This window comes from Equus caballus, chromosome 1 (assembly GCF_041296265.1).
Source record: "Equus caballus isolate H_3958 breed thoroughbred chromosome 1, TB-T2T, whole genome shotgun sequence".
NCBI lineage: Eukaryota > Metazoa > Chordata > Mammalia > Perissodactyla > Equidae > Equus > Equus caballus.
In genome coordinates, this window is record NC_091684.1 from 29,574,308 (window position 1) to 29,645,144 (window position 70,837).

The window sequence follows — 70,837 nt, forward strand, 5'->3', positions numbered from 1 at the left end:
CCTTTACCTAGATTTACTGATAACTTAACATTTTACTACGTTGCTTTATTCTTTCTCTCTTTCTCTTACACACACACACAGATGTAATTATTTTAGTATTGTTTTTTCTAAACTATCTGAGGATAAATTTCAGACACCATAACCCTTCACCCCTAAATACTTCAGCACATATCTCTTAAGAACAAGGACATCCTCTTGCATACCCTTAGGACAACTACCGAATTAAGAGACTGTCATTGATACACACGATTATCTTTTTTTTTTTAATGAGAAACTCCATTTTATTTTTTATTTTTTTAAAGATTGGCACCTGAGCTAACAACTGTTGCCAATCTTCTTTTCTTTCTTTATTTTTGCTTTTTCTCCCCAAATCCCCCCGGCACATAGTTGTGAATTTTCAGTTGTGAGTCCTTCTAGTTGTGGCATGTGGGATGCCGCCTCAGCGTGGCCTGATGAGCAGTGCCATGTCCACGCCCAGGATCTGAACCTGTAAAACCCTGGGCCGCTGAAGCAGAGCGCCCAAATATAGCCACTCGGCCACGGGGCTGGCCCCAACACACGATTATCTTATATATGGTCTATATAGACCATATGTATTTAAATTTACCCCTTGTCCCAATACTATCTTTTATAGCTTTTTTTTCTTTTTCCTGATCCAGGATCCAATCCAAGATTATGTGTTACAGTTAATTGTGATGTCTCCTTAGTCTTCTTTTTCCATTCAGGTTCATGGATCTCTTTGATCCCAGGTCAAGAACATTCTGTAACTAGATCAGTACATCTTTTTTTTTTTTTTTCTTAAGGATGATTAGCCCTGAGCTAACTACCGCCAATCCTCCTCTTTTTGCTGAGGAAGACTGGCCCTGAGCTAGCATCTGTGTCCATCTTCCTCTCCTTTATATGTGGGATGCCTACCACAGCATGGCTTTTGCCTGGCGGTGCCATGTTTACACCCAGAATCCGAACCAGCGAACCCCGGGCCGCCGAGAAGCAGAACATGTGAACTTAACCGCTGCGCCACCGGGCCAGCCCTCTTTAGTCTTCTTTAATCTGGAAAAGTTCTTCTCAATCTCTTTTGCCTTTCATAATACTGATTTTTTTGAAGAGTTTGGATGTTGACAGTTTTCTCGTGATGAGATTCAGTTGCTGCATTTTGGACAGGGATGCCACGTGAGTGATGCTGGGTCCTCCTCGGTGCATCAATCAGGAGGCACAGGATGTCAGCTGGTCCCATTATTGCTGATGTTGCTTTGATCACTTGGATAATGTGACTCCTGCCAGATCTATCAATTGGAAAGGTTACTTTTTTCCCTATGAAATTATTAAATGCTCTATGAGGAGATACTTTGAGACTCTCTTTTTCCCCAATAAACTCTTGCCCGGTAGTTTAGCATCCATTGATGATTCTTTCCTGAATCGATGATTACTATGACTGTTGCAAAATGGAGTTGACTCCTTTCAACATCTAGAATTAGCTGCTATTTATTATCTCATTTTACAAATTAAACCATTGAGGCTCAGAAAGGTCAAGTAACTTACCCAAGGCTACAAAGCAGTGAGATTCAGACTTAGGCCTGACATCCTACAAAAACAGAAACACAAGGCAAAGCGTTTATTTGGGATCAAAAAATTGCAATTCAGGGAGCACAGATTCAGGTAGAAACCCAAATAGTGTCCTGATGACAGGAGATGGGTTTAGGGCTTTTCTGGGAAAAAGGGAGGATGAGGTGAGTTGTGTTAAAGAGGGGTCCTTTGGTGCTAGATGAGGCAAGGCTGGACCTGTACTTCAGAGACTGGCCTGAGGTTCGATATCAGGGAAAAGGCTCGACTTGCACTTCATTGATTGGTTAGTGATTCAGTCATCAGCAAAGTCCAATTTCATCGGTCCTTACAGACAGGATCTTCTTGTCCTTACTGACTTCTTGGAATGTTGGTGCTTTGGTCCAGTTTGGAAGATAGAGAAGACAAGACGTGCAAGGCAATGCCTCTGAAACGGCTGCTCCGGCTCTGTTTTAATATGGCTCCACTCATGTCATCCTTCACAGGCCTGTCTGATTCCAGAGCCTGTGCTGTGCACTTCTTCTTTCCTGCTGCCACGTGCCCTCCAGCCATGAGACATGGAGGTGATGAGCTGTTCTCTTCCCCATCTCCCCCTCCCAACACTTTGCCCCCTTGCTCCCCTCCTGAAAGGTGAGGCTGAGGCTCTGGTCACAGCTGGATGGAAAGAAATGGGCTGTAGGGTCATCTTTGCAATCCCCATCCCCTGGCCTTTCCCTCTTAGTCACCTCAGGAACCTTCCAAAACTGATATTCTGAGGAGAAATCTCACAAAGAAGTCACTGCAATTATCCGGCCGCTTTTCCCAACCTCCTCACCCCTCCGCGAGCTAAGAGGCTCTCCCTTCTCCCATGTTGGAGAAGAGGGAGAGGATGGGCTGGGCTTTGCAATGTGCATGAGAACTGCTTGTGATTGGAGGAAAGTCAGAGGCAAAGCTACAGGGCAACTGCAGCGTCACAGGTGTGTGTGTGTGTGTGTGTTACAGTTGGGAGTTCTAAAAGGGAAAAGAGGAGAGAGGGTAGGAGTATGGATGGTGCTTAAAAGTACTGACTCTGGAGTCGGACTGCTGGAATTTGAACAGAATCCCCCATCAACCTGTGCAACCTTGGATAAGTTACTTAACCTCTCCAAGCCTTGCTTTTGTCACCTGCAGAATGAATACAATAGTATCTACCTCACAAGGTTGTTGTGAAGATTGAACTAATCTGCGGAAAGTGCTCTGCCCGGGTGAATTATTGCTCAGTCGATGGTGGGGGTGTGCTGAAGAGGAAGATGATACAGGTGGCAGTGGGCGGCGCAAGAGCCTTGAAGGGCCCCGGCCCCAGGACAGTGTCCCCATCAGGAGAGAACCGGTGTTTGGTTATTTGAGAGGCTGGTGGGTGAGACAGAGGCAGGAAGGATATTCCTGTCATCCATCCGGGGCTGGGAGGGAGGGCCAGGATGACTCACTCGTTCACTTGTTTACACTTTATCTCTCACCTGCTTCCAGAAAGGCTTTGAAGTGTCTCACAATGAAAGCCTCAGGTGCCTGTACCCTGCTGAGACAGAAAAGACTGTGTCCTAGCCAGAGCGTGGCTTGGGCGAGGCTGCAGCTTGGCAGGTCCTGGGCTCACCCGGAGGGATGGAGCAGGGCTAGTTTCCACAGTATGAGAGGTGGAGGATGGCAGAGACGAGAGGCTGAGGGGGGACAGCAGGACTGAGTCCTGACTGACCACTCAGGTGAGACAGACAGAGAGGCTGGAGGCTGAAGGCGTCCATTTTGGACAAAGGACTGTGGGGGCGGGGGATCTGGGGAGGCACTCAGAAGGGGCCCCTAAAGGTCTCAGAATCTGGCTGGACCCATTTTCCATATTTGCTCAGTTGCTGTCTTCGGGCTTAGACCATGCTGTTGGATTCTCTTGTTAGCTAACCCCTCCTGCTGCCCTGAGCTCAGGCTCTCTCCACCAGGAACCACCAACTTCTCTTCTCTGGAGGAAGGGCCTTTCCTCTCGGGTCCAGGTGCCTCTGGCCTCAGGCTGAGACACTTGTTGGAGGAAATCCTATCCTTCCCCCACCTCCCTATTGGCTCCCCAACCCCTAGCAAGAGTTGGGCCCTACCCACCCCACGCTAATGCAGTCAGGATATCCTGAAGGTCCCTGTGCCTCTGTGTGGCAGCAATGATGAGGAAGTCCCTGCCCCCACCCACTGGGAACCCTTCTTTCCCAGGCCACCCGGGGCTTGAGCTTTGCCTGCCCTTCCCCCGCACCATTTCCTGCCTCTTACCTTGAATATCCTCACTTGCCTCCACCTCAGCTCATCTCAGATTTCCTTAGGAGGCACGTTGATGGCATCCCCACATTACACCAAGTTTTGGCAAGTCCAGCCCAACTCTGACAGACTTTCTGTCACACTTCCCTGCAACTACTTAAACCACACTTTACGATGTAATGGAATACCTTCCATTTAGGGAGGTGGAGGGGGTCTCCCTCAGGCGTGATTAAACATGATGACAGTTCCTAAAGGTAGGGGCTGGAATTCCGGCTGAAAAGGTGAGGCAGCAAGACTAGGGGGAGTGGATCAGAAGTTATAGAGCCCGTGCTGCCAGCCTGGGTTGTGGGGCTGCCCAAGTGGCAGAAGTGGAGAGGAGGAGCTTGCAGACTCTGCTCAGAGGATCTTGGCCTTCACCCCTGCTCTGCAAAGGGAACCCCCACTCCTGAGGTCAAACTAGTAGGGCAAGGAAAACAAGGTGAGAGGGAGTTAAATGAGAAGGGGAGGAGGCATCAGGGCTAGAAATGCTCTGGCCTCAAATCTTAAGACCAGAGGACAGGCTTTCCTGCAGGGTGCGAGGAGGGCAGAGTTGGGGTGGAGGCAGGAGGTGCCTGGGCAGACAACCATTGGCCGCCATCTGGAAAAACACCTTCTTATAAGTTGAGATGCATCCACGTGGGAACCAAGGTTCCTGTTAGAAAGAGGAATCATTGACTGAAAAGAACAGAAACTTACTGAACTTGCACAACCAAAACTGGGTGTTTACTGGAAGGCAATAGCAGCACGTCTCCAACTTCAAGTTGCAGGGGTGGAGCTGGGCCTTCTAAGGGCCTAGACACAGGGACTTGAAAGTGATAACTGAAGTTACTCTCCCCAAATCTCTCACAAGCCTTCCGACTTGTGCATCCTTCCTCTCTCTCTGTGGATTGGTTTTATCTGCTTCTCTCTGCACTCATGTAGTGGACATTTGTCATTTTGGGCCTACTCAGCATGCATATCCCCTTCCTAATAGTACCCTTATTTCCTATGGAGGACTGTTTAAAAATGTACCCTGGATTTTGTTTTTATTCAGGTTCGACAAAGCCGACTGAGCAGGAGATGACTGTCATTGGAAAGATAATTTGTTACTCATAGTTCCCAAGAGGAGGGGGCCTGCCCACCACACAAAGCCGCTTGAGGAAGCACCAGGGGCAGTCGGGAGGCAGAAGGAGCCGGGGGGAAGCACGGGCACAGCCTTTATTGCGGTTTCGGTGGGAATAGCAAGGCAAGGGAGGGTAAGCAGATTTAGGGTTGGCAAATTCGAGTAATTTCGGTTAGCTCTGAGCTAAAGGGCTGTCTCTAGTTGTCTGATACCTGGTCCTGGGATGGTTAGGGCAGAGGAATATTGTCCCCTGGAGTGTAAGAGCCACACAGAGGAGGCGGTTTGGAGTATGGGTTCTGGATTGGTTAGTTTACAAATGAGAAGCACACTCCCTCCTTGCTATCTCTAAGAACTGGCTAACCCTAGGACAGGCAGTCTCTCCCCAGTCAGCGAGGCCCCAGCTACCAGAGCATCAGAAAATAAGAAATTATAGTTAGTTTATCACAGCATTATTCACAATAGCCAAGACTTGGAAGCAAGCTAGGTGCCCATCAACGGACGAATGGATAAAGAAGATGTGGTGTTTATACACAATGGAATACTACTCAGCCATAAGAAATGATGAAATCCAGCCATTTGTGACAACATGGATGGACCTTGAGGGTATTATGCTGAGTGAAATAAGTCAGAAGGAGAAAGACAAATACTGTATGATCTCACTCATAAGTAGAAGATAAAAACAATGACAAACAAATACATAGCAACAGAGATTTGATTGGTGGTTACCAGTGGGGAAGGGGGACGGGAGGAGGGCAAAAGGAGTGACTGGGCACGTGTGTGTGGTGATGGGTTGTAATTGGTCTTTGGGTGGTGAGCACGATGTAGTCTACAGAGAAGTTGAAATATATAATGATGTACACCTGAGATTTAAAATAAAGTAGAATAAAATATAAACCAGAAAAAAAAAGAAATTACAGTTAATACAGGGACTTAGTCCTCTCACGTTGGATGTAACCTTGGTGGGGTGGCAAATCCAGGCATTCCTTCTCCCTCTACAAAACCAGAGGGATGGAAGCAAAGCTGGAGCTGTGGGCACTCTTTCTTTGTCTCAGATTTACTCTTAAGGAACTGAGAACTTAGTCTTTCACAATGTCGAAAAGACCACCTCATGCCCCACCTCCCAAGCCAGCTCCTGCAACACAAATGCGCAGCACACCACAGTTTGTGGGATATGATCCACAAAGTCATTTCACCTACAACTACAGGTTGAGAGGAACCTGGACACTAACAGCCAGGTCATGATATCCTCTGGTATGATTCCAAAATCCCCCAAAATAAGCTACTGATGCCCTACACCTGGAACAGCAGAAAGATATGGGACCAAGTAGAGGCTTCTCACCCTGGCCTAACGTTGTGGAAGATTGGCAAGATTATTGGTGGCATATGGCGAGATCTCACTGATGAAGGAAACAAGGATATTTAAACAAATTTGAAGCAGAAAATACAGGGTAGAATCAATCTATGAAGGTCCATTATAATCCCCCCCACACACCTTCCTTGTACAAGTGCAAAAAGTCGAGCAGGAGCTGCTTTAGAGGAAGACAGAGACAGTCTCTCATAGAGAAAGGAGACTCTTACATGAGCATTCAGCCTGCTGAAGATCCACATCATTATCATGATGGCTTTTTAATGAATGAATGAATTAATTAATTAAACTTTTAAAGAGCAGTTTTAGGTTCACAGCAAAACTGAACTAAAGTACAGAGTTTCTGTATACCCCTATCCACCCCCAGCCTCCCCTACTATCAACATCCCCCGTGGGGTGGTACATTTGTTACAATCGATCGAGCCTACATTGACACAGCATTATCGCCAAAGATCACAGTTTACTTTAGGGTTCACACTTGGTGTGAATCCCATTCCGTGGGATTCATTTGATAAATGTATATGTAATGTCATCTATCCACGATTACAGTATCTTATAAAATAGTTTCACCATCCTAAAAGTCCTCTGTGCTTTGCCCATTCATCTCTCCCTTCCCTCAACCCCTGGCAATCAACGATCTTTTAACTTTCTCCATAGTTTTGCCTCTTCCAGAATGTCATATAGTTGGAATCATATAGTATATAGCCTTTTCAAATTAGCTTCTTTCACTTAGTAATATGCATTTAAGTTTCTTCCATGTCTTTTTATGGCTTGATAGTTCATTTCTTTGTGGTACCAATGATATTCCATTGTCTGGATGTTTTGCAATTTATTTATCCATTCACCTACTGAAGGACATCTTGATTGCTTCCAAGTGTCGGCGATTATGAATAAAGTTGCTATAGACATCCGTGTGCAGGTTTTTGCGTGGACATAAATTTTCAACTCATTTGGGTAAATACCAAGGACCTCAATTGCTGGACTACATGGTAAGAGTAAGTTTAGTTTTGGAAGAAACTGCCAAACTGTCTTCCAAAGTGGCTGTACTATTTTACATTCTCACCAGCAATAAACGAGAGTTCCTGTTCCTCCACATCCTTGTCAGCATTTGGTGTTGTCGGTGTTTTCAATTTGGCCATTCTAACAGGTGTGCAGTGGTATCTCGTTGTTGTTTTAATCTGCAATTCCCTAATGACATATGATGTTGAGAACCTTTTCATATACTTGTATTCCATCTGCATATCTTTGGTGAAGTGTCTTTTCAGGTCCTTTGTCATTTTTTAATCGAATTGTTCATTTTCTTATCATTGAGTTTTAAGAGTTCTTTGTATATTTTAGATAGCAGTCCTTTGTCAGACATATCTTTTGCAAATATTTTCTCCTAGTCTGTGGGTTGTCTTCTCATTCTCTTGGCAGTGTATTTTGCAGAGCGGAAGTTTTCAGTTTTAGCAAAGTCTAGGTTACCATTTCTTTCATTGTAAATATACATATTCCTAGTGAAAACATTTTAGCAGATGTCAATAAAGCATGTTGAGAAAGGGGCACTTTTTTCTAGTTCTCATATAAGTGTTCTATGGGCTAGTGGTGACCCCAGGGTGGGCCTACTTCTCCACAGTGAGCGGTTTGGTAGGCAGTTCTTAGAGAAGGCAGCACGGGCTGGGTACACCCCACGGTATCAAACATCGCTGGTGGGATCTGGTGGACTTGATGTCTGGAGTACACATATCATCCCCTCTTAATGTGCAATAACTGACTGTGAAGCACCTAACGTTTAGAAAGTAGCTCAAGGCTTTGGAATGAGAGAGGATGAGGGAGAGAACGTCTGGGCTGCAAATGCTGACAAACCAGCTTCCACCCAAGGGATTAAGAGCTGCTTCACACTGCCTGCAAAACCCACCAAAAGATTTCTCCTCTCTGTAGCTACTGGGCGAAAGTTTCATTCAGTCAATGGCTGTGTGTCAGTTCTGTGTTACGGGCTGCAGTACAAGAGGAAGAAGAGAGTCAAGATTTAGTCTAGTCAGGGAGACAGACACAGCACAAATATTTACGAGATTACGAGTGTGCTATGAAAGGAGAAGCCCAGGGTAATGGGAAAGTACGGTTACAGGAACAGTATCAGACCTAGCTAGGAGTCAGGAAAAACTGCAGGGTGAGTAAGATTCAGCCAGGTGAAAAGTGAGGTAGCCTAGATGAGGGAGGGTTTATTTAAGCTACTGGCTAAGCTGCTGTTAGAAAGAAACTGAAAAATGCAACAGGTCAAATAAGATAGAGGTACTTTCTCTCCCCTGTAAAAGTCTAAAGGTAGGCAGGGGCCAAAATGACTAGGTGTCTCAGCTCCATGAAGCCAGAGCAAAGTGACAGTGGCTTAAACAAGAGACAAATGTAGAGGTCCAGAGGTAGAGAGGCCAGAGTTGGTGCAGAAATTCTGCTCCATGAAGTCTGCAGGGACTGTATCTACTAGGGTTCAATCAGGGAAGCAGAACCACTGTATCATGAGATCAATATTTATTATAGGAATTAGACTTTACACAATTGTTAGTGGAGCTAGAGAAGTAAAGGTCACAAAAGAGAGTTGGAGGATCATGGAAGAGTTGCTACTTAGCCGTCTAGAAGCACTGGTTGTTGGGGAGATGGGGACAAGCTGGAGTTTGCAGGGAAGTAAACAATGCATATCTTGTTTCCTGGAGTTGGATAGAGAGGGGGGCTGCTGTAGAAGTCTATGGAAGGCTATTGCTTCTTCATAGATATACTTCCGTTGAGTTCTTGTCCAGTGTCTAGTGGTGGGCCTTGGGTTTCTGCTGTTTATCAGGGCTGGCAGTGAGGAAGAAGAGCTGGACTCTAAGGAAGATGAGTAAGGACAAACAGCAACCCTCTGGCACCTTTGCATCTGTCTCTTACTGCCTCTAGCCATGGCAACCTTCAGAAGCAAAAAGCCTTCAGAGCTACTTTATTTCCACCTTCCAAATCTTGAGTAAATTCTCCTTAGGCCAATTCTAACCCAGAACAACACAAGGAAGGGTATTTTGGGAAAAATAGTTCCAGCTTAACCAAACTGACACCATATAAAATCACCGTAGGGTCCCAGGTTCCTTGTAGCTCACTGCTAAGCATTCTCACCTCCTCTTAAGGACTCCACTTTCAACTTCCAGAGGAAGGGTGGATCTACCTTGGAGAGTGGCATGTCAGGAGCAGCAGAACCCAGATGGAAACACAATAGGCTCATCCAAAGGCACATCCCCTCCCGCCTAAGCAAACCGAGGAGGTGGGGGTGGAGGTGGTGGCAGAATTAAGGGCCCAGATAGTAGTAGTGCCCTCCCTGGGTACACACCATCAGGCAAGGGAATGGTACTCAAGGGGAACATGAGCTCATAAAGAAAAGTAAGACATTTGAGTAGTGCAATCCCTATAAAAGAAAATCCAAAAAGTGAACAACCTAAATGAGATGAAGCAGAATTAATGGACCAGCGAGGACAAGAATTTAAAATAATCATAGTAAAAATCTTCTGAGACCATAGAGAATATTATACATTTGAAATAGAGAATAAGAATGCATAAAGAAGCTATTGAGTATGAAAAATATAACCACTGAAATAAAGAACCCAACATGTAAGTTGAATGGCAGAATAGATTCAGACTAAGCAAAAATTCATGAACTGGAAGATGAGGTTGATGGACTCTCCCCAAAGGTATCAGGAAGGAATAAAGAGATGAAAACTGTAAGAGTAAAGGTAATAGATATGGAAGATAGATATGTCTTTAAAATGAAAGTTCCAAAAGAGGAGGGAAGAAAAGCTAGAAGGAAGGAAATATTTGAAAAAAATGAATAGAAGAATTCCTAGAATTAGAGAAAAGTATAAGATGTTAGACTGAGTACTAACAAGAGAGAGAAGAAAAAGAACACTTAAATATATTATAAAAGTTAACTAAATGAGAGGCAAAAATTCTGAAAGCTTCTAGAGAATTATAACAAACAAGAAAAAACCCACAAAATTAAAAAATAACCTACACACAGCTCCCACTAGGAAGAAGAGTCATGCTGACATCAGTTTTCTCAATAGCAATACGGAATACAGGAAAAAGAACTTCAGAACTAGAATTTTTATATACAGCTAAACTATAATTTTAGCACAAGAGTGAAATAAAGACATTCTCAAGCTTTCAAAGTTTCAGATTTACTTACCAAAAGATCCTCTTTGAAAACGCTTTTGGAGAAAGTACACCAGCAAAGAGAATTAAATCCCGAAGGACACTACAAGATACACGAGTGAAGTGTGACTAAAGTATTTAGTAAAGAATATGGTTGTTTTAATAAATAAGGTTAAAAATAAAAATAAATTATATCCATTATTAAGGACTAAAATTCTAGATGATACAACATGACAGGGTTGTGTGTCTGGAAGGGAGTTGAGCCCATGCTTCTTTGGAGGGGAAGATATAGCTGTTTTTAAAAATTTTTTAAAGATTGGCACCTGAGCTACCAACTGTTGCCAATCTTTTTTTCTTTTCTGTTTTTTCTCCCTGAAACCCCCTAGTACATAGTTGTATATATACATTTTTTTCAGTTGTGGGTCCTTCTAGTTGTGGCATGTGGGCACACAGAATCCGAACCAGTGAAACCCTTGGCCACCAAAGCAGAGTGAGCAAACTTAACTACTTGGCCATGGGGACAGCCCGAGATATAGCTATTAATAAGGTCAAAATTGATAGGGAAAAATAAACATAAATAAGGGTTATAAAAAGCTAGAGGTAACACCAAAGAATGAAGATAGATTATATAACTTTCAAGCCAACAAAAGAAAATTCAATCTGTCCAATGAAAGTTAGGAACGGAGAAAACAAAGAAAAAATTAGATACGGTAAATAGGAGATGTGAAGTAAAATGACTGATATAAGTCTGAATATAAGAGAAAATAAAATAAATATAAATGGGTTAAATTTACAAATAAAAAGACAAAGAATCTCATGTTCAATTAAAAGTAAATAACATGTTGAAATAAAATGTTATCATTTTAAAAGGAGATACAGAAAGGTTGAAAATAAAGAGAAAAAAGATAAACCAAAACATTAAGCCAAATAAAGCCATTGTAGCAGTTTTCACATCAGACCAAAAAGACTTTAAGGTGAAAAACATAAAGGACAAAGAGGGACATAATATATTTGTAAAAGAATAAATCAAGGAGATGTAATAACTATGAACACATATGCACTTAGTGATACAGATTTGAAATATATAAATAATAACTGACAAAACTTGGGGAGAGGGTGGGAATAGATAAATCAACAATAGAAGTTAGAGATTTTAACAGACCCTTCCCAGAACTGATAGCTTAGGTAGACAAAAATGAAACAAAGACATAGAATATTTAAACAGTATATTAATAAGCTCAAATTAATAGATATAGAAAGAGAACTTTACTCCTCAAAATCGGGAATGTTTATGGAACATTAGCAAAATTTGACCTTGTAGTAGATCACATAAGAAACTTCAATTTCAAAGGATCAGTATCATAAAAAATAGGTCTCAGACCAAAGTGCTATAAAATTAGAACATAACAACAAAATGATAGCTTTAAAAATCTGTTATGTCTGTAAACTAAAAACATACTTCCAAATTGCTCTTGGCTTAAAGAGAAAAATACAAGGGAAATTTTTAAATACTTGAAAGTAAACAATGAAAGCACTGCATGTCATAATTTGTGGGATAAAATTAAAACAATACTTAGAGGAAAATTTATAGTTTCAAATATATTTATCAGAAAGTAAGAAAGAAATAGGAACAAATGAGCTAAGTATTTAACTCAGGAAGCTGAAGAAACAGAATGCACACAATCACACAAAAATGAAGAAAAAATAAAGATAAGGGAAAAGCAATCAAATTGAAAATTACAACAATAAATATAAAAGGTTAACAAAATCAAGGCCTGGTGCTTTGAATAGATTGACAATATACAAAGACTGATCTTGAATTAACATCAGTCTTGAAAGATTGATCAAGAAAAAGGAAGAAGATATGAATAAACTAAATAAACAATGAAGTAGGGGGAAATAATTATAGTCATAACAAGGACTATAAAAATAGTAAAGCCAATTGTTACTCTGTGGTATTAGATTGGAGATGCAAATAATCTAGTGGGACAGAATAATGAGCCCTGAAAAAGACTCATTTGTCAATGAATACAAGCTGTATAACAGGTAGCATTGCATGTTCTGAATTAGCTGGCTCTTCATATGGGAAAAAAATAGATCCTTTTCTCATACTATACACAAAACAAAATTTAGGTGCATGAAAGATCTAAATGCAAAGGCAAAACTAATTTTTTTAAGGAAAAAATGTAGGAGAATATTTTTTAATATCTTGGAGGTAGGGCAAGTTTTCTTAATCAAGTAATAAAAACTCAAATCATTAATAGCTACACTGACATATTTGCCTACATTCAAATTTTTTAAATGCACATAAAAATGACATAGACCATGTTGAAAGACAAGCCATAGACTGGAAGAAGAAACTTGCTGTGCACATAACTGACAAAGGATCAGAACACAGATGGGGGGCCGGCCCTGTGGCCGAGTGGTTAAGTTCGCGTGCTGTGCTCCGGCGGCCCAGGGTTTTGCTGTTCAGATCCTGGGCACAGACATGGCACTGCTCATCAGGCCACGTTGAGGCAGCATCCCACATGCCACAACTAGAAGGACCTGCAACTAAGATATACAACTATGTACCAGGGGGATTTGGGGAGATGAAGCAGAAAAAAAAAAAGTTTGGCAACATTTGTTAGCTCAGATGCCAATCTAAAAAAAAAGAAGAGGAAGAGAGAGAGATTTCTCTTAAAAAAAAAAAAAAAGAGAACACAGACTATATAAGGAACTCCTATAAGTCAGTAAGAAGCAAACAGTCCAGTAGAAAAGGACAAAGGCAGTGGCCAATATACACGTGAAAGGATGTTCAACCTTACCAGGAAACACACATTTAAAAAAACGAGATACCAATTCAGATGGATTAGATTGGAAAACTGTTTAACATCTGACTGGACCAAATGTTGTCAAGGAAGTAGGGAAAGAGAAACTTACACGTTGGGGGGAGTATAAATTCATATATTAGTTTAAGTGGAAGATGTGCATGCCCACAACTCTGCATTTCACTTCCATGTATACCCCAGAGAAACTCTTGCATATGTTCACAAGAAGACATGTACTGGAATGTCCACCAGTGATTGCAACAATGTTTTAAAAATCTAAATGTCCATCGAGAGTAGACGAGAAGAGCTGCAGAACAGACACATGATGGAGTACTACACATCTAAAACGAGCTGTCGCTGCACCAGTCAACATGCAAAATCTCCAGAACCTAGTTTGGGAAGCCAGAGAGAAGTTACAGAATGACATACATTATATACTATGTATATTGAGTTTAAACCCCCTAAAACCAAAATCATACAATAGTTAAAGAAACAAAAATGGGGGCTGGCCCTGTGGCCAAGTGGTTGTGTTTGCGTGCTCCGCTTCCGCAGTCGGGGGTTTCGCTGGTTAGGATCCTGAGTGAGGACATGGCACTACTCATCAGGCCATGCCAAGGCAGCGTCCCACATGCCACAATTAGAAGGACCCACAACTAAAAATATACAACTATGTACTGGGGGGCTTTGGGGAGAAAAAGGAAAAATAAAATCTTTAAAAAAAAAAAGAAAAGAAAAATGAAATGAAAGCTAGGCAGTGCACTCTCTGACATTGGTCTTAGCAATATCTTTTTTGATATGTGTACTCAGGCAAAGGACACAAAAGCAAAAATAAACAAATGGGGCTACAACAAACTAAAAAGCTTCTGCACAGCAAAGGAAACCATCAACAAAACAAAAAGACAACCTACTGAATGAGAGAAGATATTTGCAAATCATAAATCTGATACAGGGGATAATATTCAAAATATATAAAGAACTCATACAACTCAACAACAAAAACCAAACAACCCAAATGAAAAATGAGCAGGGGCCGGCCCCATGGCTGAGTGGTTAAGTTTGCGTGCTCCACTTCAGTGGCCAAGGTTTTGCCAGTTCGGATCCTGAGTGAGGACATGGCACTGCTCATCAGGCCATGCTGAGGCAGCGTCCCACATAGCACAACCAGAAGGACCTACAACTAGAATATACAGCTATGTACTGGGGGGCTTTGGGGAGAAGAAGAAAAAATAAAAGAAGATTGGCAACAGGTGTTGGCTCAGGTGCTAATCTTTAAAACAAAAAAATGAACAAACAAAATGAAACAAAAACAAACTCATAGAAACAGATATCAGACTGGTGGTTACCAGAGGGGAAGAGAGTGGGTGCGGGGCAAAAAGAGTGAAGGGGGTCGCTTGTATTATGACAGATGGAAACTACACTTTTGGTGGTGAGCATGCTGTAGTATATACAGATGTTGATTTATAATATACACCTGAAACCTAAACAACGTTATAAATCAACGTTACCTCAATAAAAAAGAAAAAGGAATGAGGGGGCCACCCCATGGCATAGTGGTTGAGTTTGGCACATTCTGCTTTGGCGGCCTGGGTTCGCAGGTTCAGCTCCTGGGCATGGACATACACCACTTGTCAGCCATGCTGAGACAGCGACCCACATACAAAATAGAGGAAGATTGCTGCAGATGTTAGCCCAGGGCTAATCTTCCTCAAGAAAAAAAGAGGAAGATTAGCAACAGATGTTAGCTCAGGGTGAATCTTCCTCACCAAAAAAAAAAAGGAATGAAAGTATAAAAGTGTACGTGAGAATGATAACCACTATATTAACGATGTGGTTTCCTCTGGTAAAGAAGGGAGTGGAATAGGATAGAGGAGAGGTACAAAACAGACTCAGACGTATCTATAATTTTTTCAATAAAAGTTCTGAAGCCAGCATTTTATAATATTAAAATTTGAAAAAGTTGTATAGTGGGTACACAGGTGTTCTTATATTATTCTTTCTTGTTTGTGTGTTTCATAATTAAACAACAAAGCTAAAAAAAAAAATTAGGAACAGCTTTATATCAATAAAATTTAAAATCTGTAAGAAACAAATGTTTATTGAAATGTATAAAACGCCAAACTTTGAACAAGAAGAAATAGAAACTACACCAACAACCAGTAAAATAATTGAAATGGGGGGCCAGCCCGGTGGTACAGCGGTTAAGTTCACACGTTACACTTCAGCCACCTGGGGTTCACCGGTTCGGATCCCAGATGTGGACCTACCCACCGCTTGTCAAGCCATGCTGTGGCAGGTGTCCCACATATAAAGTAGAGGAAGATGGGCACGGATGTTAGCTCAGGGCCACTCTTCCTTAGCAAAAAGAGAAGGATTGGTGGCAGATGTTAGCTCAGAGCTCATCTTCCTCAAAAATAAATAAATAAATAAATAAATAAATAATTGAAATGATAATCAAAGCCATCTCCTTTTAAATTTTGTTCTTAGCTCACTTGGCTTTACAGGTAAGTTCTACCAAACCCATTGTATTAAGACGTCTTTTTATTCTGCTGCATCTGATGTCTGGGGCCTTGCTAGCCCTGGAGAGACTGACCGTTAAGGGCCAGCCAATTCCTAGAGCTAGTAAAGAACTCCCTGTGAGCTGGCCTTTCATCTGCAAACTAGCCAATCCAGAGCCCGTGCCCCACTACCTCTTCCAAGGGCTCCTACCGTCCCTGCCGTAACGCCCCAGGGCCAGGTGCCAGTCAACTAGGGACAGCCCGGACACCCACGAGCCCACTGAAATTACTAGAACCCGCCAGTCCTAAACCTGCTTAGCTTGCCTTATCTCCTCCTGGCCACGCGCCTCAGAGCAACTCGAACTCAGGTCCATGAGGGGATATGCACGGGTGTTGTCTGCTACAGCAGCGAATTGGAGGCATCCTCCGCATTCATCAGTAGGAGAACAGATAAGTAAAACGTGATGATAGATGAATTCTGCAGAGTTAATAGGTAGTGGTTAGAAGCAATAGGTTCGAGGCATATATAGTAGTATGGATATACCTTAAAAGTAGCGAAAAAAGCAAAGAAGAGAAAGATATCTAAAATGTATACATCTACAAAACACGATATATTTTTCAAGGATACATATATATCCAAAGACATAGGCCAAATATAACATAGTAAGTGTCTACAGGGAAATAGGGAAATATGGGCAGTGATGGAGACGAAGGGAAGAAAAATAAGCTTATAAAGGAAAACAAGAGAAGGCCTCGTATGAGAGCACGATTGCATTGCATGATCTGAGGAGTGTGGTTGACTGAACTCTGCATCTGAGTTCAACCCCAGCCAAAACAGACACCACACACACGCACACACATGAAAGCTACATCTTGTACCGGACCAGCTGGCTCCCTTAAAGTCAAGCCCAGGGCCTCTAAGGTGGCAAGCGGAAGGATATTCAGGGACACCCTGGGGTGCAGGCAGTGTTCTATTTCTTGACCTGCAAGATGGGGTATGCATTATATAACCAATCCTTAAACTACACAAAGAAGTTGTAGAAATTTTTCTTTATTGTTTTTTATGTCTTCATTTTCTAACAGGACCTCTTCTGGAGCTTCTCTTGTGAAGTAGGGACTGGGAGCTTGGAGCTCACCTTGTCAGCCCCCTCTCCCTGGTCCTCGTCTCTGAGGAGTTCTGAGGAACACAGCTGCAAAACCCCCAATGTGGCCCAACTCTTGTTTCACAGAGGAGCAAACTGCAGTTGGTACGGGGCACCTCTGGGACGGCCTCTGTCATCTTCCAGAGGTGGCTAACTCATCAGTCAACTGTAATGGGTCCTGATGGAACCACTGCCCAGGGGACGAAGGCCCTGGTCACTCTTGACCCCAGGAGGCCGCCCTCTATGTGCCTGGCACCAAGCTGGGCATAGGTGGTTGAGGTCTTGTTCCTGCCGCTGGAGGAGACAGATGATAACCCAGTGACTGACCCATGATGTCTGTCCACGTCTGTGCTTCCTCCACCCGGAAATCCTTCCACTGTCTCTTTTCTGACCTTGTCAGATCCTATTCTCATCAGGCCTCAACCTCAGCCAGAGTCCTCTTGGGGGAGAGTTAAAAAGGGAGAGTGGTGACTTCCTGCCAGCCCCCACATGAACCCAGGGTTATCTCTTTGGCTTGAAGCCATCTGTCAGGAAACAGCCCCGTCTCCTTTTCAGGAGTTAGCTGTATGTCAGTCTCACAGTGTGTTTAAAGAGCTTCCACGGTTGAGGGGAGAAAAGGAATAAGGCCGCTTGTGAATATTCCTTTTTCCTAGGACAACTGATCCTTCAACATCCCATAAAGTAAGATGTTTTATCTTCTAATCTCTAGTTCGTGGATGATGACTATGGAGGGGATGTGACTTGCCCAAGGTTACCAGCAGAGTGAGGACTAGACACCACTCTCCAGAGCATGTAGCCATCACATCCTCTCCAGAAGCCATCAGGGCAGAGACTATGGGGTTCAAAACAAAGAGAGTCATTCCTAACTCAGGAAGGAGATTTGTGGGAGAATGTCTTCCCTCCCCTTTGGAGAGGGGCTGGGAGTCTGGCTGGGGCTTGACAGGCACAGAAAAATGAAACTCTTCTGGCCCAGATGACCCAGAGATATCAGTGGGCAGTGCCTCCCCCCACCCATGCTGCTCTAGGGGATGGGCCCTGTGGATGCCAAGGTGTGGGTGGGAAGAACCAGGAAGGGTGAAAAGAACAATAATTGGCTATTTGGGGGAATTGGAGCTATTTTGAGGTGGTGAGAGTTCAGAGGGACCACACCTGGGCTTTAAGAGAAAACACTAGGACAAAGCCGTCAGGAGCCTCTTGGGCTCTGGCACACACTAGACTAAGCACCGGCTGTGGCTGTCTGGGGGCGCTTTGTCACGGCTTTGTAAGTGTGAATAACCAGCCCCTACTGGGGAGAACGCCTACTCTGTGCTGGAAGGACAGGACCCAACACTCAATAATGGGGGATGAGCTCCCCCTTGTGGCATTTCAGGGTGATGGCAGCCCTGAACTCAGGCCTGGGCATCCGGGGAAATTTCTTCCTGTATTGTCTAGAACCCGTGAGTGCTTCCAGTGTGTAGGACCTTGCACTAGCCATTTACATCCCCCATCTCACCTTCACGACAGCTGGCAGAAAACTGCTTCTCTTCCCCAGCACTTGTCCTCCACTTCTATCCTCAGGCGTGAGCTGAAACCTCACTTTCTCTCAGAGGAGCCTGCTAACCCCTGCCCCCGGGTCCTGGACCTCCCGTTGGTACGTCTAGAAAGCCTAGTTGTCTCTCTGACACTTGTTGCATGTTACTGTGATTAGTTTATCTAATTGTTTACCTTCACCAATGGACCGTAACTTCCTCAGGCAGCTTACTCTTCTTTACTTCCCTCGCAGAGAGAAGGGACTGAATTAATTTTGGTCAAATGAATAAATGATGAATGAGTGTTCCTGGCATGCGTAGCTTGAACACAGAGTCAACATCACAGCCTGGAGTTATGCAGTGCTCCAAGCTGCCACCCGCTTTAGGGAGAATGTCTCTAAGGACCATTAACCGTGAAATCTCAAGAACTTCCCCTCGCAAAACCCTGGATGACTATATATTATATTCCTCTGTATTTGAACCATTCTTCCACTGGTAAGATACAGGGAGAGAGGAAACAAGGGAGGAATTTTATGACTTAACTGTCTGGTGTTGAGACCGAGTCCCTGAGGGCTGGTCCTGGGCATGGTCGCTGAAGAGGGTCCCTCAGATAACGTCACCCAGCAGGTGAACCCCAAGAGGACATTTAAACTGGCTTTCCAAACTTGGGGCCAAGATCAGTGGGGTCTGGGATCACACTGTCGATCTCTCACTGTATTGCCTCTTGTGGGGTTTTAATGAGTGACCTTGGCCTCTCCTGGTCAGAGATTTCTCCTCCTTCATCATCTGTACGTAGTGGTAGAAATGGCAGCAGTGCCAGCAAAGCCCTGGGCTCCCCAAATGAGCCACAGAAACACCTTTGGGATTCTCTCAGAGCACTGGGAAGACTTCCAACCGTCTGTTTTTACAGCTGAAGAAACTGAGGCTCAAAGAGTGATAGAACTTGCTCACGATGACACAGCTGGTAAGTGGCAGGGCTGGGATGGTGATCCAAGTCTGTGGCTCCAAATGTGTACTCTTAAAATTTCTTTTGAGTAAATAATATACTCACACAGCACAAAACTCAAACAGTCCCAGTGACAAGTCAGCCTTCCTTTCACCCTCTCCCTCAGGCACTCTGTTGCTCTCCCCAGAGAACCAGAGCTATAATTTTCCTGGGTGTCCTTCCCAAGCTTTTCTATACATATTCAGACATACGTATTCTCCCCCTACATATGTCCATGTGGAGAGGAGCCTAACATGGGCCCTGTTCTGCATCTTGTTCTTTACACCTAACCATGTATCTTAGAGTTTGCTCCACATCAATGTATTTAGAGCTATCCCATTCTTTTCACGGCTGCACATGATTACATTGATGGATATATAAAAATTTATTTTTCAAGTCCTCTATTGATGAATATTTAAGTTTTTTCCAATCTTTTCAGAGTACAAATACTGTTCCAATGAATATGTTTGTACACATATCATTTCACACATGTGCACATGTATCTGGACCAAAGCCTCTTAAGTATTATACTTTGTTTGCTCATTCATTCGTCCAGGCCCTGAGGACACAGAGAAGGATAGTAAGCCGTCCCCTGTAGAAGGAGTGTGTGCATCAGCGGAGACAGTGAGTGGGGCGTGGAAGGAGCGCCGGCCATTCTATCTCTGGAAACCCGAGGCTGACAACTGGTCTGAGGACCGACCTTCTCCAAGCTTCTGCGTGGATGCTGGGACTCATGTAGACCACACTCTTCTCCATTCTGGAGTGTACCCTTCCCAAGCCTTTCTGGGCGGCGTTTTTCTGCCCCATTTGTCAGTCTTCACTTGAGTAGCGTTCTGGGAGGCCGGTGGGAGAGTCTAGGAACAGGTGTAGCGCGGAGAGCGCCCTCTTGTGGATCTCTGTGGATGCAGCGTGGGAAGACCCAGGATTGCCGGCCTCTCCCGGTCTTCTGGTGCTGAGTTGTTGGGCAGTTTCAAGATGGCTCCTTTGCCTCAGGTGCTAAAGGCAGAGGGGAAGAGTCCTCCCAAATCCTGCTGCCCCCGACCAGAGAGTGGAGGCTCAATCTGGGAGGCGGGGTGGGTATCCTGTGCCCTGGGCTTTAGGGTGTGAAATTAAGGGAAGAGACATGGAGTCAGAGAAATGGGAATCTGGAAAACAAAAACAAAAACGAAGGGAGGAGCAGAGATAGAAAAATAGGTCCACCAAAGATAAACAGACAAGCACATAGATAAGGAGAACAGATTGGTGGTTACCAAAGGGGAAGAAGGTGGGGAGAAGGCAAAAGGGATAAAGGGGCACAAGTGTACAAGGACGGGTGGCAACTAGACTTTTGGTGGTGAACAGGATGCAGTTTATACAGAAGTCAAAATATAACAAGGTACACCTGAAAATTATATAATGTTGTAAACCACTGTTACCTTAATAAAAAAAAAAAGAAGAAGAGAAAGAAAAATAGGTCCACCGAAATGGGCTGAGATCATTCCTACAGAGAAATTACAAAGACTGTAGTTTCTTCATTCTCCAGGTTCACAGACTTCTGTAAGTTCCCAGACATCGCCCCTCTCTGCAACTAAAACAGTGATGTTCAAAATAGCACCCTGGCAAATGGCGCCTAAACTCAGCCAAATTTAGGCAGGGCTGGTCCTTGAGGTGAGCCAACCCTGCAGCCCCCCACCATTTGAGAAAAACTCCAAGTTGGACTTATGGCCTGGTGGCCTTGTGCATCTGACCAGCCCCAGAAGAGACAGTGCCTCCCGGCCCCAGTCTGGCCCCTGGTTCTTCTCCATATCCAGCCTGTCTGCTAACCAATGACAATAGCCATACCAAATACACCTCTCTGTTCCATGAGCTTGGACACCTGAGTTCTGGGTCCCTGTCTTCTGAGACCAAAGTGCTTCTGAGGTTGTCCTGGATCCTCGCTTAGGTGAAGCAGCCAGGGCTGTGGGGTGGCTCTGGCTTGTATGGCCAGGGTCATAGGGGAGAGAGTAGGGGTGCATGTGGGAAGAAAAGAGAGTTAGCCCTGGTACTGGGGCCTCTTACAAGTGAGGGGTGTGGTAGGCAGTCTCCATGGTGGTCCCCAGTGATCCCTTCTTCCTGTGTAATCTACCCCCCCCCCCCACCTTGTGGAATCACCTCCCCTTGCCTGTGGGCTGCACATAGAGACTTGCTTCTAATGAGCAGAATATGGAAAAAGTGAGGGGCTGTTGCCTCTGAGATTAGGTTACAAGAAGACCATGGATTGAATCTGGCTTGCTCCCTCAGCCTCTCATGCTTACTTGCTCTGATGAAGTGAGCTACCATGTTGTGAGCTGCCTTATAAAGAGGCTCATGTGGCAAGGAACTGAAAGAAGCTACCAGCCAACAGCCAGTGAGAAACTGAGGTCCTCAGTCCTCGGTCCAGTAACCCAAAAGGAACTGAATCCTGCCAATAACCATGCAAATGACCTTGGAAGTAGATTCTTCCCCATTGAAGCCTTCAGATGAGATTGCAGCCCCAGGAGATACCTTGATTGTGCCTTGTGAGAGGAATGCATGCTAAGAGAAGGTTGGATGAATGCAGAATGGGCTAATTCACAGTATCTACCACACCTTCCAACTGATGGTGGAACTCCATCCTCCCTCCCAGAAATTCCATGGACTCAACCCAACTGGCCCACCCTCCCCTCCTCCACCTTCCCCAGCCCCAGCCTTACTGTCTCAGGGAAGAAGGACCCTCCCTACTCCACCAACTGTAAAGATATCTGTTTTGGTTAAACAGGCCCTGTTCTCCAGATAAAATCATTGTTCATTAGTTCTTACTCTGCTGGTCCCTGAAATGCTAAGGTCAGGCTGGTGGGCACGGGGTCATTGTTACCCAAGTCCCCAACTATTCTTACCAAAATTGTGCCCTCAGTCCACAGACCCTAACTTGGAAGAACCCGAAAGGGTCCTAAAGGGGAGGAGATCTTGGCTCATTTTCACTCAGAGCCTCCCCCTCAATGGCAATCAGCCTTGGAGAATCTCAGTCCTTGATCTTCTCCAAGTCTTGTCTCCCGTAGTCCTGCTGAGTGAATGACATGGGGAGGGCAGTGTTCTTGCATTTCTATTGCCCTGAAATGTTCTTGATCTCTGTGGATGGGAGAAGGAGCCCAGTAACAACCATTTATTAAGCACCATTCCTGACTCAGCCCTGAGACAGGCACTGGGACAGAGTTGGTTATGACTCAGAGGGTGGCCTCTGGAGCTCATAGTCTAGTGGGAGAAGACAGGTAAACGAGCACTCATAAAACCCTGTGATGAGTGTGATGAGAGAAGAATACCGGGGGCATTTTGAGAGCTGGGAAGAAAGTCGAATTCTTTCCTGAGGGCAGGGAAGGCTCGCAGAGGGTGAGTAAGAGTTTACTGGGCCCCAGAAAAGAGAAGGCATTCCAGACAGAGGAAATGACATGTCCCTGGCCACAGAGGTATGAGAGAGTGCAGTGCACTCCAGGAGCTGCATGCTGTTTGGTAGAGAGGGTTTTCCAGTGAGAGAGAGACACAGGACCCACTGAAGGATTTTTATTTTTACTGACATGGGAAGATGCCCAAGATAGGTTATCAAATGCATAGAGCAAGTCACGTGAGACTGCATGGTGTGATCCCTTTGTATTCTGTGTTAAGGATATACTTATATGCGTACCTGCTTGATGTGGATATCTGAAAACTTATTGGAAGAAAACACATGAAATCAACAATTGGGGATACTTTGGGGAAATGGACTGGGCTGGAAAAGAGAGGAGAGAAGAGAAAGGAGAGGAGGAAGAGCGGTGCTCTCCCTTTTTATTCCATGACACCTTGTACTATTTATGTTATTTTACCATATTGATATATTAAAATAATTTAATGAAGGAAGTAATATAACCATATTTGCCTTACAGAAAGATCTCCTTCCGAATCTCCTTTGGAAAGATTTGGGGAACAGTTGAATGTGGGATAGATATTAGATGCTATTAAAGAATTATTGTTAATTTTAGCCATGTATGAAAAGAATCTTATTTTTTTAGAGGTAAATATTATGATATCTAACATAAAAGAGTTTCTAAGCCCTGGGGAAATTCAATAAAAGCTGGATCCCAAGATTACCTGTCTTCTAGTTGTGTGAATTTCTCCATCAGTGCTCTCTGGCCGGTGAGGAGAGAAAGCATGAGGTGACTCCAGGGCTGGGGTTTGTCAGTGGCTTGGGTTAGATGAAAGGACAGGCTGAAGTTGAGAAGGGTTCTTGGCTGTATGGTTAAGGAAAGGAAAACCAGGAAGTTCCCAACTATGGTGAACAGCTATGTTTGTGTGTGTGTGTGTGTCTGTGTGTCCAACTACTCCACATCTGAACACCCTCCAGTTTTGGAGGAACCCGCCTTTGTGTTTGTCTGGATGGAGGCAGAATCTCACTTGCCACCAGAAAAGCAAAGACCTGGAGCTTTCTCTCTCCACTCCACTATCAGCTAGCCTGTGGGCACGTGACCCAAATTGAGCCAATTAATGCTCCTATCCAGGAAGATTTAAAGCTATAGGGACAGGTGGAAATTATTCAAAATGGGGACAATGAGGCTGGGAACACAGTGCCAGCAGCATTGAGTGCTTGGTGGCAGAGACACCAGTGGGGATTCCCAGCCAGAATGTTCTTGTGGTTTGACCTTGGCTGCATTTGCTGTCTTCCTGGTTCTTGCACTGCTTCTTTGGGATTTATGTGGATTCTATGAGCTACCCAAAATCTTTCCACAAAACTCTCTTTACTCTTTTATCATTAGGCTAGCCAAAGTTAATTTTTGTGCTTGCTACCAAGAACCCTAACTGGTACATAAATTGGTACCAGGCAAATGAAAGCATGCAAAAGATTATCAGGTGAATGGTGGAAGCAGGGATTGGTTATGTGGCTTAGTTAGGGCTGTAGGTCTATTGGGATTCAGGAATGGGAATTTGATAGCCCATGCCATACAATGCAAACCAGCTAATTAAATTACTACCTGTGGCCACCTAGAATGAAGTGTCCACTGAGGACAGGTGTTAGACCATATGGGACAGAGTATCTGCTTCTAAAACCACAGGACAGCTTAGAGAAATTGGATAACAAGCTCAAGCCCTAAATTCTCAGCTCAAAGTAATGACTTAAACCCACAGACTTTCTGTCATTGCTGAATATATACCTCATCTCTTGTAGCAACAGTGCTGGCATAAATGAAAACCAATTTCGGAATTTAATCCTAATGGTTCTCGAACTATAATGTTAGACAAATCACAGTCATAAAATTAGGACATTGATTAGAAAAAACTGGAACCCCAAGAACTGGAATAGGGCTATGTAAGAGACACTCAGAGGAAACCCTCAGCTCTCACTGAGCCTCCTTTCCCAGCTGAAGCAGCTCCTCCCCATTGTCTGGCAATGGTCCTCCCTTGACTGATGATGCTGTGACTTCTTCTTCAGTTACTTTGCAAGAGGACATCATTCATCCTCATGCTTCACCCCTCCTATCTAATATTTTCTCCAGATATGTCAAATCCCAGCATGCCAATATTTGGAGGTGGTTCGGTTTGAAGGGGTAGATAGTTGACGGAAACCAGGACTCTTAGCTGCTCCAACTAGAACACCAACTTCAGAATCCTTGATGAGTGTCCATACATCATTAAATTCAACCTGATCTAAAGTTAAATGTCAGAAACAGTATAACCTCAAAGGAATCTGGAGACTTATGAAGATAAGAACATTGGAAAAGATTTATTATGTGCAAACTGACCACCCACCCATTATGTCCCTGTTAAGGGCCCCAGATGTTTCTTTCTCAAAGAACTTGAAAAAGTACTTTGGTGAAGGAGATTACAGAAGCACCAAAAAGCACTTTAGTAAGCCATTCTCTGTAGGCTGGGGATGCTATTGGGAGGTGGTGTGTGGCTCTCTGTCTCACAGAAAATGAAGAACTCTGTGTACTTTAGATCAAGTAGCAACACTTATGTAGCAGAGGCAAATGAACGTAAATAACAGATTAGTCAGCAGAGCTGACAGGTACCCAATGGACAAAGACCCCTGACTATCATAATTATTTTTGCTTCCTCCAAGTGCCTGGAATCAAAATAGCCCACAAAGTTGCCACTTGCTCAGTATTTTTTTAAAATGGTAATGACTGGTAAATAGAGCCTTGAGTTGAGTCACTGTGGCAAAGAATACTAATTGTTTTTCCAACATCTATTTTCCCCTTCTTGCTCATAGAAATAGAACCTCTGATATTTAGCGGAACACATGGCTACCAAGAATAAAGACTACATTTCCCATCCTCCCCTGCAGCTAAGTATGGCCATGTGACTAAGGTCCAACCAATAGGAGTGGAAGTGATATGTATAATTTCCAGGTTGTGTTTTTAAAGGCAGGGGTTATACCCTTCTTCCTCTTCTTTCTCCATCCTGATGCTCAGAATATATAAGTGGTTATGGGGCATTTTGCAATGTAGACAAGGGCAATACTCTAGTGACGGTAAGAAAACAAGATAAAAAGGAGCCTAGGTCCCTGGATTGCCTTGTGGACTAGAGACACCATACTGGCCCTGGACAGCCTATGTTTGGACAGTCATATGAGAGAGAAATGAACTTCTATCTTGTTAATATCACTGTTATTTTAGGTCTCTCTTACTTATAGGTAAGTAAGTAACGATGATAGATATTAAGCCCCAATGATGGAGAATGTAGGCACCTTCCTCGATTACCAGACCTGAGTCATTCCATAGATCCAAAGCCCCTTCAGTAAAAGGAAGATTAAGTGTCCTTAGTGAGAAATTCTGTAATAGCAGCAAAAGAATGTTCTTTAATAATTATAACTATCATTTATTGAATTTCATCATGTGCTAAGCACTGTTCCAACTGCTTTACATGTATCAATCCATTTAATCCTTAGAACTACCCTATAATCCATATACCAAGAAAAGGTGATCAATATTGTGCAGCAGATACAAAAATTAACCCCGTATGGATTATAGATCTAAATGTAAAACTGTAAAACATCTAGAAGAAAACATAGGAGAAAATCTTTATGACTTTGGGTTAGGCAAAGATTTCTTAGAAAAGGCAACAAAAGAACTATCTATAAAAGAAAAAAATTAATAAATTGGACTTCATAAAAATTTAAAAACTTCTGCTTTTCAATAAACACTGCTCAGAAAATTAAGACAAGCCACAGATTGGAGGAAAATATTTGCAAAACACATGTCTGACCAAGGATTTGTATCCAGAATATATAAAGAGCTCTCAAAACTCAATAAGAAGAAAGCAAGCAATCCAATTTTTTAAATGGGCAAATGATTTGAATAGACACTTTACCAAGTAAGCACATGGAAAGATGATTAACATCTTAATCACTAGGATAACGCAAATTAAAACCACAATAAGATACCACTACCTAAAAATGGTTAAATATTTGAAAACTGAACACACCGAGTATGTTGACCAGGATGTAGAATAGCTGGAACTCTCATACGTCACTGGTGGAATTAGAAAATGGCACAGCCATTTTGGAAAACAGTTTGGCAGTTTCTTATAAATCTGTATGTACATACTTACCGTATTACCCAGCAATCCCCCTCCTGGCTATTTACCCAAGAAAAAGAAAACTTATGTTCACCCAAAACCCTGAACGTGAATGTTTATATTGACTTTATTCATAATTACCCCAAACTGGAAACAACCTTCAAGGCCTTCCACTGGTGAATGGATACACAAACTATGATACATCCATACAAGTGAATACTACTCAGCAATAAGAAGTAACAAATTACTGATACACTCAACCACATGGATGAATCTTAACTGCATCATGCTGAGTGAAAAAAGCCAGACTCAAAAGGCTGCACACAGTATGATTCCATTTACACAAAATTCTGGAAAAAGCAAACTATAGGGTCAGAAAATAGATCAGATGTTGCCAGGAACTACGGATGAGGGAGGGGTTGACTACAAAGGGGTATGAGGGAATTTGGAGGTGGGTGATGGCAATGTTATATATCTTGATTGTGTGAACTCCCCCTCACCCTTCAGCACCCAGCTGAGAGATCACCTCCTCCAGGCAGCCTTCCCTGTTTGCCCCTCCCAGGCTGGTTTTGGAGCACCTCTTGCCAGCTTCACCAAAAGGGGCATTCAGTACGCTATACTGTTAAAATTTGTGAGTTTCCACAGTGGTTACACAAATGGATGCATTTGCCAAAACTCAAAGAACTATTCACTAAAAAGGGTAAACTTTATTGTCTGCAAACTATACCTCAAACTTGACTATGGGGGGGAAAACTACTCTGCGAAGTAGGTACTGCTGCCCCCATTCTACAGTTTAAGAAACTAAGACACAGAGAGATTTCAAACCCACACGGTCCAGCTCCAGACCTGTGTTCTTGACCACAGAACTATATTGAACTTGCGTGACCTTCCTCCAAGGAATCCTCAACCATTCCCAGGGGAACTAAGCTGTAGAGAAAGAGAAATACTCACCCTTTTGAGAGATGATCAGCCGCTGCTTTCAGCTAACATGAACGCCCCATGGCCCATCAGTCAGAACGGAGGCTTATGGAGCTCATGAGATAGTTTTTCACTCAATCTTCCTTACAGTGGGCCCAGTGGGACTAAACCTAGTCCACAGCTATCTTCCTTTCTATCCTCAGGAACTAGCAAAAACCACACATTGGCAATCTGGTAGTTGGAAAGGCAAAATGGAAGCCCCTGGAGCATTCACTTCCTACTAAAATAGCAGATCAAAAGCTACCTCCTATGGGAATTGCAAAGATTATACTACAAAAGACTACAAAAGAGAAGACTACAAAAGAGAAGATGATGATTCCTATGCCATCTCCATTTAATTATTGAGAGATGGCAGAACACGGGTGAGGTTTGGAGAGAGTTCAGTTTCTATGGCACAGAAGGGTGCTGTATGGAGCCTGTGGCACGTCACAGTAGAGGAATTACAGTGGAGGCACCTCTCACGGCCCCGTAAAGAACCAAGAGCCTTTTTTTCCCCCTGAAAGAAAATAGTTGCTTACTGCAGGGGGACTAAGTCTGCTATAAATCACCAGTGTACATCAGCCACCAAGATGAACTGAGCTGGCTGCTATCTGATCTTCCCAGCCATGTGCTGGCTGTACCCTTTAGTGTCCATCATCGAGTGGAAGTGGAATCTGTGGAATCCGGTCCAAGTAGGTCCTGAAGGCATAAGTAAGCGTCCTGTGCAGGCCATTCACTAAGCCTGGACTAGGGTGAGGTAGGTAAGATACCTAAGGTGTAAAATTTATGGAGGCACTCACTTGGGTGCTGACCCAGTACTTGCGTGACCCTGAGAGTGAGTGTCTCCTTATATTTTTCACCATAGGCAGCCAACTTGCCTCAACCTCACACATACCACAGTGTGCCACCCCTCACTCCACATCTATCATCTCATGGGGAATACCTTAACATCAGATGATGGAAGAAGAAAATTTTCAAGTCTAGTTTATAGTGCAATATACCAACCCTGGTCAGAAACAGTCCCATTCAGGGATGGCTCTGAAAAACAACAGAGAAGAGAAGCCTTCCCAGTGGGCAGAGCGTTGGACGGTATCCTTTGTGGCTCACTCTGTCTGGAGGGAGAGACGGCCTGAGGTAAGGATCTGCGGCGAACATATGGGCGGTGGCTAATGGTTTAGACAGACTATTCTACAACACAAGAGGGACCAGTGAGGGATCTAGTGGAAGGTTTGGCTATGCCTTCGCTGAGCATCAAGCTTCTGCCAATACTATCGTCCACAGATTTACTCTATGCCTTCTAACTGTCTGATTTCCCACACAACATTGCTTCTTAATAAGAATTCATTCTGCAGTTAGAAAAACCAGACTAATATCCATGAGATTCACTCATCGTATTGATGTATTCCATCATCCAGAAGCAGCTGACTTTATAGATGCATGGAACGGTGTAGCGGACAGCACAGCTTGTGTCCTCAGACCCATTCTCCCCTTCTCCTGAGCATATGGATGTCCACCTAGAGACCACATTGCCCAGCCTCCCTTGTAGCTGGTTCTCAACAGAATGTGAGTGGAATCGATAGGTACACCTTATAAGTCGTCTTGTTAAACAGCTTACCTTGGAGTTGCTGCCCCCTCTCCTTCCTGCAGGCTGGGACCGATAACTTGGAAGGTACCCATTGAGAATGGCTCAACTTCCTCATTAGCTTGGGTCTCCAGATGTGTCATAGAGCAAAGCTCTCTCTCTTCCCTGGATGTCGGAGAAAAATAAACTTTTATCATGTTTGAGTAGTTGTGTTCTTAGGCTCTTTGTTAGAACAATTTAGTATTTTATGGTGGTGTGGTGCAGTACTTCAAGGATGAGGTATATGCTGTGAGCTAGTGATTAATAAAGGATATTATTTCTTCTATAGCCCAATTATACGGGTCCAAAAAGAGGGGGTGGCGCTTCCTACAAGTACCAGATGATCCCCTCACTTCCTGTGACTCTTGTTTCTGCTGGATTAGGGTTAGAAAATCCTTGAGGGAAGAAAATTCCCTCCAGGAGAAACAACAATATTTTTACTGAATTGGAAGCAGAAATTGCTACCAGGCCACTTCTGGTTGCTCATGCCAATGGATGAATAGGTTAAAGGAGGATTATGCAGGGCCAGCCCAGTGACACAGTGGTTTAGTTCCTGCACTCCGCTTCAGTGACCCGGGGTTCGTGGATTCAGATCCCAGGCGTGGACCTACACACCACTTTCAAGCCATGCTGTGGCGACAACCCACATGCCAAATAGAGGAAGGTTGGCATGGATGTTAGCTCAGGGACAATCTTCCTCACCAAAAAAAAAAAAAAAAAAAAAACCCAAAAAAACAAACAAACAAAAAAAGGAGGATTATGGGGTTGGCCAAGGTGATGAATTCTGAATATCAAGGTCAAATAGGATTTTTTTTTCTCTACACAATGGGCAAAAATAAGTACTCATGGAACCAAGTGGCTTCCTTGAGCTGCCTCCTAATGCTGTTATGTCCACTGGTAAAAGTTACTGGAAGACCCCACAACCCTTCATAGGCAAGAGCATCAAGGGCTCAAATCCCTTACGAATAAAGGTTTGTTTCTTCTCTGGGTACAGAATGCAAATTAGCCCACGTGTTGGCTGAAGGCAAAAGAAACAATGGAAAAAGGAGCAGAGACATCATAAATATGTAACAGAATCTCATATTGCAAAAAGAAAGATGATGGCTTTTACCTCTTGACCTTCTGTCACGTTAGACACTTATATATGTTAAATAATTTGTATTTTCTTCCAGTTCTAATTCCCTTGCTATTGTATTTATTGTTCTGTGTGATGATGGTTAATTTTACAATCTGGTTTAGTTCTCAGGTTGCAGAAGTCTGAGACAGGATTCCAACGGAACTAGAAGTGGAAGAGAATGAAGATTCTGAACTTAGAGCTACGAGGACTTGGATTGTCTCCCTCAGGGGCAAGTTGAATACATTCTGTATGAGTGATGCTAGCATGATGTTGGATGAGAGCATTTTGTGGGGGAAAGAACTATAAATTTAGAAAGAAAGGCATATGTGGTTATTAGGCAGCCAAAGGGGTAGACTTTATCATTTTATGGTGATTTTATCATTTTCCTTTATTATTATTATTATTTTGGTGAGGAAGATTGGCCCTGAGTTAACATCTGTTGTCAATCTTACTCTTTTTGCTTGAGGAAGATTGTCACTGAGATAACATCTGTGCCAGTCTGCCTCTGCTTTATGTGGGGCACCACCACAGCATGGCTTGACGAGCGGTGCTAGGTCCGCACCCAGGATCCAAACCTGCAAACCCTGGGCCACCAAAGCTGAGTGCACGAACTTAACCAGATGCCACCAGGCCAGCCCCAATCATTTTCCTTTTTTCAACCTAGCATCTGAACAGTCTTCCTGACTGGGGAGACTTTCCCCAAACAAGGTAAATATTGGTGGAGGAGTTCTAGTTTTTCCCATAGAAACCTATGGACTATGTTTGTCCCTTCCTCAACTCTGACAGCTAGTGCCTGGACTTGTGTCCTAGGCTTAGCCAATCAAATGATCCCACATGAGCTTTGAATCTTGAGGGAATAAAGTTAGTAGGGATAGAAGGAGACTGGGAAAATTGCACATAGTATATTCATGCCAAGAATCTAGTGACAAGGACTCCAGCAGCAGTGCCCTAACCAGGCCTTAATACCTTGTGTTCCTGAAACAGATCTTCCTTAATTCTGCAGCCTTCCTGTGGATCCCATAAACTACCCAGTATCCCAGCAATAAAGTAATTCTTCCCTTCAGTTAGCTGAACCCAGACTTACACCTTGATGGGCATGAGGAAAATCCAGGATTCAAGGCAGGAGACTATTCTCTGCAAGCTAGGGTTGAGAAGTCGTCTCTGAACTGCATGTAGGCGAGAAGGGCTTCCGTCCTGTAATGGTTAGAGAGGGATGTTCTTTCCTACAGGTCCCTTTTGTGGACTCTGGTCATTAAGAAGACCCGTCTGTCAGGACAACTGGGGTGGCTATTGAAAGAGATCTAAAGGACTCAGCACTCCCACCCCCTACTCCTAGGCCAAGGGCCATAAAGGCAGCGATGTGGGGCAGGTTCAGCTCTCTGGGAGCAGCGGTCAGGGCTGGGTTAGCTCTGCCCACTGCCAGGAAGGTGAAGAGGAGGCAGCAGTGCTCACTGTGACAAACCTCACAGCACAGCTGCAGGAGAGCTTCCTAGTGACACAGGAGGGGGCCCAGGGCCTTTCTCTCAACGAAAAAGAACAACACCAGAATTCCTCTCAGCCTTGTCCTTCCCCGATCCCTCACGGATGCTGCAAGCTTGGCCAAGTGATGGGAGAACTCTTTGGAGGGTAGAAGGGGGTAAGAGTAAAGCCGGCTGATCCCATAGGGGCCCCTTGGGGCTGTCGTCTCTCGGTAGTGGAGTAATGCCCCCCCCCCAGGTCCTCCTGGAGCCCCACAGGGCCCAGGACACAGGTAGCACTAGAGACAAGGAGGCTCAGGGTGGTGCATATTTGCGCCAGAGAGCCCCGGGAAAGTGCGTCTTTCTCCTTCCAGGTTCTCGCTCTGGAACCGTGCATCCTTCTCCTGCTGGCCACAGGATGAATCCTGACCTAAAGGACCCTGTCCCTCCTGCGGGTTTCCAAGAGCTTACCTTTCTTCGTCTGGGCAGGTCGGATCCCCGGCGCAGTACGGTGACCGGTCGGGGGCGGGCTGAGCGCTGCTGGTGAGTCTCTGCCCCCGGAAACCCACAGCAGCGAATCCAGGGCCCGGAAGGTCCCCGGGTTGGGCAGGGCAGGGCCCGGAGCCCCTACAGCCTCTGCACAATCGCGCATTTTCCACAATTTCTGGAGGCGGGGACAGTCCGGACCGGCAGAAAAAGAAGGGCTCTTGCACTTTCCTGCCCGGGCTGGTTCTTAGGTCCCAAGAAAGGAAGAAGCCCGCAGGAGAACCAGATGGCAGATCTCGCTGAGGCCTGAGCTGCCTCAGACACGTGTCCCTGGAGCATACAAAGCAAGCCCTTCTCTGCCAGGGCCAAGGGCGCCGCCACTCAGGCGCCCAGGACAGCGCAGGGTGGCCGGATTCCCTCACAGCTCGGCGAGTTCAGGTCCACACGGCGGAGCGGAGCGACCCGCCTCTGAAGAAAGGGCCAGGTTTGCCGAATTATCCAGCCGCTGTGGGGACCATGCAGTCAGGACCGCACCAGCCTGGCCTACAGAGTCGCAGTCCGAGCTGGATGGAGGCTCGAGTTTCCCGACTGGTCGGATCAAAGCAGGCGGACGCAGGCTGCATTTTCTTTCCGGCCAACCCGCCCCTCGACACCCCAGAGGACTAGATTTAGGGAGCCGCGGTGCAAGATGTCCCTTCCCCCCAGGAACCTGTTTATTTGCTGAATTGAGGATCCCTGGGGCTGGGCTTCAAAATAAGAGCGCGTTTCTCACCCTTTTCGCAATTCTGGCGAATTCCAACCTGCCTCGGGAGTGTCCCCTGCTGCTGGGCCCCGACAGTCCCTGTGGCTGGCGGGGTGGGGGTGGGTGGACGCTTTGGAGTCGCTCACTAACCGTCCCTGCAGAGCTTTCCGCGGAGATTTCGGCCTGGACGCCGGCTTCAGGCGGCCCGCCCGCAGGAAACAGAGCTTTCCCCACGCCCTCAGCTGTCTCCGGCGCACCGCGGGGCAGCTCCAAGCAGGTGCCCGTTTGCAAGTTTGCACGCGGCGCGGGGCCTCACTGAAGTCCTGGGAACTCCTGTGAACTGGCGGTGACACCCGTGACAAGCGAGGAAGCTGGACTGCTATGTGGAAGGGACAGCCTCATTCCTGGGTAGAAGGCTCAGGAGTTGCAGGGGGGGGCCTCCCCTGAACTGCTCCGTTTGTGCAACCGAAGGCCCCAGGCCTTCCAATGGTCGACCCCTCATCGAGAAACATCCCTTAAGCACCACCGCCCCCTCACTTCTCTGCGCTGGAAGCCTCTCCCATGCGGATTAGGCGGGCAGATGTCGCACCAGCGCTGTAAACCCAATGCGAGGCGCTTTCGCGATCCAGCGCCCCTGCGCGCAGCGCAAGGTTGGCACCTCACTGCCCCCGAGCACAGGAGTTGAGGGCGCAGAGTCGACTTGGGGTTTCTGTGGGGTTAACAAACCGTCCTCTCCCTCTCCTCCTGCCCAACTCGCTACAGAATCCTCCCCAGGGCAGTAACCATGCAGTCCCTGCCCTGACCAGAAAGCGCCCAATTTCTGGCCTGAAATGGGAAAGGGAGAGAAGTCAAAGCCTATGCATATGAGATGGGTTCAAGGGTACAACCGTCTTGAGCTCGCGGGACTGGCTCCTGAAAAAGTGTGCCAACCCAGGGAAGCTGGTTTTCCCTTGACGGCAAGTGAACCAATCAGAGGACGCCGCGAAGGTCCTTACGTGTTTTTTCTACGAACCTGTGGGACTTGCCTCCCAGTCCGTGTGCCGTAAGGCGTGGCCATGTGGCCACCTGGGAACAGGTAGGTGAATGCGATTCTGCATTTCCCTGGACTGGAGGCCAGCACAGGGACGAGATCTGGGGACAGGCCCTGGTGTGTAACGAAGAGATCTTGAGGAAGGAAGGGGTAAACGTGTAGACTTGCAGCACGACTGCCCCCCGTGTGAACGCACGGGTCAGCCCTAGACCCAGCCCGAGAGTCTGACAGACAGAGGGACAGTGTGTGCCCGTGCACACGTGCAGAGGTGTGTGTGTGTGCCGGGGGAGGAGTGGTAAGTTACCACTGCTCTGCAGCGGCCCCACCCTGCCAGGCGCCGGCCCTCTGGGGCTGGGCGGGTCTCCCCTGAGTTGCCCTCCCTCGGGTCGCGGGTCTCCACCCACTCCCCAGGTCTGGACCCGCTCTCTCTCCGCCTGCCCCCGTGGGAGTCTGTGAATCTGCTCCTCGGGAAGCGCGGCACCTAAATACGCAATAGCCTCCCTTTGAGGCGTTGCAGAGGGAAAGCGCTCAGCGAGCAGAGCAGCCACGCGACTTTCCCGGGAAATCAAGCGTCTGGGAAAGAGGCGGGAGGGTGGGTCTCCTGCAGTTTGTAGGATCCGCCTCCTAACGCCTCATCCCGCCTGGGGCGTAGAAAAACTAAGTCAAGTCACCCTGGGGCGCCCTGCGCCGTTTCCGGAGCACCCGCGAAGAGCCAAGCGCTTTTACCTGCCTTATCTCCTTAGTCCCTTCGGTAATCCGGGAAAGGGTTGGCTCTATAATTTGGGCAAGGAAACTGCAGGCTCTGAAAATTTAATCAACTTGCCCGATGTTAGAAAGCAGAGAAGTCCAGCTCAAAAGCCAGGCTGATGTCCAAAGCCACCTCAGCAGCCGCCTGGAAGTGAAAGAGGAGTTGAGAAAGAGGGACAGGTGCAGAAGGAAGGGGAATGGGAGATCTAGGGGCCAAGCAGGTGACAGGGAAGGAGCAGGACACAAGATAACAGGGAGCGGTGAGGCCTGTGGCATGCTGAAGAGTGCATTTTAAAACACCCTATCAGAAGGTATCAACTGTGTCTGTATTTTTCATTTCTTTAAATAAAATGGAAAAAAATACTCTTGGGCAAATAAAATAAGACTGCAGGTCATATTTGACAGGCAAGTTTGAGGATCCAGGATTAGATCTCAAAGGGTGGTAGTTTAAGACCTCGGTCCTCCAGGCAGCTTCGGTGCCACCAGAAGTTTGTTCTAAACATGGAAGCTCAGGCCCAGCCCAGACACAATGAATGAAAATCTGCATTTTAACAAGATCCCCAGGGGATTCTTGCCCAAGTTAAGATTTAAGACACTGGCAGGAGCTCTTTATATATAAATGAATACCTCCTATATTGCATATAAAAGAACCTCCCCAGGGACACTCCGCCTAACCTCACCTCCTCTACTACTCTGGAGGAGGCAGAGAAGAAGGGAAAGCTGTGCTCTCTTTTCTTTCCATATTCTGACTGAATCTTACTGCTTACAGGTCGACATAAAACCCCTGCCAATGCTCTGACCTTCAGGCTGCACCCTCCTATCCACCCCAACACGCTTCTCCATCCTCCAGCCCAGAGCAGGCTCCCCCAGCTACAGGCTTTACACAGAGCAGATGGAAAAGGAGAGGAAAGATTCTCCTTTCTGGTTCTCTTGTCCTTTGTCTAATAAAGTGTGATTCACTCACTTCTATTTCTTATTTTCTGCTTGTTTGAGTCCTCCCATCCCGCTGACCCAGAGAGGGCGGAGGAGGGGTGGAAGAAGTGCACAGAACCCCGTTCCAATCCCAGAGGGCTCCTGGGAGGTGACAAACCCAGGCTGAGAACCCAAAGGATGGGTGCTGGATAGGTGTGGGGGGCAGGAGGAGGTCTCATAGGCCTGGCAGTGCTGCCAAATGGGTCCTGGAACAGTGGGCAGGCAGAGCCCAAGGGGGCCCAGTGGACTGGAGCGACTTGGAAGCATTTTTTTCCAGAGTCCTAGGAGGCAAATTCCCAGAGGACCTCTGAGCTAAGAACTTCTTCCTTAGAAGGAGACATCCCTTGAGGGGGCTGGTGGGGTCCTAGTCCTCCCCAAATCCACCACACCCCTGGACTCCCCCATCCCTCCCAGAGATGCTGGCTCCAGGGTTAGACTCTGGGTTGGAATACTGGCCCCACCTTTTATCAGCCGCCTGCTCTTAGGCAAGTGGCTTAACTGCCCTGGACTTCAATTTTTCTCGTCTATAAAGCAGAATAAAAGTACCACCTACCTCATAGGGTGGCTGTTAGGAATGTATTAATACTTCTAAAACCTAGTGAAGTGCCTGGATCACAGCAAGCGTTCAACAATGTTGCGTATTAATATGATTGTCGTTATTATTTTCCACGTGGTCTATTATTTTCCATCAAGGGTCCCTCGGACCCAAAGCTCCCAGGCCCTCGGCTCGAGATGCCGCTCCCCGCGTGGCCCCTAGAGGGCGCCCGGAACTCACTTGTCCTGCGTTTCTGCGTTGAAGCCCCTGGCCCGGCTCCCACTTCTGGGAGGCTGCTGAGTCGCCGCCACCGCCTCCAGCTTTTGGGTCTTTCGACTCCTCCCGCAGGAACCGAAGATACGTGGGCTCTGGGACCACAGGACGGAAAACGTGAGGGAGCCGCGGCAGCTCCCACCGAAGCCTCCTCTTAGGGCGGCACAAAGCAGGGGGCGCGCTCCCCACGCCCCCGCGCCGCTCACAACCTTCTCGCACACCCAAGGAGGCCGGATTTCCGCAGGCTTTGGGAACCAGAAGGGCCTTGCTAGGGTCCTCGGCCGGAACCCCGGGCGGCGCAGCGCCCCCAAGCCCAGCCTCAGGCTCCTGGGGTGCGGTTGCCCGCCGAGCTGCAGGGTGGAAGCTAAAGAACGCGGGAGGCAATCCCCACCCCCTAAGTCGGCTTAGACCCTCCTCCCTCCCGGCTCGGGGAGGAGCGGTGGGGAGGAGAGGGGCTCCCGAGGCAGGGTGGCCGCCGAGTAACCGCCAGAGGAGTTTGGTGGGGCCCGGACGGGCGTGAGCTTGTGAGAGTAACTGCGAACGCCAGCCTTGGAGACTACGTGTGCGTGTGTGTGCCTAGCACCGCACACCTGTGGCTCCCCTTGTGTAACAGCGCACGCCCCAGTCGTTGCATAGCTGGAGGAGGTATGTGAGGTTGCACACAGCCATGCAGGCTGTGAGTGAGGGGATGTGAGTTTGTACCCACTCCTCGACACAACATGGGTCCCGCATCGCTCCCTCCACTCCCCCCTTTCCCCCTAGCATCATCCATTTCACACACTATCTTCCGAGTCAGCTCTGAGCTCCTTGGAAAATCCGAACTGGTTCCAGCCCTCTCCCTCCCTCAGTCTGTTCCTATCGGAGTCTCCAGGATAAGGAATGCAGGTGTGTGGGTGCAGGTGAGCGGGGTCGGGGCCTCCCTGGGCCCACAACGGGCAGCGGATTTGAGCCACGCGGGGAAAAGAGGAGGCGGCTCCTGTGAGTCGCCCAGGCAGCAATGCCGCTGTGGGGCTCGGGGCTCGACTCTGAGCTGACTGGGCAGCGCCTTGGCCAGTGAGGAGCTGGTGGGGAGCCGGACGCCGGGGCTGTGTGGGAGTGAGAAGTATGTGAAGGTGGGTGTGAGGGGAGCAGGAGGGGAGCATGAGGGAGGGGGTTTCCTCCCACATCAGGCCTGAGGGGCCCTGGGGCAGCCCCAGGACCACAGCTCCCCCTCCCATAGCATGGCCGCTGATCCCCAGCTGCCCCAGCTTTGCACTGCGGGAGGGAGCTCCCTGCTTGGTCGTCTCTTACACCTGGAACCTACCTTGCTCACCTGCGAGTCACTCACACCACAAACAGAACGCCCGAGTCCTAGGCCCAAGGCAAACCCCACACCTGCCACCACAGTGGGGGCGTCACAAGGCAGTGCTGAGGCCGTGCCCGCACAGCCCCCAAGGAGAGATCCGGCCACACAAAGCCGCTATTATAGTTAACAGGTTGAGCCAGATTCTCTGTGTGCCACCCCGGCACAGCACGGGGCCTCTAGGACCCCAGTCGGGCACGGGTTTCTGGGCCCGCGCAGGCCACCCCTACTCGGCACCCTGCACCAGGGCTGAGCGGGCGCTCAGGGCTCGCTCCCGGGAATTTGGTCAGTGCAGTCGACTCACTCAAGCTAAGGAAGGAAGGGGGCCTTTCTGCCCAGACAGGTTCGTTAATTCCTCTTCTCTTCTCCCCGCACCTTTACGCACAATTATACGGATAATTTTACTTTGCTATTTTTGAAGAGAGACCGACCGTTTCTGGCAGGCGCGGTGGCAGGCCGGGAGTCGTGAGCTTCCTGCTGCGGGTCTTTGGCCCTGACTGTGACCCTTGCAGCCCCCTCCCCTGCAGCTGCCGCCCCACTCGGGACGGGTTGTGCGGGTCCAGCTGCCCCGGGCAGGCCCCGCGGCCATCCCAGCCTGTCTCCGCTGCCGCGGCCCTCGGCCGACGCGGGATTCGCCGAGATTCAGTCCCAACGAATTTCCGGCGGAGGGAGGGGAGTCTTGAGTGGTCCCTGGGCTCCGAGGGCCTCCGTGCCCTGGGGAGTCTGGCACCCCTGGGACGCCTGGCCCGAGGGCCTGGGTGCCTGGGAGGGGCCGCGGGAGAGCGCGCGACCCGGGCCTGGAGCGAGCGCGGAGAGCAGGCGCGGTATCCGGGCAGCTGGTGCCGGTAGCCGGTGGCCGCCCGCAATCGGCGCCAGGGCCCAGCGCTCCGGGTCCGGCATGCGGGATGCCCACTTCCCTGCAAGTCCCCGATTCGCTGGAAAGGGTCCGAGAGCAGCGGGGCTGAGGCGGCATTCGCCCACGAGGTTAGGAGTGTGAGCCCTAGCTGTTTGTGAAGATGGGGTAGATAGCAGGTATTTGGGGGAGGGTGTGTGTTATACCAAATTTTGCTTGCGTTTGTCTTGCAAGAGGAGGTGGGGGACGGCAGTGAAGAATCTGGATTTCCGAATTGGTTTAGTGGTTTGTGCCCTGGGGCCGGCAGCCGCTCCACTCTCCTGCCTCGGCTCCTTAGCTGGACAGTCTGTGGCCAGAAAATTTCCAGGAGCCTCCGGGCACAGCAGCCTCTTGAGGGAGTCCCGGGAACTGGGAGGTGGGAAGAAGGCCCCAGTCTCCCCTCGGATCCGGCGGCTCTGGAATCCTGCAGCAGGGGGGCACTGAACGTGCGTCCTAAAGACGCAAATGGAGGAGAGAAACAGTACCAAATGAAGAAGGTGCGGGCTGGGAGGCTCCAGTCCGGGCGGGAGGGGAGGGGATAGCCAGACTTGCTCTGGCAGGAGACGAATTCTGCGGTTCCGGGAGGCCATTTCCGGATTTCGCTGGGCCGGGTACTGGACGCTGCAGCCGGTGCAGGCGGGAGACCTGCTGAAGACCCAGAGTTGCACCAGAACCTTATGTCCACCACCGATATCCAGCCTGCCAGGGCCGGCGTGGTCACCTGGTGGGCCTGAGGGGCGGGGACAGAGGAACCAGCCGATGTCCTTTGGACTCAGAGTCTTCCTCTCCTGCCAACATTCGGGTCCAAGGGGGCCACAGATGAGGGATGGATGAACACTGCCCACTCCTCACTCAGCCAAATTTCCCCTTGGGTCTCCCTGGGTTCGAGGTTGCTGTGCTCTTTGTCCCCATATAGTATGGCAGGTCCAGGATGGCAGCCTGGGCAGGAATGAAGGAGAGTGGCTCTGCTGGTTTCTATGGCTCTCCCCACCACTTCGTGGGGGTGCACACAGCTCTGCAGATAAGAACAAGCCCTTCCACTTGCTTCTGGTTTCTAGCCACAATGTTCTCTCACTCTCCAATCCCTCCACTCCTCTCCGCTAGGATGGCGTGCTCCCCAGAACCTCCACCACCTCGCTTCCTCCAGAAAAGCAGGCCCAAGTCAGTTTTGCACACCTAAGATTGGTCTAGTAGGTGGGGGACTAGATGGTATGGGGAGTGTGTGTGTACTGTGGCTGCTGTCCTGGCCAGAGTGGTGTAGAGGCTTCCTGAAGGTCCCTGGGAAGTCACTTATTTAGATCTCTCCTAGGCCCGACTAGTGCTGGGAGCTGGGAAGTCCTGCTTGGAGCACCACAGAGGATCCTGGCCCAATTACTGTCTCGGTGTGCCCCAGGCCCTGCTGCTTGCTGGGTAAGGGCCTGGAACCCCAGAATTCCTAGCAGATGTTGGTGCCCTCACAATGTATTTGCACACCCCACCTTAGACCCCTACCACCATGTACACCACCAGTACACAATTACACCCACTCACACACAGCCACACACTCACCCGCAGGGAGAGTCACCCAGAATAATCCATACTCCCCACTATATTCACTCTCTCAATTACACACTGTTATGAATAAGTATATACAGTTAAAACACACATCTCACACATGATTACATCTCACACACAATTACATTCACACAATTAAAGATGATACACAATCACAAACATTCACATATTTAGCACAAAGATAGATTCACAAGGAGAAACTAATATGTATTCTCACAAACATTAACTCATGATTCATACACAATCACAAATACGGGTGGGTAATGACACAATTACCCCAAAAGACACAGTCCCATTCACACATGGTTACATACACACCACTACAAGACCCTGTGTACCATGACAGTTTCGATTTGCAACTTAAGCAGAAGCAAGCACTTACACACGGTAATTGCAAACACAGTTACACTCTTAAACACTATTACAAACATTCCTTATCAGTAACATCCTGATTGCCCACACCATCACAAACACAATGCACACACACAACTCTTACACCCAAAGACATCCATATATCTTGAGCGCTAGCTGTCCCAGGAGAGCCTGGCTCTTCCTCCTTTCCTCAGCTCTGCCTTCTCTCCGTCTGCCCCCTTCCTTCTTTCCTCTCTCCAGAGCTGGCAGGTCCTGGCCCCCAGATGTCCCTCAAGCTCAGGCACTAGCACTGTACCAGCTCACACCAGACCCAAGTAGCTGCAAGGTGCTGGGCTCAGCAAGGGACAGGCAGCCCTGACTCTGGATCTGAGGGTTTTATTATTTTTTCACATAAATTACACAAGCACTTTATAAAATGGTTACACAGAAAACACCTTATAAGTGCATAACTTAAACCCCCCCTATGAACAGGAGCTGGAGAAATGGGCTGAGTGTCTGTGAAAACCTGCCTGTGCGTACCTGGGTGCAGCTAGGATGTGTGATGGGGGCCTCGCAGGCCAAGTGAGGATATTGTGGCTGTTGTGTATGGGATGGTGTGTCACAGTGTGGTGGTGGCCTTGCGTTTGTGAGAAGTGCCATGCCGTTCAGAATGAGTCTGGGTCACTCCTGGCTTATGTCTGACAGTGAGGGTCAAAGGTGCAAAGGCTATGGCCCTGTGTGTTCATGACACTCCACCATAGGTCCCCTGTGTGTGCTTCTGGGGTGACACCAAGAGGGATGTGAAATTGCCTCTGCGTGGGCCTATCGATGTCCATGTGTGATAAGGAGTGGGGTACAGAGAGGAGGTCTCCTCAGGGCAAGTTCAAATGACAGCCTGCGCAGTCCTCTGGGGACCCCAGAAGCTATTCTTCCCCCAACTCCCCTGCCTCTCTTGGTCCCATGTTGAAAATCAGAATAAAATAAAATAGATGCAAACTGAGAGGACTCAAGAGTTTCAGCGGGAGCAGGAAGGCAGGCGTCTGGGAAGAGGTTGCAGTGCCCGTCCTGGCTCTTTTTTTCTTTTCCAAGAGGGAATAGTGTCACCGGGCCGATGGGGAGAGGTGAGGCGTCCTGTCCCCTGTGCAGTCTGAGGCGGGGAGGGGTGGGAGAGAGTCCTGGCTCTCAGGCCTCAGCACCCCTTGGCTGGACCTGGGGTGTCACACGGAGTGGGCAGGCTCACTCGCAGGCTGATGCCACCGACGTGACACTGGTGATCTTGGTGGAATCGTCAGACCAGGGCTGCAGGTTCTGCAGGGCGAAGAGCGAGGAGTTGTGCACACATAGCGGGTCGGCGGGCAGCGGCTGCGCCAGGCTCTTCTGGAAGGCCTCTTGCTGCAACTGCAGGAGGATGCGGTTTGCCTGCTGCCTCTCGGCCTCACGCTCCTCCGCGGTCTGCCGCCTGCACCGGGGACAAGCCATTACTGACACTTAGGGTGCCCTCCCCAGAGACAGCCTCAGTGAGCACTGCTTCTCTTCACTGCCCCCAACACCAGCTTGGGCCCCTTTAACTCATTCCCTTGTCTTGAGGGCCCTGACTCCTACAAAGACTGAAAACCCCAAAAGTAGATGGAGCAGAGCTATCCCGGGGGAGCTGTGGGAAAGTCTGCCGGGCCCAAGCAGCTGGGGCTCCCGCCTATGCGCAGCGCCCACACCCTCACCAGCCTTGGACGGTGCAGCCAGGGGTTGGATGGCATCTCGCCTCTCCCCAGCCCTGAGGAAGACCACATGCCGTCCTAAGCCAGAGGGGCCTCAGCTCTCTGACAGTCCCGGGCAGCAGCAAGGGCCGGGTGCATACGAGCTGCCCTGCCAGACCTCTCTTCTCCCCCTTCTCTCCGGGAACCTCTCCCAGACCTCAGACCTCCTGGGCTGCCGAGCCCTGTGCCCTGCCCGGACTCCCGCCGGGCCAGCCCGCTTCCTCCGAGGTGGTCCAGGGAGGCGATGACTCACTTATTCCATTTAATGCCTCCCCTCCACCCGTCAACTGAGATCAAACGTCTGTCTCTAAGGTGGACAGACCTAATGGGAGTCCCCGGGGCCTCCAGAAGCAATTTGTAGGCGATCGATGAAGCCGCGCAAAGCCAGCCAGGGCCTCTCTCAGCGGCGGCCACAGGCCTCCTTCCTGCCGCCCTTCTTGCCCTGTCGCTCTGTCTCTCTGCCTCTAGTCTTCTTCTTCTCCCCTGCCTTTCCAACGGCCTGAGTGTCTCTCTTCCGTTAGGCTTTGTGTCTCTCTCTTGTTTTCTCTCACCCCCACCTCCTTCATTCTCTCAGAATGAGGGGAATTTGTTTGAAACGAAAATTGGGGTTTTAGGCATCTATTGTTTTCCTTTATTATACAGAAGACCTCTTCGGGCTGCCTGCTTTTCTCCCCTTCTCCCTGGAGTAGGTTGTCTATCTTTGCCCCTCCCTTTGTGTTTCAGTTTCTCTCTCTGCCTGCCACTCTGTCTCCCTCTGTGCCCCCCACCCACTTGCCTAGTCCCTCCCCTCCCCTCGGCTGCAGCCCTGGGTGAGCCTTGGGAACACCATGCCTCCCCTACCCCACTAGCCGATGCTCCCTCTTTAACTGGCTTTCCAGAAGTCTGAAGAGGCGTCCCCCACCCCTTCCCCAGTGGCAGGAATGTGGTGGGGGCGGGCAGCAGACTTGCGGGGCAGTGGCTTCCTTTGTGGCCACGACAGCGGAATCCCGGGCAGATTCCTCGCCTTCATTCAGAAAAAGAGGAAACTCCAATTCCTTCCTCCCGCCCCAGGCCCGCCCGGCCCGGCGCCGCCGCTGACTTCGCCCAGACTCTCTTGCGCTCCCCCCTGAGGCCTGAGCTAGCGAGAAACTCCTGGCGTGTGTGGAATCGAGAATGCGGGCCATGTGCGGGAGGATGCAGGAGTGCAAGAGGGTGCGGCCCGAGAAAGCGCTGGTGTGTGCGGAGAATAAGGCAGCCCGGGAGTGTGTGGGACGCGTTTTGTACGTAAGGGTAAGAGAGCGAAAATGAGAGAAGTGGAAGTATATGTGGGGGGGAAATTAGTGTAGTTGCGGGTGTGAGACGGGAGAAGGAGAAATGTCTCAATCACACACACACCCATCTGCTCCTAATTGATCCCCCGTTCAGTGGAACCCTCGAAAACCCCGCCGCAGCCGGTGCGGATTGATTTTCCCCTTCCACGGTTGGGGACCGGCTGCGAGACGGCCGGGCATCTGGGGAGGAGAGAGTCAGCCGGGACCAGGCCGGCGGTCTGGGGCCCCAAACGCTCTGCCGGGAGCCCCGGCTGGGGCGCAGAAACAAGGCGCAGGCCGTCCCGTCTCCGGGAGAGACGAGAGGCATCTCCGTAAGCGCGGGTCTGCGCAAACAAAAAGTCTCTCAGAAATCACTGATCCAGGAAGCCCGGACTGCATACACCGTGCTCTAACTCGGCTGTTTCCCCAAGCAGCTGCGGAGACCAGCCTCGTCTACACTGGCACTGAGTTTGCCTGCCAGACAGCCCTGAAGCCTCCAGAAAAACAGAGCCGGGCTCTCCAGCCCCAACCTGGTCATTGGCCTCGATTGCTTTCCATTCCCCGCGAGTCTAGCAGGAGCGGCTCGCTCCTCTGACCCTATCCGGATCGGAAACCGGCGAGCGGAGGGAGGGTGAGGCCGCGAGAGAGGCCCCGAGTCAAGAGCTGCCACGCCTGCCCCACGCGCTCACCTCCATTTCGTCCGCCGGTTCTGGAACCAGGTTTTGACCTGCGCGTCGGTCATTTTGAGCGCCTTGGCCAGGGCGGCGCGCTCGGCCGAGGCCAGGTACTTCTGGCGGTGGAAGCGCTTCTCCAGCTCGCAGATCTGCAGGCGCGTGAAGGACGTACGCGGCTTCTTCTTCTTGGGGGGCGTCCGGTTCTGATAGGGGTGACCTATACGGCGTGTTACAGTGAAGGGTGAGAGGGCCACTGGAGCGGGAGACAGACAGACGGCAGAGGCAAGCGGCAGAGCGTCAGGAGGCGTCCCAGGCCCGACACCCCGCGAGTCATCAAGCGCAGCGGCTAGACCCCAGGAGCAGGGCCCTGATCCTCCCGTCAGTCCTCAGCTCCAAGCCCGCTGCGGGAACCGGCCCCCTCCCGCCGCCAAGCCGACGCCGCCCCTGCCACCACGGAGGCCTCCCTAGCCCCGGGCTCCCACGTGCCCAACCAGACCCACTGGCAGTCGCCTCCCCGGTCTCCTTGAGGGACAAGTCTGAGGCGAACTAAAGGTCACAGTACCCCACCACCCCAGGCCTCCACCTCAGAGAAGCTACTCAACAATAAGAGGCCATTCTTGGTCAAGGTCCTAGACCCTGGGTCCTGACCTGAAGCTCCATCACACAGCAACATACACAGACACGTCACATACCACAGGGTCAAATTATAGATCTATACACTCAAATAGGCAGAAACACAGACAAGCAAAGGTGCAGACACACACAGGACACAGGGCAACACAAGGAGACAGTCACTCACTCCCTCAGAAACTTCTTCAGGCCTAGAGCAAGATCAGGGCGGGCTGTGGCTCCCCTAGGTAGGCCCTAAGTGGAGTACCTTTCACCAGAGGCCGATGACCAGTGGGCCCCAGGCTGGGCAGTCTATCAGAGCCCTTCAAGACTGGCCTGGCCTGTTTGAGGGGAGTCGGATGGGCACCGGACCCTGCCTCCGGAAGCCTGAGAGGACTTGGTTTGGGGCAGTGTGGCCCCTTGAGTACAGGTCCCTTCCTGGAGGCCCAAAGCAGAAAGGCTGTTCTGCCTCTCCTCACCCCACACGCTTTTGCACAGACCCACAGTCTGGGCCAAAGTTCCAAGGCTGGAACAGGAGCAGGGGGACTAGGGAGTCTTGGGGTCGCCTAGCCCAGGGTCTAGCTCTATGCTACCTATCCTACTCCGCCGACAGCCCCTGGAGGATGAGGCTTGTGGGAGTCCCAAGTCGCGGTCGGCAGCGGCCTGTGCCTTCTGCCTCTTCTCTCTAAGGCCAGCCGGGAACCCAGACTCGACTCGTGGCTGCTTCCCAGGGGGCTTGAGGGCCTGGCCCGGCGGGAGGATCGTGGTCTTGGATCCAGGGAACGTAAGGGCGGCGGGAAGTGAGGCCGAGAAAAGAGACCCGCGCAGGAGCGAGAGCTGAGAGCTGAGTGCCGAGGTCGGAAGCGGGAGCGGAGGGAGCCGGGGCGAGCGCAGGCAGGCGAGGAGCAGGCAGCGGAGAGTGCGTAATCGTCCCTTGAGTTGTCCTTCGGCCGCCGATCGATCTCGGGCCTGGCCCGTGCATTATTCACGCCAGAGGGAATTGGCCTGGGCCCGAGGGGGAAGGACGCCGAGCCGGGACAGAACGAAAATGAAGCGGGCGGCTCGGCCTCACGCTGCCACCGACCAGGACGAAGCCTGAAGTCCGGGAAGAAGGGCCCGCCAGCTGCGCTGCTTTACTTGGGCTCGAGGTCTCTGCTGGGCCCGGCAGCGCGACGGGCACTGGAGTTCGGAGCGGGATGTGTGTATGTGTGTGTGTGTGTATGTGTGTGTGTAGGGTACAAGGGGTGGGGAATCTGTTAATCTGTTCTTGCCTTGCGTCTGATTCTGGGTCTAGCTCTTTCGGCCGGAGAACGTCGGCCGGGAGGGAAGAAAGAGTTTGTTCACATCGCGCCTCTTTCTCCGAAATTACAGAGCCGCAATGCCGGCGGAAGGTACTCCCGAAGCTATACATCCCCCTTCCCTCCGCCTGACCGGGCCCAGGGACTCTGAGAGGGCATCAGGGTGCGCTTCTCAGAGCACGGGTCCTGCGGAAGAGTCGCGGAGCGGCCCACGCTGGGAGAACTCTTCGAGCATGACGATCCCGCGAGCATAGAAAGGTAGCAGACGGCTGAACTTGGGGGAAGCACGGAGAGGAGCTGGGCGACCTGGCGCGCAGAGGGGGCTGCGGGGAGCCACTGGGCGGGAGAAGGGTATCGCAGAGCCCGGGCCGCGGCCAGGCGGGGCGCGCGCGGGCCGGACTCACCTGTGAACCTGTCCTTTGTGTATCTCCGGTTACTCTCCATCCAGGGGAAGGTGAGGCCGGTGAGGTTGTTGACGCCCGGCACGGCAGGCACGGAGGGCACGGTGGGCAAGCCGGTAGCCAGAGGCTGAGGGTGGGCCACCGCTCCAGCTAGCGGTCTGTGCGCGGGCACACGGATCACCCCCGCAGCGCTCAGCGTCGCCCCCGCGCCGCCGCCGCCGCCCCCGCCACCGCCGCCGCCGCCGCCCGGACCGGGGCCGCCCGCCAAGGCCATGTTCATGTTGTAGGAGCCGGCCAGCGGGCCCATGCTGCAGGCGCCGCCGCCGCCGCCGCCCCCCGCCGGGCCACCAGAGCCGCCCGGACCGCCAGCGCCATAGGCCCCTGCGCCCCCGGCCCCCGCCCCGGCTGGGGGGCCCCCGCCGCCGTAAGCGTAGGGGCCTCCAACCAAACAGCCAAGGCCATATTCTCCGTCCTGGAGGCGCGAGGCGGGCCCCATGCAGCCGCCCTGGTCCGGGCTGTTGAGGATCTGGTCGATGCCGAAGCTGATGGGCTCCGCGTGGCCCGGGTGGAGATGGTGCGGACCCAGGTGCTCCATGCTAGCCCCCAGCCCCGGCCCCGCGGGGGGGCCTGGGCGGCGGCGCTCGCTGTGCTTGGCTCGGAGGGCAGCACGGAGGGGCGCGGAGGCGGCAGCGGCGCCTGGCTGCGCGGAGACTTGGAGGCGAAGTGCGCGGAAGGGCTAAAGTAAGGGGGAGGGGAAGAAGAAGGGGCGCCGTATTCTTCCCCTCTCCGCCTGCTCCTTCCCCTCTCCGGCTCCTCGCTCGCTGTTGACTCTGGGACATCAATCACCGGGCGAAAAAGCCTGGTGCGAGCGAGCCCTGCCGTTTCGGCCGGGTCTCTCCATTGGCTGTGCGCGGAGAGAAGCGGGGTGAATGACAGCGCGGGGGAGGGGCGGAGAGGGGGCGAGGGAGGCCGGGAGCCAGACAGATGCAGGAGCCAGAGACAGAGGGACGGAGACAGAGGCTCAGAGAAGTAATTCGGGAAGAGAGAGAAGAACGGAACCAGAGACTTAAAAGGAGAAAGGAAAGGAACAGGAGGCGCCCATTGCCGGAGATGGATAGACGACGGACCCAAGGAGGTGGAGGTCCGGCGTTCTTCCCAGCCTGGCAGGAGCCGTCCCCTCACTTTGAATTGGACCAGAGGGGTCCAGCCTGTCAGGCCTCTGGGGGAAGAGGTGTCCCTGCGCTACTGGAGAATCCTCCCAGGGGCTCAGCTGGGAAGCACCTGTCTGTCAACCAGAGGATTTACTCCAAACTTCAAGTCCGGCTCTTTAGACAGAAGACTGTCTACTCCGCAGGTATGGAGCCCAGGCCCCTGAGGCAGGAAGGTGAGTTCAGGCTTGTCCTTCCTTAAAACAGTTGTTCATATAGTCCATGAACAACTGGCTATATGTTGTTGAAAAAATCAACCACCACCCCAGCTCAGCCTGGTTAGAGAAAATGAGAAAGGGAAGACTCCCTGAAAGTCAGGCACAAGTCAAGGGAGTTGGCGTGGCTCCTACTGCCAGGGTGCCATTTGCCTTAAGATACTCCTTTCCTTGTAAATAAACAGATGCCTCAAGAAGCAGTTCCCACAGTATGTGAATGAACTCAGTCAGAGTGCTTTCACCCAGCAACCAGCCCAGGGCAGGCTATTCCAAGCAAGAAACCTTTGGACTGTGGTGAAGCAGAGGAGTTATTTTCTTTCTTTTGAAATCTTGGGAGGGAGGCCTAGGGGCCTAAAGTACTGGGGGCTGGGGACGGTGGGACCAAGATCAGGGCAGTATATCCAGGACAAATTTAGGCCTTTTCAAAGTTTTGCCTGTGGCTGACTGGCTTAGAGCCCAGGAGAGAAGAAGGAAATTCCCTTCTTCTGCTTCCTCTCTTTCCCCTCTCCAGCAGGGAAAGGTCCACTCCCTCCCAGGAGCCGAGGCTGGGAAGGGCACAGGCTGGACCACCTGGGATCTATTTCTGGTGTATTTCAGATTCAACAGGCCTTCAGCGAGGGGCTATTTCTATCAGGCAAGATGCTAGAATATGAAGTCTCACATTCTGCTTCTCAAGTCTCATTGCAACATATTTGCTTTGGTCACATCTGTTATTTCCACTTGCAGAGATCTCCTTGGAGGCAGGGAATGGCTTACTCATCTCTGTTTCCCGCTGTGAAGTACAGCCCCAACCCACAAAATATACTCATCTGGGATGAGAAACAAATGAATGAACCTCCTTATTCAACAAATGTTTATTGAGTACCTACTATGTGTCAGGCATTGTTCTTGGCATTAGGAAAACAGCAGTGAACCAAACAAAGTTCCTGCCCTCATGGAGCGTGTATTTCACAGGGGTGGTCAGACCATAACAAAGAAGCAAATTCAATAAGCCAGATAGTAATAAGTGTTAGAGAGAACACTATAAACTCTACACCAACTCTTCAAGATGAGTATCACCCCTATTTTACGGATGCAAGAGAACCAAATTTCAGAGAGGCTAAGTGACCTGATCAAGTTGGAGGAGCTGGATTTGACTTGCTTTTATGGGTTAGCCTGGAAACCTGGTTGCTAGTTATAAGCACATCTCTATGGATAAAACCTTGTCTGGACTCCACGCAGGTGGAAAAATGCCCATTCAAGACAAAGCCACATGTGAAGCCTGTTGTTGTTTTTAAATATTAAGCAGAAACATGAGGAAAGAGCTCCATTTCCTTTCCAGTTCTCTTTTCTCCCCGCCCCCCCCCCCCCCAATCAGGTACTACATCTCTACACAGGAGCTTCCATAACTTTCTTTAATGGTTGTTGTTTGAACCTGAGTTGTCTCTTTCCTGCTTCTTATCTCCAGGGAACTAAAGCAGAGATAAACATGAATATTTTACTGAGAAACTGCTATGTACCAGACACCACACCACACTGATCTCATTTAAGACTCATGACGACCCTGTGAAGTTAATAGAAACATCCTCATTTCTTTTAATAATTAAGAAAATGGAATGAATGTTCATAACAGTATTATTCATAATGGCCCCAAAGTGGAAACAACTCAGATGTCCATCGTCTGATGACTGGATAAACAAAATGTGGTACGTCCATACAATGGAATATTATTCAGCCATAAAAAGGAAGTCCTGGTTCATGCTACAACATGGGAGAACCTAGACAACATTAATGCTAAGTGAAAGAAGCCAGGCACAAAAGGCCACATGTTTTATCATTCCATTCATGTGACCCATCCAGAACAGGCAAATCCATAGAGGCAGAAAGTAGATTAGTGGTTGCCAGCGGTTAGGGGGAGGAGGAAGGGGGAAGTGACTTCAAATGGATATGAAGTTTCTATCTTGAGTGATGAGAATATTCTGGAATTAGATAGTGCCGATGGTTCCACAATTTTGTGAATATACTGAAAACCACTGAATTGCATGATTTAAAGGGCTGAATGTTATGGTACATGAATTATAGCTCATTTTTAAAAAGAAGAAACAAAAACTGAGCCTCAGTGAGATGAACAAAATTGCCCAAAGTCCCACAGTCAGAAGAGGATTGATCTGAGATCCCAAAATCTGGACTGTTGTCCCTGTAGGAGGCTGAAAACAATGGGGAGGGAATGCTTCAGCTTCCTTTGAGGCTGGGTCCCAGTGGCCCTGCTCCTCTCAGTCAAGAAGTCACAATTGTGTCTAGCCACAGTTTTTCCTACTGCAATTAAAACCCTTTCTAGGTTATCCTTTGCTACTCTCTGGCCCAAGTGGGAAACCCCTTGATGTGTTCCTAACATTCTTCTCCTTCCTCCCTTCCTCCTCCCCCAGACGTACCTTCCCAGCCCCTATGGCTTTCCAACCCTGCCTGTTCTAATCCTTCGGGCATCTGCCTCACTTACCTCTTGAACTCCTCAGATCTGGTACCAGTTGTCCAAGGTACCTGGGAGGAAGCCTCACCCTTGCTGGCCAAGTCTGAGGTTGGCTGAGGTCACAGCTAAGACTGACAGGATGCTTTTCTCATCAAAATCCAGCAACCCAGAGCCATCCTGACTTCCCCCTGCCCTCACAGCTGCCTGCCTGCCTGCACTCTTCTGTACTTCCCACCCACCTCTCCTGCTTATCAGAGTCAAATTTTATCTCAATCCAGGTTTGAGGTAATGGCTGCCCCTAGCTGGGGTTCTTTGAATCCAGCTTGACCTCAGCCTTTGTCTTCCAATGGGATAGTTGCTGAGGGCCAGGGTTACCCTCTCAGTCCCTTCTTGGCCTGGGAAGATGAGACAAGAGGTGAGGAGTCCTGGGGCCCCTGCCCCTCCCGAAGCAGTGTTACCTGAGCACAGTACTGCAGGTTGGAGTTTTCTGAAATGGGGGAGGAGACTCACGCTGAGCTTATATTTGGTGCAGCTTCTGTATTTCCACAGCACTTTTGCATGCCTTGCAGAGCAGCCCTGTTAGGAAAGAGGAGGGGAGAGAAAGAAGCAGGACTCACACAGCACCCATGATGTCCTAGGCACCTTCAGTCACAGTAATTATCTCATCTCATCCGCAATAATCCTGTGATGTGGCTTTTATCTCCATTTTACAGATGCAAAAACTGAGGCACTGAAAGCTGGAAAGGGAAAGACACTGGACTCGAGTGCTGATTTTCTGACTCCATTCCTTACAAGCTGCTTCCTCAACACCAAACTTGGCAGATGTGGCCCTTGCCTTGCAGGAGTATCTTGCACACCTCTAAGTGAGTTCCAGCCCCAAGGCCGCCTGGTCACAACCCCCCAAGCACCATCCACCCCCCTCGCCTGCGCCTGCGGAATAAAGAAGAGCCTCCAATTAAAAGAGGAGCAGCTGGGGCTGGAGAGGGGGAAAGGGAGGGCTCAGCCACAGGGGGAGACCCTTTTGGATCCCACACGGCTCCCTCCCCCCTCTGGGAGAGACCCTTGGGCCAGGGGTTGTCCTTTAACTTAGGGGTGTGTGTGATAACTTAATTACTTTGTGTTTGTGGGGCTGTGCAGCCATGGGGGGAAAGCTGGATGGGAATGTGTACATGACAGTGAGAGTAGCTATGCAGATAGAGGAGGCATGTCCTTGAGGAATAATTTTTAAATTTATCCAACAAATATGTATTGAGTGTCTAGTTAATGGATCAGTGTTAGGCTGCTGGATACAACTGCAAGCATGTTGGTGAGAGTGCTGGGGGAGAGGTAGGGGTCTGGGTCATTTTTACAACTGGATTTGTCTGTGTAAGGATGTGTGTGTCAGTGAGGATGCAAGTGAGTGTGTGTTTTCTGTAACAGGATAAGAGTGCGTGTCTCTACAGCTGTTCCTCTGTAGGGGACACATACAGTGGGGTGAGGGTATCCCTCAACTACTGTGTGAAAATATGATGTGTGCTGCCAAGGGGGTGTGTGCATCCATGGGAGGGCTGTGTTAATTTCTAGTGTAATTGTCAGGGAAATGGCCATATGTGGGCCCGTGGGTGCAGGAAATTTATGTCCAATAGGTATTTAGCAGGGAAAGGGTGGACCGGGCTGAGAAATAGGTAAGGGGACGTGTAACGTGAAGAGGTCCATGATGGGACCACTGGGGTCTGGATTCCCAATACCAAAGGTGTCCCTTCTGCCATGCCCACTTGCCTCAGTAAAGGGGGTAGGAAATTTGCCCTTCCATGGAGGAGGCAGGCACAGCTGGTGACTTAGGGACTTAGAGACCCAGAAAAGGGCATTCCACCTTCTTGGAGCCCTGTGGGGAGCAGTTGTCTCTGGGAGGCTAGGTTGGGGAAGGAGGGAGTGAGCAGGTCAGGCTGGTTCTAGCCACACAACTCAATTATTCTTCAGGGCTGGGGGAGAAGGTTGTCCAAGGGTCAGCCCCAGGTGCCCCCACCCAATCCTTACAGTAAGAGACCAAAGACCTCTCCAGCACGGAAAGACAGGCACACGTTTCCCCATCAGTGGAGGGACTCTGAGAGGTAGAAGACAGAGAGAGAGACCTTCCCTGATGTAGCACACAACTTAGCTGTCGTCTGTTTGGCTGCTCATCCCAAAGCCGCTTGAGTAACGGGGTCTTTCGTTCTGCCCTCCCTCTAGGGCTCCCCCTCTCAGCTTCTGATTGAAAAGAAGTTGTTGGTCCCATCACCCCTGGGCACCCAGCTAGGGCCTCAGGCCTCTCTCCAACCAACTCTCTCCCAAAGGAGGGCCAGAGATGCTCAGGTCCCACCATCCTGCACGGTTTGCCCTTGACGGGGGCGGATCTCCAATGCGAGGTCTCCTCTCAGGACGCCAGACCTGAGGAAAAGGTAAGGCAGAGGGGGTGCCACGGGTGAGAAGGTCTAGAGAGGACAGACCCCCATGGCTCTGCCATTCCCTGACAGCTCCTGGAGGGCAGCGAGCTCACTTCCCACCAGTAGGCAAGTAGAGCAGCTTGGCTTAGGCCCCGGGGCAGCAGGCAGGGCCCAGCCTCCTTGTTCTTGGCGTCTACCCTTAGCTCTCCTCAGCGCCAGGTGGGTCCGTGTTGGATCCCAGAAATTTTCCGGCAGAGGGCACCCTGGTAGGCAGGCCTTGCACGAGGTGCGGGGGAGGGAGAGGGAGCGGAGCGTGCTAGCCCGCCAGGCCAGGCCTCTGAGGACAACCACTGCCTTCTAGGAACCACCCCACTTCCTGCAACAACCTGTGAGGCTCGCAGGCTCCCTTCCTGATCTGCTGGCAGGACCTCCGCGGGCGTGCGGGCTCTGCCACTCCGCCCCGCAGGAAAGCCGAGAATGAGGCAAGCTTTCTGGCTGGGCTGGGCCGGGAGAGCCCACAGTGGCCAGATCTACCCAGACTTCTTGCCTCAATTCCTCACCCCCCGGGAGCATAGATTTAGCCTCAGAGGAAGGGCGGATGGAGAGCTCTATGCCCCGGAACCCTGAACTCCCAGAGGGGCTCAATCCTGGGCTGCAGCGGAGGAGGCCGAGTTGAAGGTCTCGCCGTCGCCCGTAGGAGCTCAGGCCACCTTGGCACGCACAGGTCTCGTAATTTCGGGGGCGCTCAGGGCACATCGGAAGCTGCGGGTGCCCAATGAGCCGCCGGTCTGTTCTGGGAATGGAAAACCTGGCCGGCTCAGACCCGGTCCCAGACAAGAGGGCCTCGCGGCTCAGCCTCTGCCTCCGCTGAGCGTCGTGGATCCGGGGAGTGTCCCCGAATAAATGAGTTGAGCTGGAGTTCGGGTTTGAAATTAACTCTCCAAGCTCCACCTCCATCAGAAAAGCCCGAGGCGAGGTGAGGGGGGAACGAATTCGGCCTGGGAGACCCAGCTGCCGCTGGCAGTGATGGTGGTGGGATAATGTGTTCCAAACGCTGTCCTGACTGCACATGAACCCCCGCATTTACACAAATGGTGACGGACAGACACCCGGAACACCCAGGCTTTCCAGATACAGGACTGGAGCAGATGCAACACCCTGTCACACCCAGACTGACAGACCCACACTCACCCCTGCACCCTAAAACGCACTCCTGTGTGCAATCCCCACAGATGCTCATAAAACCTCCTTCACGCATCCATACACAGGTGCCCACAGACACACCCAACCACACTACACACCCTCGGCACAGATTCAGAACAAAAGCCTCTCCCTTCACACGCACCAGCCGACAGATCATGTGTGCACAGGTTCACACAGACGCTACACACGTGTGGGTACACTCCCTTCCCCACAGACCCTCCCGCTCAGATAAAAACTGCCTCCCTAGCTTCACGCACACACTCTGAAGGCCACATCGGGCTCACAAGCAGCCACACAGTTTCCCAACTTTTCGGGGAAGCCAAGGTCGCCTTTTCTGGGATAGGGGGGCCTGAGCCGCAGGTGCCAGAAGGGGGGCGGCGCCTAAGGGGGAGGGACTGTATCCATATGCATGGACTCCGCGCACAAAGAGCAGCTGCCCGAAGCTGAGCCCCGCGGGCTGCGAGTTTCGAGGAGGCGGCGGTGGCGGCCCAGCTAATTGAATTAGGCCAGCCAGGCCCTGCCACCCGCGCGCCACCGGCCTCAGTCCTGCCACCCGGCCCTGGCCGCCGCAGGCGCTCATTGGGTGCCGAGGGAGGGATTGAAGGAAAGAGGCACCACCGCCTGAGCCCCTGCCCTAGGCGGCCTCTCCCCCCGGAAATAATCCCATTGTCCTGCGGGCTGCAGTGTGGCACTGGGCGCCCGGAATCCCCAACTGGACTGCGACGCTGTGATTAATGGGACAGCCGCGAGGGAGCTGACCAGGGAGGGGCTGAGGCCCTCCTCCGCCCACCCTTCTCCCCAGTTCCCAGTTGCCTTGGGTCCAGTGCCCCTTCCTGGCTAAGTCTCAGGAAGTGAGGGCGAGAGGGGGAGGGAAGGGAATGGCTTCGGGAAAGTAGACCGGCTGGATGCCTTAGTGAGGGCGGTGTGCAGAAGGGCAGGCACAGTATTGCAAGTGTGAGCATGGGGTGAATGATTGGCTCAGGGAGCTGTGGCCCACAGTGTGACAGTGCAAAAGCACTGAGAGCTGTAAGTCCCTGCAGAGTGGGTGGGGTGCTGAGGATGTGTGTGTGAATGTGGGTTAAGGGTAGAGTGTGGGGTGGTGTGTGAGTGAGGTGAGAATGGGGTATGTAGGGACGTGGAGCTCCCACTTCTGGAGGCCACGCCAACTCCAAGGCCAGGGAGCTGGGCTGAGCCTCTGGCACTGCCCTATCCCTCAGGAAGTGCCTGTCTGGGCACCTGCCTTTCTCTCAGCCTAGATTTTCACCTTGGCCTCACCTGAGACCCCACTTGAATCCCCACGACCAACAACTGACAATGTGGTTCCTGAACCCACACTCATCTTCCGCCCCCACCTCTCCCTTCTGGACGATGGTTTCCAAGCACAGGCATTTTTGTTCAATTCTTCTCCTACCCTGACATGCTCTGCATCTCGGCTGATCCAGTGCTAGCTGTCCTTTGAGGTCTGACTCACAGTGCCCTCACCACAGGAAGCTCCCCCACATGTGGCTGGGAAATAACTCCTCTGTCCTAGGTGACCTGGGACTCTTGGGGTAGAGGGCATGCCTGTGTGTCTGTCTTGCTGCTAAACTGCAAGTGCCCGGGGCAGACCAGAGTCCGGGCTTGCCCCTCAACACAGACACACACCACATTTGCTCTCAACACCAGCAAGACTTCCTTGTCTGGTGAGCTCCACCTGAGAGCTGCGGAGACCAAGGTGTTCAGGGGTACTGGGCACCCGGCCATGCTTCCAAGTCCCATGGGGCATGTTTGCACCCTTGGCTCCTTCACCCAGAGGCGGGAGACCTGGACTGGCCCAAAGTGTGTGTGTGGGGTGTCCTAGGGACTGAGCCATGGGGATCCTAGGAGGGTGGAGGAGAGCCACTGCCTTGGGAACCTATGGCTACAGTGTACTTTCGGGACCATCCAGTGGCCAGCACTGCTATGGAGACCCAGGCCCGTCCGGGACCCTTGGCCCTGGGCCTCCTGCCTGCTGCAGCCCTCCACTGCTGCCCTCTGAGTTTCGCCAAACCACCTAGGTTATGCAGTGAAGGCGAGGTCTCCTAGAAATCCAACAAGGGGCAGGAGTGAACCAAAGCTGGGAGTCTTGTGCCCACCAGAAAGGCCCAGTGCCTCTGGCAGGGAACAAGACCTCCTGGAGGAGTAACGCCAAGGGGAGCAGTGGCTGCTGCCTCCACCCACACCCTCTTGCCCTGCTGCCCGAGGCTCTGGGGAGGGGATGAGAGTGGAGGACTCTGGGCTGAGGGCAGGCCTGACACTGCCCACTCTTGCAGGCCCACACTGTATTTCCCGGGACTTTTACTGCAGCGCAGAGATGAGCAGTGACATCCCCGTCTCCCCCTTCATAAATATTGCATCTTCCCAATGCAATTACAGGAGACGGAGCGGCGTGAACGTTCACTAAATAAGATTATGGGGTAATGCTAATGCAGTTTATGTCTGCGCTCTGACACCAAACAAACTCCCTATTAATAACCTCTCAATGAGGCGTGAGGCTCAGAACACAGAGCCTGGGGCTGCCCTGGCTGCACACGCTCAATAAGAAGGGCCACAGTATGGCCAACCCGCTTGGGGCTCCGCTAGCCTGTGCCATCTCCCTGGTCTGCCAGGGTCACCCTCCTCTCTGGGCCGCTGGCTTGGAGCTCCCCCTCCACACCCCTTTGGAGGTAGCCTCATCACCCACCCCCAAACCCAAAGTCTCATTGACACCCTCACTTCCTCCACTTAACTTCTTTTTTGGTGACAGTTTGGTCTTAGCTGGCATCCCATCCGTCTCTTCCGAATCCACACTGCTGGAGGGACCCAATTCTGCTCCCCTAAAGGGTGTACGGGGCACAGGCTTCGTGCCCTGGCTTAGAACCTGCTCACTATTGCCCATGAGAAAATTGAAAGCCCTTATCTCACCATACAAGGCCCTCAGCTTACTTTCTGGGGGAGTACTCTCCCCCAGTTGCTGACTACCTTTAACCATTGTGTATCAACTGAGAGAAACACTCTCACACTTTGTCACTTGCACCCAACTCTTTGGTGCAATGCTTTAACAACACCCGTCCCCCCACTACTGCCAAGAAAAAAAAGGAAAGGAAAGGAAATTCCTATGTCAAAACCCAGCTCAAAGTTCTGCCTCCCTCCCTGACATTCTTCAGACATAGTCCATGAGTCCCTCAAGTGGCCAAGAGCACACAAGTTTTAAAAATTACCTTTTTTGTTGTTATTGTAGATTTGGAGTCACAGAGACATGACTTGGAGTCCCAGCCACACTGCTTTACACGTGAATTGGAACAGATGAATTAACTTCTCTGGGCCTTGCTTTTTTTGTTTATAAAAGAGACACAATGGACTCTGCCTTCTATTTCATCAAGCCATTGTCTGAATCAACATAAAGATGAAGCGATGTAGAAGTTCCTTAATTCCTTGGGTCTATCTCTGCTTTACCACCTTTCTTATCACATTAACATTTATGTAAAATGTTTCTCATCCCTACTAGTCTGGTTGTCATTGAAACTGCATGTTGTCCAACCCTGCTCAGTTTCCCAGACCCAGTAGACGAGCTCCTCAGACACAGATGCCCTTCTCCTTGCCTCCCTAACTTCCCTCCTCTTGAGGCCTCTTTGGATCCCACTGAGAGGACAAGAGGAAGGCAGTAGAGAGAAGTTCTGGAAAAATAGGACATCAGCATAGCAGAAAAGTGCAGACAGGATTTCAAAGTCAAGAGAGTGAGCCCCCTAACTCAGGCCTCACCCTGGTGCTGGCCGGTCATTAACGCAGCCCTGGGTTCTTCTTGGCCTTCACATAAAAAGATATTTCATGCCCAAGGACCTCAGTAACGAGGAACCAGGGAGGGGCTAGGGAGCCTGCAGGATCAGCAAAAGTTTCCCCACCTCAGAGGCCTCCCCTCCTTCCTCCCTCCTCTCCATCCTCTGAAGTCAGCGAAACCTTCAAGCAGCTCTGGAAGAAGGAGGTTCCTTTGCCTCTGGAGCAGGCAGAGGGGTGAGGGGCACTAGCAAGGCCTCTTTATAGGCCTCTGGGAGCCTCTCTTCTCTGCCCCTACCTCTCTGCCAAGACCAAACTGTCTTTACCTCAGAGAGACTATAGAGTTTATAGGGACAAGCTGGGGCTGGGGGCCTGAAGGAAGGGGTTGGGGGAGCAATGCTTTACCACATTCTCCAGTCCCTTGCACCTTAAAACTGGGGCTACACCTGGTAAGGGTAGCACATACCTACCACCAACTCTGACCTGTCATTCCTGCTCTGGCTACCAGTGACTGCCGAACGCTGCAAACCTGTCTGAATCTGTCTGGGGCATTTCAGACTTACCACAACATCCCTTTGCTTATTTATGAAGCATCAGCCTTGACTCTCTTTTCTATTTTCCCCTTCTCCCCACCCTACTTCTCCTGTCCAGTCTCTCTCCTGAGTCCTTTTTTAGTGCTCTTGGTATGGGAAATCCTCCAAATCAGCCCTTTTACCCAACTTGTACAGTGTGTGCACACAAACACACAAACCAACTCAGAGGTGCGTGCAGACCCTCACTCTCAAAACACGCATACAAACTCCTGAGCATAACACTGCAGTCCATCACTGAAGTCTCAGGTCCGCCCATGCAGAGACGCATCTGTGCTATCTCCCACTGAAAAGCATGCACTCTGAGAGGTATACAACCGCACAGGCTGGCATGTTCACACAAAAGGGCACACAAACACAAATAACACAGCAATCAACATGCCAAGCACAGTTTCTGAAGTTGATGCTGCCGTCGAATCTTCCCGAGTTTGCCAGGGATCTGGGAAGTGCCTTCTTATATCTTTGGTGGGAATTCTGTGTCCATAGTATAATGTGTGCTCAGAGCATTTAGGGCTTGTATGTACGATTAGGGATTGTATGTACGATTGTGAAAAACCACTCCCCAGAAGGTACCTGAACTATGAGTCATTCCAGAGGACCTGGAAAAATAGGAGGAGCACAGATTTGAGCTGAAGGGTGTGGTCTACTCATTGGAGCCAGAACCTGCCCATCATCTGTGCTCTGTCAATCAGCTGAAGATCCTAAGGCAGGAAGTAGGGATCTAGCGGGCAGGCTCCAAAGGGGCAGGGCTTTAAAACAGGAAACAAAGGAGCTATTTGGGCCTCTCTCAGGGACTGGCCCTCAGTTCCAAAAAGCACAAGGTAAAGGTGACACTTCCCTGAGCAGTGGCTACTTGGGTCCTGGTGGAGCTGGGCCTGACTATGCCTAGGAAGAGCAGTGGAGCTACACAGAGAGTTTGTTTCCACCTGAGTGTACTTCAAGAAAACCAATCAAGGCAAACAGAAATGGACTAGGGTGAAGGGTGGGGCATCAAGGGCCAGAGAGGAGCCAAGCATAATGGAAAGACTTAAGGTGGCTATGTTTGAACAACTGGGTTCAAATTCTCCCTCTGCCACTCCACTAGCAGTGTGATCTTGGGCAACACACTTAACCTCTCTGATCCTCAGTTTCCTCCTCTACAAAATGAAGATATGCTCCCTACTTTGTATGATTGTGGTAAGGATTAAAAGAGATGAAAAGATGTAAAAATGCTTAGCCTAATGTCTGGCACATGAGACAATCCAACTGATAGTGGCTGTACTTGCGAAGGAGGTAAACAGAAGGCCAGGGTAAGAAGGCCTGAAACCCAGGACAGGAAGATCTAGAGTCTTCCCTCCCCGCACGACTCAGAAAAAAGAAAGGCAGCTACAAGCTGACGTGCCTGTTCCTAGTCAGGGGAACCGTGTGCAGTGGTTAACAATCTAATGCCAGACTGCCTGAGTTCACATCCTATGAGTTATATGACCTGCGGCAAATTTCTCAATGACTCGGTTTCTTCATCTGCAAAATGGGCACGATAATAATAGTAGAATCTATCTCGTGGGCATATTATGAGAAGTAAATGAGTTAATGTTTGTAAAGTGATTAGAATAGTACCTGACACATAATAAATGCTATACAAACATGTGCTAATAATAAAAATAAACCAGGCTCACATGGTGACGGGGAATCTGGTTCCGAGGAGGACTCGGAGGCAGAGGCAGCAGGGCAGGCACAGGCCAGGGACAGCTGCCTCTCTGGCTACAGGATCAGGGCTCTTCGGAACCCTGTGCTCTCAAACTCCCTCTTTTGTCCTCTGCGGCTGTGGTTTGTTTACCTTAGGAACAAGCTACCCTGTTAAGTCTTCAAGCTGCTCAAGGGTTCATTAAGGGAAAAGTAGCTACTTCTTTTTTTTTTTTAAAGATTGGCACCTAAGCTAACAACTGTTGCCAATCTTTTTTTTTTTTTTTAATTCTTCTCCCCCAAAACCCCCAGTACATAGTTGTAGATTCTAGTTGTGAGTGACTCTGTTTGTGGCATGTGGGACGCTGCCTCAGCATGGCCTGACAAGCGGTGCCATGTCTGCGCCCAGGATCTGAACTGGCGAAACCCTGGGCCGCTGAAGGAGAGTGTGCAAACTTAACCACTCAGCCATGGGGCTAGCCGCTAGGTACTTTTGTTGTTGTTGTTGAGGAAGATTAGCCCTGAGCTAACATCTGCTGCCGATCCTCCTCTTTTTGCTGAGGAAGACTGGCCCTGAGGTAACATCAGTGCCCATCTTCCTCTACTTTATATGTGGGACGCCTACCACAGCATGGCTTGCCAAGCGGTGCCATGCCCGCATCTGGGATCCACACCGGTAAACCCCAGGCTGCTGAAGCAGAACATGCACACTTAACTGCTCTGCCCCCTGGGCGGGCTCCTAGGTACCTCTTTATACATTGCTGGTGGCTCTGTAAATTGGTCCCATCCTTCCTGGGTTAGGTAACAAATACCATGATACTGTTCGTATCCTTTGATCAGATAATCCCACTTTTGGGACTGTATCCCAAGGAAATAAAAAAGCAGTTTGTACAAAGATGTTTATAGCTGCATTATTCATAATAGCTTAACTTTGGAAGCAACCCAAATACCCAACACTAGGGAAATGGTTAAGCCAGCTAGGGAATATCTGCACAAAGGAATAGTACATAGCCATTCAGACTGCTAAAAACGACACAGATAAGTAGTGGGACATACCATATTCCCAGGTGAAGATGCCAAGCCTTGTAAAAATGTCAATATTCCGGGGCTGGCCCCGTGGCTGAGTGGTTAAGTTCGCGCGTTCCGCTGCAGGGGGCCCAGTGTTTCGTTGGTTCGAATCCTGGGCGCGGACATGGCACTGCTTATCAGACCACGCTGAGGCAGCGTCTCACATGCCACAACTAGAAGGACCCACAATGAAGAATATACAACTATGTACCGGGGGGCTTTGGGGAGAAAAAGGAAAAAATAAAATCTTTTAAAAAAAAATGTCAACATTCCCCAAAGAAATTTATAGACTTCATGCCCCACTAATCGAACTCACAGTAGAGATTTTCTTGGAACTCAGAAAGAAAATGATTCTAAGTTTCACACGAAAGAGTAAATAGGTGAATATGTCAAATAATTCTCTAAAGAAGGGCAAGTTTGACCAAATATTAAAACATTTTGTTATAAGGCAACTAAATGGAAACACTGTGGTGTAGGCACCAAAATAGATGTTTAAATTGGTGGGACAGAATAGAGCCCAGAAACAGACCCAACTGTACCTGAGAATTTAATATAGCCATTAGAAAACAAGAGAGAAGGGAACCTAAGTCAATAAATGGTGCTGGGAAAAACTTTTCCATTTGAAAAATAAGTTATTTTATATCATATAAAACACGAGATGGATTAAATAATTAAAATGATGACTAAGGGAATGAGTAGATGCAGGGAAATATAGGTACAATGCAATGTTACAGGTAAAAAATTCAAAGATCGTACGTTATTACTGACTACAACTCCAAAAAAGGACAGGTTTTAACCTTGATAGGGATCAAGGGATGAAACATTATGATGGATGTAAATAGTCGGTGTTTCCAGTTGACAGAAGTTTTTGTTGTTGAGAAGGTAGAAGTTCAATAAAAATGGGGAGACGAGAGGGGTGTAAGTGCTCCGCCTTGCGCTCAACACAGATAAGAAGCGGGTGCTGCCTGTGGAAGAACTGGGACTATGCCTGCTCCCGGTCCCATGGGGGACCCTGGCAGCAGCGATCCAGGACAGCTGGCTGTGGATACCAGCTACCTTCTGATCTGACTCCTGAAACTGGCCTTGCACCTGAGCTTCCCTGCCCCAAAAACCAGACTCAGACCCCAGCCAGCTCCCTAGAGGCCAGACTGCCTGGGTTCCAATTTCACTCCTCCACTTAAAAACTGGGTATCCTTAGACCAGTAACTTAACCTCTCTGGATCTCAGTTTTCTCATCTGTAAAATGGGGATAATAACAGCATCTATTCATAGAATTATTGTGAGGATTAAGTCAGTTAATTTGTGTAAACCTACAGAATAGTGTCTCACCCAGACTGGCTTCTCAGTAAAAGTTGGTCGTGATTTGGGTTGGGGTTGAGGGAATTCTAAGGGAGCAGGCAGAAAACGGTGTTTGTATGTCTTCTGGGTCCCCGGCTGGTTTTGAAGCTGAGTCCACCTGGCTTTCTCTGTCATCTCAGCTGACAAGGCAAGAGAGATTGGCCAAAATGAGGCCTTTGGTGCAGACCAAGAATCCAGTGCTGACACACGGGGCTCAGCTGCCTCAGATTCCTCCTCCCCCCATGGGGGTTCAGCCTTCCTGTCCCCTCAGGGAACAAGACCAAGCCACGTCTCCATGAGGGATCTGGTGAAAATAGGCTTTGTGCCTGGGGGATAAAGAGAGGCCAGGTTCCAGGCACTTGGCTGCAGGCCATGTCTCACTGGGCAGAGGCAGGTCCCCCAGCCAAGGACTGGCCGCGGGCTGGCTCTGTCCTGCTTGGAGTGTTCTTGCGCTGGGCTTCCTCCAGCCATCGCTCCCTCTAATTCAAGACCGGGCTCCAGCCACAAGTCTCCAGACTTACAGGAAGAGGGGGCTGCTTTTCTTGAACTGTCTTTCTCTTTCCCTCTTGCTAAGTCAGGCACAGATAGGGTGGGGGGGGGGGGGCGGGGGGGAGGTGTGGTGGTCTGTTTCCTGTCACTTTCCCATATATGTCCCTCACACATAAACCTGGAAGTCTTCTTATCTTTTGGTGAAAACTTTTGTGTTTATTGTTGTATTTTATTGTTGTTATCACTCTCATTATAATTAGCCAAGGTAGGACTTCCCAGGACCTACTTAGTGGCCCCCACGAGGAGCAAAGGGAGTGAGCACTGGGTCCATGCAGGATGGAGAGACACACAGGGAGGGTTCTTTGAGAGCCAGATTGCAAAAGCGCCTTCTTCTCCTGGGGACTGGACCAGGTGAAGCTTTAAGAGCCAAGGTGGCTGTAGAATAAAGTGACTGTCAGCCATGGGGAGCAGGGATCCAGAGGGTCAGTTGCAGAAAGAGAAGGAGGCTGGAAAGGGCTGAGGATCCCTCCTGACTCCACAGTGAGGCCAACTCCACATACGCGTTCAAAGAGTTTTCAACCCAGACCGGCTTGGGGAGGTTGATTACCAAGAAACCTTCTTTCATTCCTCCACGGTTCATTTATCCACTTCTTTATCCATGCAGCCAACTTTGTTGAGCTTTGCTCCCATCCAGGGCCTGCGCCTGCCGAGTGCTGAGCTGGGCACCACCTGGCAAGGGTTCAGGAGGGACCCATGGTGGGGAGGCAGGCCCAGCAACACTCTCATTTCTGTCAAAGCCAGAACTAACCACTTCTCAGCCTTTCTGGGATTCCTGGTGACTTTGTAGTTTGCCCGTGTTTGTTATTTTTGCTAACCCCTGTTTGCCTGTAGTTCCTGGTGATTGGAAAAACAAGCAAACCAAGCCTTGAACATAAGAAGACAGACGGGGGACGTATGCTTGTTTCGGAGCCCAAGAGCAAAAGAGACCTGGAGAAGTGCTGGCGGGGCCGGGGGGGGGGGGGGGGGGTTGGGGGGGGGTGTGAGAGGGGAAGAAGTCCAGGGAGGGAGAACCAGAAGTCAGAGCTCTCCTTCCTGTCCCCAGCCTCCCCCATGACCCTCACCCTCTCCCCAATATTCCCCCAACATCCTCCATCCTGCGTCCGCTACTCCCTTCTCCTCCCCTACTCCCTTTCCATGTCCCCTAGCACCATACAGGTTCTCAGGTCCCCTCCCCCTCCTCCTTGGAGTCTGGCCTTGAGCCTGGGGTGCTGGAGAACTTGGGCTGGGCCTGAGCACTCCCCTCCCTAATGAGCATTCGTTCTGGCATGAGCCCTGGCCTCCAAGGGTCAAAGGTGGCAGCTTTATTTACTCACAGCCGTGCTCTCACTGCCCCAGTCCTTTCATCATTTTTTATAATGGAAACAGCCCAAAGGCCACAGGCGCCCTGGGAGACCACCCCACCACCTCCCTCTGCCCCAGCCCCCAGACGTACTGACACTTGTATCCATCCAATGAGGGCTCAGATGTCTCAACAAAGTACAGCTTTGCTCTCAGGACAGTTTTCAGCTGTTGATTTGATCACATTCCTCTGTCTATTTAGAGCCTGAGCAAGAGAGGCTGGGGGTTAGTGAGGGGGTACACGTATGTGTGAGAAATGGGTGCCAGCATGCAAGTCTGAGGGTGCGTGGTGTGAGAGTGTGCATTTATGTGTGAAAACTGAGGTAAGTATAATGTATCTGTCTTGAGAATGTGTTTTTGTGTGTGAGAACCCATGTGAATGTGTATGAATGTGAGTATCCCGGTGTATTTATATAAACATGAATGTGTGTGTGTGCTATTCACATGTGAGTGCATGAGAGTGTGCACATGTGCATGAGAACCTGGGTGTGTGTTTGTGCTTGTGTGTATGCCTGTGTGTGAGCAGTTTATATATGCACACTTGTGGCAGAACCATATACACATGAGCCTGCCCGTGTGTGAGCTCTTCTAAGTGTGTGTGTGCATCTCCACAAACGAATATTAAGAAGGTGTCTGCACAACAACATGAGCAGATGTCAGCACTGTAATATTGGCGACAGATGCCGGACACAGAAGTTAACATCCTCTATGATTCCATTTATGTAAAGTATAAAAACAGACAAAAATATTCTGTGTTATAAGAAGTCAGACTAGGGTGTTGCGCCTGGAAAGGAGGCCTGAGGGGGTTTCTGGGTACTGATAATATTCTACTTTTTAATCAGGATGCTGTTTGCATGGGTGTGTCTACTTTGTGGGAATTCATTGATCTCTATGCTCATACATAATAATAAATCATAAAATGCATATGTAATTTATGCACTATCTGGATATATATTATGATTCAATAAAACATTTACCCAAAAAATCGAACATGAATACTGTCCCCTGCACCTTCCCTCACGTCCCTCACACATGCCCACATTGCTCACCTTCTCCAACTTGCCCTGTACTCTCTTCCTCCTTTCCATTCCTCATGCCCCCTGAAGGTGAAGGTGTCTGGGTGTGTAAGAGGCAAATGTCTCTGGGTGGCTGAGTCTGGGTGTGAGACGCCTGCTCAAATCACACCGCACCTCCAAGGTTGTCCCAAGCCCCAGAGCCCTCCTCTTCACCTCCACCTCACCTTTCTTGGCCTCCCCTTGGAACTCAATGACCCCTTCTAAGGCAGAGTCCCCGGGGAGAGAGCTCAAATGGGAGAAGAGTTGGCCCCACCCTCCAGGAGCCCCAAAGCTGAAGCTCTGGAGTGGGTCAGACCTCAGGTGTGCACACTGACGTGGCAGTACTAGAAGGTCAGCCACTCTACGGAGGGACAAAAACCACATGGAAGGGAGTGGGTGGCTGCAGGGCATTAGTTAAGGACAGCTTTTTAGGAGAGGGTCTCTCTTTGGAGATCCCCAAAGGTGGACCTTGGCCGCACTATTTAAGCTCCCAAGATCTGATTTCTTAATCTGTAAAGTGAGAGAAAGCACTCCGGCTTCCAGCACTTTCCCTGTGATTGGCTGTGCCTGTGTGTATCTGTGTGCACACGACGGTGTGTGCGTGCCCGTGGGTGATGTATGTGACCGTGCGTGTACTTGTGCCTGTGTGATCAGATGTGCACAGGAGCTCCTGTGGGTGATTTCATGGGTGCATGTGCTCATGCGCACGTAGGAGGTGGAGTAAGTATATCCCATTCCAAGTTACTCTGCCCTGTGATTCCCACAAATACTTGCCTACCACATGTCCCAGTTTGGGGTTCAGAACCTCTGATTTCTGCAGGTCTCCATGACATACACTCTACTCTGGGAAGGGGACTGTGCCTCTGAGTCGGGAGGGTCAGCCTGGCTCTGCCTCCCCCTCTTCCTCCAGGCTGGGCTCATTCACTCCCCTCCTCAGGCTGGTGCTTGCCTTGGCACCCTGAGGAGCCCAGCTCTGTTAGCTCCCTCCCAGCCCGGGTCCTCCTTCACGTCAGGGCCCCTCCCACCCTCTTCCAAACCTGCTCAACCCGCCTCACCTGGCGGTGCAGTGTCTCCCAGAGGAGCCTCCAGCACCCCTCTTCAGGGGAACAGCCATTCCTCAGAAGTAGGAGAGGCAGCAAGAGCTGGGAGTGGGGTGGGTGGGAGGGCAGGCTGACTCGTTCAGAAGGGGTTGGGGAAGTTAGGCTTGCCGCTGCCAGCAGCTGCCTGGATGCTTCTCTCTGAACTTAGCTTGCAGGGGCCCTTCCCCCATTGCCCCTGGTCTCTCTCTCCTGCCAGCCTGTACTCAAAGAGCGACCTCCTTCTCCCCACCCCCACCCTCAATAGCTCAGTCCTCCCTCCTGGCTCAGCTGATGTTTTATCTGAGTGACCCAGGGAGGCAACTGGGGCATGCCACCCCCAGGAGCGTGCTAGAGGTCTGTCAGGGATGAGAGCTCAACATAAGTCACCCCTCTCCTTCCCAGGGCTCCCATTGAGGATAGGACCCTGGTCTGGATTCTCGAAAGAGAGCAACCCCAGTCTCCTCAAGTGCCCCATGTCCCCACGGCAGGTGTCTACAAACAGACCGAAAGGCCAGGGGCTATTCCAAGAGTTTTGCATAACTTAGCTTATTTTAACCTTCACAGCAATGCTATGGAGATGGTACATTCACCATCCCCATTTTAATGATAGGAAACCTGAAGCACAGAGAGGTTAAGTAATACGGCTAAGATCACTAAACCCACTAAATAGTGGGTTCAGGATTCAAAGCCAGGCAACATGGCTACTGATTCTGTGCCCTTAACCACCACCCCACAATGTTTGCATAATTACCCTTAAGGATATATACACCTACTCATACTTAGGACAAGCCATCTCACATACATAAGAGTGCATGGAAATATATCATTACCCAGATGCTAATCATACCTAACATTTATACAGTGATTTATTTACAAATCACTTTCATGCCTAGACACAATGCCCACTGAAGGAGGGGTTGTTACCCTCTTAACAGCCATTCATGAAGCCTGCCGTTTACTGACTCAGCTGAGGCTCAGCTGTTTGGCTGGAAGTGGTTCACCTTCTCTTTCCCTTCTTTCTTTAAACAAAAGTAAAATATACTTAGCAGTAAAATTTAAACAATACAGAAGAGAATAAAATTAAAGGTACAAGTCCCCTCCTTCCTCCTGTTATTCCCATTTCCAGAAGTAACCAGGGCTAACAGTTCCTTTGTATAGCCTTCTGGAAATTGTCAATGCACACATAAGCAAATAGTATTAGAAATTTATGTGGCTTCTAATCCTTGCAGCAAAAACCTTGTGAAGAAGCTGAGGTTCTCCTCCTTTTGCAGATTAAAACACTCTTCAGAATGGGGTGGCTCTCCAGGTCACTCAGACATGAAGCGGGGAAGTTCAGTTGCCAATCCAAGTCTTCCTGACCTGGAACCTGTGTCCTCCACTCCCTCTGTCCCCAGGCCCTTTGCCTCCTCCATCCCAGGCTGGCACCATGATGGCTCCACTACCGTGAGGGGCTCCATCACCCCCATGAGCAGGCCAGGGCTCTGCTGCTCCATGCTTTGAGGGCAGGGTGATGGGCTGTGCTGGAAAAGGCTACCCCCTCTGGCAACTCAATCTAGGGGAGAACTTGCTGGGCTGACCCCTCCTGAGCGGAAGACCAGGGAGCAGGGCTGGGAACTTGACCAAGACCATTGTAGTGTCCACATCAGCCAAGGGATGTGTCCCAGGATGCCCCTCTCGAGGCCACATCAGGTCTCACTGAGGCCGTGAGGGTTACAGAGAGCTGCAGGCAGACAGGCCTCAGTCTTCACAGTACCTCCCAGGAAGGGACACAGGATGAGGGAGGAGGGAGGGGGTCCGGGGCTCCCAGAGAGAAGAGGGACCTTCAGATAAGAACTCCAGCCCTCCACCCCTGCCCCTGGGAGGGGGCTGAGCAGGAGCAAGGAAAGTACTACTTCTAGCTCCTAGGTGCAAGGGGAGGCTCTGGAAACCCCGTGTCCCCTGTAAGCTTTCTGCAACCACTCCTGGGTAAGCTTTCAGAAGGACCCCCCCAGACCTGTCCTTAAGTCCTCTTTCATACAGAGCCTGCAGGGTTGGGACCTTAGGAGATGTGGATTGCCAAGGATCAGCCTTACCCCAGCTCTCGAGGCTTCGGAGAATTTCCCAAGTAGCTGAGCACAGTGGGCATTCTGACCCAGGCAACCTGGGCTGTCCCTGCTGGATCCTGCCTGCCTCAGGCCTGTGACCAAGTTCTCACATTTCCTGTCCTTAAAAGGCATCTGGAGAATGGGCCAGGCCGGGCCCAGGCGGGGACCTACCCTTCCCCAGTCCTCAGGGGACCGTCTTTGGAACAGAATCCTCAGGGAAGTGCTCCCTTCCTATCTGACCAAGAGGGAGCTTGCATCAGGGATCCCTGAGGCCAGTACTCAGCAGAGGGCGGGAAAGCCAAGGTGAGGCTGGCGAGAGCCAGAGGAGGGACTGAGGAGGGACAATTTCTGGGCCGATCTGACTCTGTGGGACAAGGCTGGCCTCCCCAAGAGCCCACCCTCTCCCTCCTTTGCACAAGGCAGAGCCTCCCCAGGTCCCCGTCACCTCCAGGACCATGTCCAGACACCTTAACGTGGACTTACTACTTTTGAAGCCCCACAGCTCTGTTGAGTGCAGGGCGGGCGTTTGTGGGACACTCCATTTCTACCTGTTGAAAGCAGTGGCGCTGGACCGGGAATCCGAGGACATCGGTCTGGTCCCAGCTTGGCTTCTAGCTGACTGAAGGACCTTTGACAAGTCACTTTCCCACTCTGAGTCTCAGTTTGCCCATTTGTAACATATAAGAGTTGGACTCAATTTGGAAATCATGAGAATCTGGGAATGAGCTGGGGTGAGTGGGGTTGGCAGTGGGTGTTCTGCTTGTTAAATTGAGTAGGCCTTCTCTCTAGGGGGCTGGGGAACACTGTGAAAGGTAGGGACCCCTAAAAGGGTAATACTGGTCAAGAGGAAAGGATGCATGTGTGTTAATTATGTGTTTTTATGAGTGTATATATGATGAGTACATATGTACATGGGGCATGAATACTTGTGTAGGGGGTGTGTGTGTGTGTGTTTGTGTGTGTGTATACACAGCAGCTAATTGATCCCTCCCTCCCATTGGGTGGGACAAGGGGGCCAGAGAAGGCAGTCACTCATTAGGAGGCAGCTAATGGGCCCAAATGGCCACGTCAGCAAAGGCTGAGCTCAGATGAGCTTCCTCCCCGAGGAGGGGAGGGGAGCAATGTGAAATAGGAAGAGGAGGGGAGAAGAGGGCAAAGAAGAGAGAGGGAGGGAGAAGACTGAAGCTCTCCCAGGAGAAACTAGAAGACTTGCCATGTCTTGACTTTGTCCGCATTAATAAATACTCCTACCTGTGAGAAGTGGATGACCTGGTGGGGGAGGGGAGGAGAGCGCACGTGTGTCCCTGTGCCCACAGGTATACCGGCCTGCACTCACACCCAGACAGGCGGAGACACCAGGACACACACGGCATATCGCACACCCTCAACACATATCCGTGCACGTGGGGGCCACGGGCTCACCCAGGGACATGCCCTTCAAGCACCACCCTGAGCACACAGAAGCACGGACACAAGAGCGTGTGAGAAAGTACGCGTGCATTCACCCAAGGATGCCGGCTCTGTGAGGTGCAGGGGAGACAAGAATGAAGAGGACACAGTCCCTGTCCCCCAGGGGCTGACATTTTAGTGGGGGGCAGTACTCAGGAAGCAGACCGTTCATGTGGGGTGACACGTGCTGTGTGTCAGATGCGCAGGTAGATGCTCCTCTCAAGATCCTCTGCAGATCACCTGCTGTTCTCTTCGCCTGGAGCCATTTTCATACTTAGGTGGGGGAAGGGAGAGCCAAGGTCAGCATCCCCCAGTTATCCTCACTCAGCTGAGCCCTGTGAGGGGACCCCTCAGTCAGGCC

At 50.0% G+C, this 70,837-nt stretch overlaps 1 protein-coding gene and 2 long non-coding RNA genes across 4 annotated transcripts; 1 reads left to right on the forward strand and 2 right to left on the reverse strand.

Annotated features, from left to right (window-relative positions):
- Nucleotides 1-24,774: 24,774 nt before the first annotated feature.
- LOC138923272 (uncharacterized) lies at nt 24,775-35,772 on the reverse strand. The gene is made up of 3 exons (XR_011436671.1): nt 32,542-35,772; nt 31,698-31,807; nt 24,775-29,622 (listed from the first exon to the last, which is right to left on the reverse strand). It is a non-coding gene; the product is annotated as an uncharacterized lncRNA (long non-coding RNA).
- Nucleotides 35,773-41,374: 5,602 nt separating this feature from the next.
- Nucleotides 41,375-47,763, reverse strand: TLX1 (T cell leukemia homeobox 1). 2 transcript variants are annotated; one of them, XM_023640742.2, is made up of 3 exons: nt 47,023-47,763; nt 44,727-44,928; nt 41,375-42,453 (listed from the first exon to the last, which is right to left on the reverse strand). In XM_023640742.2, the coding sequence occupies exons 1-3, from the start codon at nt 47,612-47,614 to the stop codon at nt 42,231-42,233; spliced, it is 1,017 nt and encodes a 338-aa protein (XP_023496510.1). In that variant the 5' UTR covers nt 47,615-47,763; the 3' UTR covers nt 41,375-42,230. The 2 variants fall into 2 exon arrangements, with proteins under 2 accessions (XP_023496510.1, XP_070117438.1); XM_070261337.1 differs by having other exon boundaries at nt 44,727-44,964.
- Nucleotides 47,764-47,997: 234 nt separating this feature from the next.
- LOC138923275 (uncharacterized) lies at nt 47,998-60,063 on the forward strand. The gene is made up of 4 exons (XR_011436679.1): nt 47,998-48,373; nt 51,602-51,751; nt 53,097-53,305; nt 57,732-60,063. It is a non-coding gene; the product is annotated as an uncharacterized lncRNA (long non-coding RNA).
- Nucleotides 60,064-70,837: the final 10,774 nt, after the last annotated feature.

Excerpts from the sequence above, each read along its gene's own strand:
- TLX1 (XM_070261337.1), bottom strand. The coding sequence starts at position 47,614 with ATGGAGCACCTGGGTCCGCACCATCTCCACCCGGGCCACGCGGAGCCC. Across the intron at positions 44,965-47,022 it reads CACAAAGGACAGGTTCACAG|TGGCCCTCTCACCCTTCACT; the intron begins GTGAGTCCGGCC and ends CTCCCGCTCCAG. Across the intron at positions 42,454-44,726 it reads AACCGGCGGACGAAATGGAG|GCGGCAGACCGCGGAGGAGC; the intron begins GTGAGCGCGTGG and ends TCCCCGGTGCAG.